We start from the raw sequence: 65,438 nt of genomic DNA, 5'->3' as shown, positions 1-65,438 counted from the left end.
CACCATCACCTTCTCACCCACCCACCTCCACCCACCTTCTCACCCACCCACCCACCTCCACCCACCTTCTCACCCACCCACCTCCACCCACCTCCACCCACCTCCACCCACCTTCTCACCCATCTCCACACACCCTCCCACCCACCCACCTCCACCAACCCTCCCACCCACCTCCACTCACCTTCTCACCCACCTCCACCCACCTTCTCACCCACCCACCCACCCACCTCCACATACCTCCACCTACCTCCACTCACCTTCTCACCCACCCACCAACCTCACCTATCCTCCCACCAACCTTCCCACCCACCTTCTCACCCATCTTCTCACCCATCTTCTCACCCACCCACCTCCACCCACCTTCTCACCCACCTCCACCAACTCTCCCACCCACCTCCACTCACCTTCTCACCCACCTCCACCCACCCTCCCACCCACCTCCACCCACCTCACCCACCTCCACCAACCCTCCCACCACCTTCACCAACACCTTCCACCAACCTTCCCACCCACCCACCAACCTTCCCACCCACCCTCCCACCCACCTTCCCACTCACCTCGACCAATCCTCTTACCCACCTCCACCCACCTCCCCCCACCCTCCCACTCACCCACCCACCATCCCACCCACCTTCTCAGCCACCATCCCACCGACCTCCACCCACCACCTCCACCCTCCTAACAATCTCCACCCCACCTCCACCCTCCCCTCCCACCACCTCCACCCACCCACCAACCCAGCCCCCCACCCCCCATACAATTAACACGGCAGATTAGTGGCAATTTGCGCAAATTGGTTTGCGTCTCCCAAATTGCCCGGCCCGGGGAGAGTTTATTTATTTATTAACCTCCCTCACACCCGGTGACCGGATCAGCCGAGCGTCCGCTGGGGATATCCACCCAGTGTCTGCTTGGGGGGAGAAGGGGGGTCGGGGGGGGGTGGGACACAGGCGATGGTGGTGGTGGTGATGATGATGTAGACATAACCATTGCTGTGATAGAGGTGGGAGGGCTAGCAGCAGCAGTGTCAGTTGTGGCTATGCCACCCCCACGTGACTGACTGCGATTCAGCGATGTTGTGGTGGCAGCAGCAGCAGCGGCGGGGGTTGGTGGATCACCGACGGATGGGTGCGTAAAAAAAAAACTCCCTTTGCCGTGGGTGCGAGTCGAGGGGGATAGGGAGCCGTGACCCTTTGCCAGGTAGAAGGCGGTGTACAGCGGCAGGGTGGCTGGACTAACCTAAAGTATACTCTTTGGTTCTATTCAGTAAAGTCACGTAGGTAAAAAATAAAACAACAAAAATCACGACGTTTCGGCCACAACACAAGTAGCCTTCTTCAGGTGAAGGAACAGAACTGTCGGGACGACAGAGCTTCAATGAACGCTGCTAAGATTCGTAGCGTCTTTCAAGCTGGGTGAGAGAAGTGAGGCACCTTGACAAAGGAGTTTACATATCAAACAGGAGAATTTAGCATTGAACTAGCTGAGGGATTAGCTTGTGACTGGTCACAGAATTAGCTGTGTTGAAGTCAAAGCCTACACATCCACAGAGGCACCTAGTACATGAACGCCAAAGGGGCTGCACTACCCAACTATCGTACAGTAAACCGATGTGAAAAGACTAAGTCTAAATTACATCAATAAAATAAATGTACTCAATATATTCTTCAATAAGCTGAGCTATTAACAGCAACTGGGTATACACTTCGATGGGGTGAAAAGGGAATTTTAAAAGCTGCGAAAGTTTGAGTACATTTATTATATTGATATAATTTAGACTTAGTTTTTTCACATCGGTTTAATGTATGATAGTTGGGTAGTGCAGCCCCTTTGGCGTCCATGTACTAGGTGCCTCTGTGGATGTGTAATCTTTGACTTCAACATAGCTATTTCTGAGACCAGTCACAAGCTAATCCCTCAGCTATTTCAATGCTAAATTCTCCTGTTTGATATGTAAACTCCTTTGTCAAGGTGCCTCACTTCTCTCACCCAGCTTAAAAGACGCTACGAATCTTAGCAGCGTTCATTGAAGCTCTGTCGTCCCGACAGTAGTTCTGTTCCTTCACCTAAAGAAGGCTACTTGTGTTGTGGCCGAAACGTCGTGATTTTTATTGTTTTATTTTTTACCTACGTGACTTTACCGAATAGAACCAAAGAGTATGGATCCTTGCAGTCACGAAAGCTTCAAATCTAGAATAATCTAAAGTAACAAAAAAACTACGACTTTTCGATCGCAACACAAGCGGTCGTCATCGAGAAAAGGGGGTTCGCCTCTAAAGGCAAAAAGTGTTTATAAAGGGTTTTTTAAATGGGCGTAGCCCCATTACTCGTAGAGGACCAATGACGGCACTGGCAGTGCGCTTCCACCAATATTGGGCTGCTGCTAGTGGTGATGGTAGCAGTGGGCAGTGACGGTCCCCGTGGTGGGCTTACGCCATCACTACATCTTGTTCAATTACTAAATCTTGTTCAATTTGATGTGCTTCTCCATCTCTCTGCGTTTCCTCTCTCTCTTTTAAATTTAGCTCTTCTCAATTTGATGTGCTTCTCCATCTCTCTGTGTTTCCTCTCTCTCTCTCTTAAATTTAGCTCTTCTCAATTTGATGTGCTTCTCCATCTCTCTGTGTTTCCTCTCTCTCTCTTAAATTTAGCTCTTCTCAATTTGATGTGCTTCTCCATCTCTCTGCGTTTCCTCTCTCTCTCTTAAATATAGCTCTTCTCAATTTGATGTGCTTCTCCATCTCTCTGCGTTTCCTCTCTCTCTCTTAAATTGAGCTCTTCTCAATTTGATGTGTTTCTCCATCTCTCTGCGCTTCCTCTCTCTCTCTCTCTTAAATTTAGCTCTTCTATACCTGATGATGATTGCTTGCGTTGCAATCGAAACGTCGTATGTATACTATTATGCAATTTTATTTTTATTATTATTATAACTTATTTATACGTGACTTTACCGGAAAAAAACAAAGAGTAGTTACACCATCACTGCCAACTACTGCCATCACCACTAGCAGTAGCACGTTAATTGGTCTAAACCCACCAGCACCACCACTTACATTAACATTGGCTGCCCCGGTCATGCTGCTGACACCTGGGGCTACGCCCATTTTGAACCTTCACAAACAGTTTTGCCTTTATAGGCAAACCCCCTTTTCCTGATGACGACCGCTTATGATGCGATCGAAACGTCGGGCTTGTTTTGTTGTTATTTTTTTTAACCTGTCTGCGTGGACTTCACCGAAAGACCCAGGGAATTTGAATTCCTGCAGTCACGAAAGCTTTAAGTCAAGATTTCATCTCCATCTGTTCCATCTCACTCCCTTCTACCCCGTGGGTGGATTAATCGCCATCTGTTCCATCTCACTCCCTTCTACCCCGTGTGTGGATTAATCGCCATCTGTTCCATCTCACTCCCTTCTACACCGTGTGTGGATTAATTGCCATCTGTTCCATCTCACTCCCTTCTACGCCGTGTGTGGACTAATCTCCATCTGTTCCGTCTCACTCTCTTCTATCCCGTGGGTGGACTAATCGACATCTGTTCCATCTCACTCCCTTCTATCCCGTGTGTGGACTAATCTCCATCTGTTCCATCTCACGCCCTCCTACCCCGTGGGTGGATTAATCTCCATCTGTTCCATCTTACTCCCTTCTACGCCGTGGGTGGACACATCTCCATCTGTTCCACCTCACTCCCTTCTACCCCGTGGGTGGACTAATCTCCATCTGTTCCATCTCACTCCCTTCTACCCCGTGTGTGGACTAATCTCCATCTGTTCCACCTCACTCCCTTCTACCCCGTGGGTGGACTAATCTCCATCTGTTCTATCTCACTCCCTTCTACCCCGTGGGTGGACTAATCTCCATTCGTTCCATCTCACTCCCTTCTACGCCATGGGTGGACTAATCTCTATCTGTTCCATCTCACTCCCTTCTACCCCGTGGGTGGACTAATCTCCATCTGTTCCATCTCACTCCCTTCTATCCCTTGGGTGGACTTATCTCCATCTGTTCTATCTCACTTCCTTTTACCCCGTGGGTGGGAGTCAAGGAGCCGTACCCACACGCTCTGCCAGGAGAAGGCGGTAGAGCAAACCGTAACGTTTTGAAACATCGTACTCAATGGCTAATGTTGTAGGTGTACTCGCCATCACACCCATGTGCTGAAATAATAACGAATTGGCACGTTTTGTTCACGTGACAAGTGGCTGTGCCGGGTGGCGGTGGGTGAACGACACGTTTAAACTTACGACAATCTAACCCAAAACCCTCAAATGACTACCTGGCGCGGTGTGTAGTAAACATCGCAACTGGGGAGACAAAAGCGGCCGGGCGTGGTGCTGGCCACCAACCCACCCCCCTCGTGTGCCACAGTGCCGGTAGCCTTCGTAGGTGCTGCTGCTGCTGCTACTCGCCGACAGCACTTGCCCCGACGCTCTGTTACAGGCTACACGGGGGATCTTTGTCTTTGTGCGTCTACTTGAGTGCGTATGCAATGGGGAGCGGCCGCGCGGCGGTGCGTGGTAAACATCAGCGCTGGAAAGACAAAGGCAGCCAGCCAGGCATTAACCACCCCCCAACCCCGTCCTTCGTGTTTCGCTTCTGCCACTCGCTAATGGCGCTTGCCCCCACCAAAAAGTGCTCCCAGAGGCTGCACGGGGCGGACCTTTGCCTTCGTCCCCCCCCGTAACACATCCACCTCGCACGACAACATCACACACCCCCCCAACTCCCCCCACAACCCGCCCCCCCCACCCCACCCCACAACCCCCCCCCCATCCCCCGCTACCCATGCCCACCGCTCCCGGACCACGGCATCACCACCGGGGCGGCCCGCAGCCTCCTGCAGCGAGGGCCTCGCAGCCACGGTGGCCGCATGGAGGCGACGGCTCGCCTGATGGCGCCCGTGCGAAGGCCGTAGATGACGGGGTTGAGGGCCGGCGGCACGGCGTAGAAGACGCAGCCGAGTCCCTGGCGCACGGCGCCCGGGATGACCGCGGGCTTGTCCACGCGGTTGTAGAGGATGACGAAGACGACCGGCACGTAGAAGACGGCGAGCACGAGCAGGTGGGTCACGCAGGTGCGCAGGGCCTTGTCGCGGCCGCGGTCGAACGTCGCCGAGGGCGTCGAGATACCGCAGCAGCCGCGGCCGCGGCCGCCGCCGCCGCCGCCGCCGCGACCTCCGGCGCCACCGCTACCTCCAATACCGCCACCACCAGGACCACTGCCGCCGCCGCCGCCACTGCCGACGCAACCGCAACCACCACCACCACCACCACTAGCTCCAACACCACCACCACCACCGCCACCTCCGACACCACCACCACTTTGACCGCCTCGGCCGCCACTCCCTCCTCCGCCGCCGCCGCCGCCGCGGCCTCTCCGAGCGGCGACCGCCACCTCGTAGACGATGCTGCCGTAGGAGAAGGCGACGACGGCGAGCGACAGGCCCACGGTGAGGAGCGCCTCGACGACTCCGTACGCGTTGTTGGGGCGCCCGTCGACGCACGACATGGCCGTGAGCGCCGTGTTGTCGCAGTGCGCCGACTCCATCGTCGGCGCCGTCGCCGCCGTCGCCGCCGACGCCGACGCCGACGCCGACGCCGACGCCGACGCCGACGGCCGCATGCACTCGGGCAGCGCGAGCCGCCGAACCATCGCGCCGAGGGCCGCCAGCAGGACGAGGGCGGCCGCCGCGGCCGCCGCGTTCGCGGCGAGGGCCCGCCCGTTGGTCGCCGCCGCGTGGTAGCGCAGGGGCCTGCAGACGGCCGCGTAGCGGTCGAGGGCCATCGCCGAGAGCACGAAGCACTCGAGGGCGCGGTAGAAGTGGATGGCGAGCATCTGCGCGACGCACTCGCCCACCGTGATGAGGTTGGGCGCCGCCAGGTCGCGCATGATGCGCGGCAGCGTGGCGGAGCAGCCGACGACGTCGCTGATGGCCAGGTTTGCGAGCAGGATGAACATGGGCCTGTGGAGGCGCGGGTCGCGGTAGATGGCGGCGCACAGCAGCAGGTTGCCGACGAGCGCCACCGCGTAGAGGAGGAGGACGACGGTGAAGACGAGCGGCCGCGTGCCGGCCGGCTCTCGCAGCAGGCCGGCGATCACGATCAGCGTGCCGGGGCCGAACGACGACGACGATGACGATGAGTTCGACTCCATGCCCTTGGGAAGGGGAGGATGGCGTTGGGTGTGGCAGGGGGGGGGGGCTGGTTTTGGTGGGGGAGGGGAGGGAGAGGTGGAAGCGGCGTGGAGTGGAAAATGGTAGCTACAATTGCCTACACGTGGCCCGCTGTGTGACGTCATGAATCACGACTGACGTCATTGTCATCACCAATCGAGCGACCGTACATCAATCGACGATCTCCTGGAGCAATGGATCATTGCCCATAGACTAACGTTGCCCATAGACTCACATTGCACATAGACTAAAATTGCCCATAGACTCACATTGCTCATAGACTAACGTTGCCCATCGACTCACGTTGCCCATAGACTAACATTGCCCATAGACTAACGTTGCCCATCGACTCACGTTGCCCATAGACTAACATTGCCCATAGACTAACATTGCCCATTGACTCACATTGCCCATAGACAGCCATTGCCCATAGACTAACATTGCCCATAGACTTACATTACCCATAGACTAACATTGCCCATAGACTAACATTGCCTATAGACTAACATTGCCCATAGACTAACATTGTCCATAGACTAACATTGCCCATAGACTAACATTGCCCATAGACTAACATTGCCCATAGACTAACATTGTCCATAGACTAACATTGCCCATAGACTCACATTGCCCATAGACAACCATTGCCCATAGACAACCATTGTCCATAGACTAACATTGCCCATAGATTCACATTGCCCATAGACGCACATTACACATAGACTCACATTGCCCATAGACTCACATTGCCCATAGACTCACATTACCCATAGACTTACATTGCCCATAGACTAACATTGCCTGTAGACTCACATTGCCCATAGACTCACATTTCCCATAGACTCACATTACCCATAGCTTTACATTGCCCATAGACTAACATTGTCCATAGACTAACATTGCCCATAGACTCACATTTCCCATAGACTCACATTACCCATAGACTAACATTACCCATAGCTTCACATTGCCCATAGACTCACATTACCCATAGACTAACATTACCCATAGACTCACATTACCCATAGACTAACATTGTCCATAGACTAACATTGCCCATAGACTCACATTTCCCATAGACTCACATTGCCCATAGACTAATATTGCCCATAGACTCACATTACCCATAGACTCACATTACCCATAGACTAACATTGCCCATAGACTCACATTTCCCATAGACTCACATTGCCCATAGACTAACATTGCCCATAGACTCACATTACCCATAGCTTTACATTGCCCATAGACTCACATTGTCCATAGACTCACATTGTCCATAGACTCACATTACTCATAGACTAACATTGCCCATAGACTCACATTGTCCATAGACTAACATTGCCCATAGACTCACATTGCCCATAGACTAACATTGCCCATAGACTCACATTACTCATAGACTAACATTGCCCATAGACTCACATTGCCCATAGACTAACATTGCCCATAGACTCACATTACTCATAGACTAACATTGCCCATAGACTCACATTGTCCATAGACTCACATTGCCCATAGACTCACATTGTCCATAGACTCACATTGCCCATAGACTAACATTGCCCATAGACTCACATTACTCATAGACTAACATTGCCCATAGACTCACATTGTCCATAGACTCACATTACCCATAGACTCACATTACCCATAGACTCACATTGCTCATAGACTCACATTGTCCATAGACTCACATTGCCCATAGACTCACATTGTCCATAGACTCACATTGCCCATAGACTAACATTGCCCATAGACTCACATTACTCATAGACTAACATTGCCCATAGACTCACATTGTCCATAGACTCACATTACCCATAGACTCACATTACCCATAGCTTTACATTGCCCATAGACTCACATTGTCCATAGACTTACATTACTCATAGACTAACATTGCCCATAGACTAATATTGCCCATAGACTTACATTACCCATAGACTAACATTGCCCATAGACTCACATTGTCCATAGACTTACATTACTCATAGACTAACATTGCCCATAGACTAATATTGCCCATAGACTTACATTACCCATAGCTTTACATTGCCCATAGACTCACATTGTCCATAGACTCACATTGTCCATAGACTCACATTGTCCATAGACTCACATTGCCCATAGACTCACATTGTCCATAGACTCACATTGTCCATAGACTTACATTACTCATAGACTCACATTGCCCATAGACTCACATTACCCACAGCTTTACATTGCCCATAGACTAACATTGCCCATAGACTCACATTACCCATAGACTCACATTACCCATAGCTTTACATTGCCCATAGACTCACATTGTCCATAGACTTACATTACCCATAGCTTTACATTGCCCATAGACTCACATTACCCATAGACTTACATTACTCATAGTCTAACATTGTCTATATTCGTTCATTCGTTCAATGTCTTTCTTCAGTAAAAACTCATTCCCACTAAAGAGGGCATCGCAATACCTCACAGTATGAATTAAACGAAGGGAGTCCCCCTACTTATAAAAAAACAGGTCGCGTGTAAAAATAAGCGGCTGCTTCCTGATATTTAATAATCTTACGGAGTCTCCTGAACTGTCCGGTACTCGGAGACATTCTGGGGTGGCCGGCGTTAGAGCGTTCCACATCTTAAGGCACCGCACTCGAAAAGGCCCCCTATCTACTGCCGCCCAGTGTAGAATGACAAATTGTAGGTTGAGCTAGCAGGGCCTGGACCGAGGAACGCAAGGTTTCTATCTGTGAGACGTCTGGGTGGGCCAGACGGGACTGCAGGTACGGAGGACCAAGGCCGTTGTGAGCTTTTTAAGTCATTCCAGCTAACTTAAATTGCACGCGCTAGCTAAGTGGTGGCCAGTGCACATCACGGGGGATTTGTTTCAATAATAACTACTTATTCTTAGTTCTTTCGGTAAAGTCACGTTAAAGGGAAACAACAAAATAATAAAATATATATAAAACAATACAAAATAAATTTAAATTTATGCAAGCCAACACACCTGAAGACGACCGTTTGTGTTATGGTCGAAACGTCGTGAGAAATTTTTTATTGTTTTATATATATTTTATTATTTTGTTGTTTCCCTTCAACGTGACTTTACCGAAAGAACTAAGAATATGAATTACTGCAGTCACGAAAGCTTTAAATCAAAATTTAATAACTACTTGTAAGGCGCAATTCACTTAAGGATATCAGTGCGCCATGCACGAAGGTAGGAAATGTGAATGGCGCAAAATCCAGAGTCCACTTGGTCATACATGGAAGTGTAGGCCAGGCGAAACAGTTGACTTCTTAGAGAAGACCTAAACAAGAAGAACACCTTTTTTCCTCCTGATGACGATTGCTTGTGTTGCGATCGAAACGTCGCAGTGTTTTTTTTGCAAAAATGTTTGTTCTGCGTGACGTTACCGAAAGATCCAAAGAATGCGACCTAAGCAATGCGAGTGACCTCGCCCTGTCTGACCTCAGGTGGCAGGGGGCGTTCCGTAGTCTTGGCGCAGCGCACGCAAAGGCTCGGTCGCCCCCGGGTGTAGGGTCTAGCGCTCGGCACATGGAGCGGATGTGAATTAGTGGATCGTAGAGGTCAAAACGGCTAACAGCGTCCAGGCATGCGGACTCAAAGCATTTCTGTGATCCAGACGCGTTGACAAAGAGACGCGAACCGGTGTTTCGAGATCGCTAGCGGATAAGAGGGGGGGGGGGGGGGGGCGAGAGGGGGGGTGTCGCGGCCCTCGGATCACTCTACGGTGATAGAACCCCCGCTTTTGGCCACAGCTGCAACCTGATGATTGCATGGTCATGCTACGATCGGACAGCACACCCAGGTTCGTGCACCACTGTCGCAGGGAGAAGTCGTAACTCCATTAATCAATGGAGGGTCAAGCTCCTCCCGCTCCCCCCACCCCCCCGTCCCATCCTCGGCCGACTCTCTGACCCTACAATTGTCAGCTCTGCCTTGTCAGGATTCAGCTTTCGCCAGTGCTGCTGCTGCTGCTGCTGCGTCCACGCTGCCACCCTCTGGCCGGACGCCCCATCAAGCAGGCGAGCGCTGCATCTGGGTCACCTGAGATGGAGACATTGCATCCGGCGTACTGATGGCCCTGTAACCCATGCCTCCGGATGATAGATCCCGGCGGCCTAACTTAGACATTGAATTAAAGGGGAGATAACAGAGACCGACCCCTGAGGGACACCGTAAGGCTAGGGTCTAGCAGGGGGACACGTGGGGACCCAAGGCCGTCCGCTGGGTTTCCTGCCCTTCGGATAAGAACCAATCCACTGCGAGGCGGTGCCCCTGATTCCCGTCGGCGCCGCAATGAAACCCCCACGATCGATTGTATGAAAAGGCCGCCGGCAGGGTCCGACAAAGCAAGGGAGGAAATGCAGCCCCTGTCCGTCGCCACGAGGAGATCGTCTGCCACGCAAACCAAGGCGGGCTCCGTGCCACGATTGGTTCCTCAGGCCCGATTGAGCGAAGTGAAAAAAAAAAGCACCCGGCCTCAAGATACGACTCCAACTGGGAGGAGGCCGCCCCTTCTGTAATTAACCTTCCCTGAAAAAGGGAAAATTGCAGATTGGGCGATAGTCAGCCAGGATATCGATATCAAGTCCCGTCTTCTTTAGAAGTAGTCGTGCTCTAAGGCACGTTCCAGGGCTCCCGGGAACACTCCTCCTGTCGACTAATTCGGTCACCATAGGGATCACTGACTCAAAGGCCCCCTTAAGAAGCCAAGAGGGACAGGGATCTAAATCTCTCGTGGTCCATTTCATCCCCACAGTAATCTGGATGAGGCCTGCAGGCAGGACCGGAGGAGCCCTTGGGTCCAGGCTAGGATCAGGACTAATTGCAGGGCAGATGCAGTGAGGGACACAAGTATTTGATCCCCTGCTGATTTTGTACGTTTGCCCACTGACAAAGAAATGATCATCGGATCATTTTAATGGTCGGTTTATTTGAGCAGTGAGAGACAGAATAACAACAACAAAATCCAGAAAAACGCATGTCAAAAATGTTATAAATTGATTTGCATTTTCATGAGGGAATTACGTAGTTGACCCCCTCTCAATCAGAAAGATTTCTGGCTCCCAGGTGTCTTTAATATAAGGTAACGAGCTGAGATTAGGAGCACACTCTTAAAGGGAGTGCGCCTAATCTCAGCTTGTTACCTGTATAAAAGACACCTGTCTACAGAAGCAATCAATCAATCAGATTCCAAACTCTCCACCATGGCCAAGACCAAAGAGCTCTCCAAGGATGTCAGGGACAAGATTGTAAACCTACACAAGGCTGGAATGGGCTACAAGACCATTGCCAAGCAGCTTGGTGAGAAGGCGACAATAGTTGGTGCAATTATTCGCAAATGGAAGAAAAATAAAGAACTGTCAATCTCCCTCGGCCTGGGGCTCCATGCAAGATCTCACCTCGTGGAGTTGCAATGATCATGAGAACAACGAGGAATCAACCCAGAACTACACGGGAGGATCTTATCAATGATCTCAAGGCAGTTGGGACTATAGTCACCAAGAAAACAATTGGTACCACACTACGCTATGAAGGACTAAGATCCTGCAGCACCCGCAAGGTCCCTCTGCTCAAGAAAGCACATATACATGCCCGTCTGAAGTTTGCCAATGAACATCCGAATGATTCAGAGGACAACTGGGTGAAAGTGTTGTGGTCAGATGAGACCAAAATGGAGCTCTTTGGCATCAACTCAACTCGCCGTGTTTGGAGGAGGAATGCTGCCTATGACCCCAAGAACACCATCCCCACCGTCAAACATGGAGGTGGAAACATTATGCTTTGGGGGTGTTTTTTCTGCTAAGGGGACAGGACAACTTCACTGCATCAAAGGGACGATGGACGGGGCCATGTACCGTCAAATCGTGGGTGAGAACCTCCTTCCCTCAGCCAGGGCATTGAAAATGGGTCGTGGATGGGTTTTCCAGCATGACAATGACCCAAAACACACGGCCAAGGCAACAAAGGAGTGGCTCAAGAAGAAGCACATTAAGGTCCTGGATTAGCCTAGCCAGTCTCCAGATATTAATCCCATAGAAACTCTGTGGAGGGAGCTGAAGGTTCGAGTTGCCAAACGTCAGCCTCGAAACCTTAATGACTTGGAGAAGATCTGCAAAGAGGAGTGGGACAAAATCCCTCTGGAGATGTGTGCAAACCTGGTGGCCAACTACAAGAAACGTCTGACCTCTGTGATTGCCAACAAGGGTTTTGCCACCAAGTACTAAGTCATGTTTTGCAGAGGGGTTAAATACTTATTTCCCTCATTAAAATGCAAATCAATTGATAACATTTTTGACGTGCATATTTCTGGATTTTGTTGCTGTTATTCTGTCTCTCTCACTGTTCAAATAAACCTACCATTAAAATTATAGGCCTGACCATGTCTTTGTCAGTGGGCAAACGTACAAAATCAGCAGGGGATCAAATACTTTTTTCCCCTCACTGTACCCTCTTTAATGCGATCGATCTTACGTATCAAAAAACTGATGGAAATCCTTTGCAGGGCCCTCCGAAAGGAACAACTTTCATGGACGCACAGTCTGGGCGAATCGAATCGAACTGCTGACCATCCTGAACAGCTCGGCAAGCGCTGTTCCTTGCCGAGTCGATCATCACGACGGCGTATTTTTTTTTTTTACTTCGCCACGAAGATACCCCCCCCCCTCCCCCAAGTTGTACAGGGTACTTAATTTTTTTTTTAACACTTACATGGGACTGTCATTTTTTTATGCGATTAAAAGAACGGATAATACACCGTAACACGAGAACAAACGGATGTTTTCATTGCTTCGGTAAGAAGTGAAAGAGTCTCCCAATTCAGCATTTGACCTCCTTTGCCAGTACCAAAATGTAATAATAGGGTTTTTAAATTTCGATTTAAAGCTTTCGTGACTGCAATGATTCATCTTCTTTGGTTCTTTCGGTAAAGTCACCACCAGGTAGAATGAGAATAAAATAATAAATTGATAAAATAAAATAACACAATAATATTCTCACGACGTTTCGGCCACAACACAAGCGGCCTTCATCAGGTGAAGGGACGAGACTGTCTGGTAGGACAGCGCTGGAGTGAAAGAGCCACGTTCCGATCACGAGCTTTTGAGCCTCGACCCAATTGGTGCTCGACCAGATGGCGACAGAAAGCCGTCCCTTGGTGTGGACCAATCAGTTTCAAGGACAATGCATATATTATCATAGTATGTTTTTTGTTTGCATTTTGACTGCAGGTATTGTGGTTAAAGCAGTAACATAAATCCTTGTAATAAAAAAGGTTTCAGTTTTCTTGCCAGAAAAAAAGGGGAAAAACCCCTATTATTACGAGTCGCCCACACGTTCGCCATCGTTGTCAACACGTGGCCTGGAATCTTCTCCAGGTGATCTCCAGAGCACTGAGGCAGCAGCACATGTCACGTGGTTATTGTTGCAAATTCTCAGAAGTGTTGAATCACCCTTTAATTTCAGGGCCCTGAGGTCTATGGGATATAAGGTGGGGGGGGCGGGGGGGCTTGGTGCTTGTGGTACTTGAGCATGAAGAGGGCGACGAGGAGCGGGGTCATCGATAGCAGATCGGAGCACTGAATTATACTCATCAACCCTTTCATTGTCACAGTAAGAGGAAATGTGCTCGATAATTGAGGGTTTTTTTTCGGGTTAGACCGCGCAAATATGAATGTGTCGTTAAAGCCGCCACCACCCAACACAGCCAACAACACCGGTGCACGGTACTAGTATACTACACTATACACTGCTACACTATATACTACACTATTATACACTACTACACTATATACTACACTACTATACATTACACTATGCACGACTACACTATATACTACACTACTAAACACTACACTACTACGCTATATACTACACTACTATACACTACACTTTACACTATACATTACTACTCTATACACTACACTACTATACACTACACTACTATACACTACTATACTCTATACTACACTACTATACACTACACTCTACACGACACTATACACTACACACCTATACACTACTATACACTACACTACACACTACACTATACACTACACTACTATACACTATACTACTATACACAACTACTCTACACTATACACTACTATGAGCTACAACACTATACACTACACTATACAATACACTACCATTCACTACACTATACACTAAACTACTATACACTAAACTACTATACACTACACTATACACTACACTACTATACACTACACTACTATACACTACAATATACACTGCACGATTATACACTACACTATACACTACTACACTATAAACTACACTATTCATTATACTACTATACACTGCACGACTATAGACTACACTATACACTACACTACTATACACTACACTATACACTGCACGACTATACACTACACTATACACTACTACACTATACACTACACTATACATTATACTAATATACACTGCACGACTATACACTAGTGCTGTACTAGTAACCACTTGGAATGTTCAGTTCGTGGGACAAACCTTACTATTTGGCTGTGGTGGCAGAATTAACGACACATTAATATTTACACGATCTAAAACCCCTCTCCTCCCCCCCCCAAAAAAAAAACTACATTATGATTCGGTCGATAATTTGGCCGTGATTATTGGATGGGCCCTGAAAAATCTGAGTAAATCCCATTGAACCCATCATGGTATCCAAAAGGTTTGGAGCCAAACTATGGGATGGGTCAGCCGTCCGTGCGTTGAAAATCTCCCAGGACAACTGTCCGAGGGAATTCCAGGGACTAGGGAGATGATCAACTCAGACAGCTGAGACATTGCCCATAGACTCACATTGCCCATAGACTCACATTGCTCATAGACTAACATTTCCCATAGACTCACATTGCCCATAGACTCACATTGCCCATAGACTCACATTGCCCATAGACTCACATTGCCCATAAACTCAAATTGCCCATTGATTCACATTTTCCATAGACTAACATTGCCCATAGACTCACATTGCCCAAAGACTAACATTGCCCATAGACTAACATTGCCCATAGACTAACATTGCCCATAGACTAACATTACCCATAGACTAACATTGTCCATAGATTCACATTGCCCATAGACTCACATTACCCATAGACTCACATTGCCCAGAGACTCACATTGCCCATAGACTCACATTGCCCATAGACTCAAATTGCCCATTGATTCAGATTGCCCATAGACTAACATTGCCCATAGACTCACACTGCCCATAGACTAACATTGCCCATAGACTAACATTGCCCATAGACTAACACTGCCCATAGACTAAAATTGCCCATAGACTGACATTGCCCATAGACTCACATTGCCCATAGACTGACATTGCCCATAGACTCACATTGCCCATTGATTCACATTGCCCATAGACTAACATTGCCCATAGACTAACACTGCCCATAGACTAACATTGCCCATAGACTAACATTGCCCATAGACTAACATTGCCCATAGACTCACATTGCCCATAGACTCATATTGCCCATAGACTAACATTGCCCATAGACTAACATTGCCCATAGACTCACATTGCCCATAGACTAAACATTGCCCATAGACTAACATTGCCCATAGACTAACATTGCCCATAGACTCACATTGCCCATAGACTCATATTGCCCATAGACTAACATTGCCCATAGACTAACATTGCCCATAGACTAATATTGCCCATAGACTCACATTGCCCATAGACTCATATTGCCAATAGACTAACATTGCCCATAGACTCACATTGCCCATAGACTCACATTGCCCATAGACTAAACATTGCCCATAGACTAACATTGCCCATAGATTAACATTGCCCATAGACTAACATTGCCCATAGATTAACATTGCCCATAGACTAACATTGCCCATAGACTAACATTGCCCATAGATTAACATTGCCCATAGACTCACATTGCCCATAGACTAACATTGCCCATAGACTAACATTGCCCATAGACTAACATTGCCCATAGACTCACATTGCCCATAGACTAACATTGCCCATAGACTAACATTGCCCATAGACTAACATTGCCCATAGACTAACATTGCCCATAGACTAACATTGCCCATAGACTAACATTGCCCATAGACTAACATTTCCCATAGACTAACATTGCCCATAGACTAACATTACCCATAGACTAACATTGCCCATAGACTCACATTGTCCATAGATTCACATTGCCCATAGACTCACATCGCCCATAGACTCACATTGCCCATAGACTAACATCGCCCATAGACTCACATTGCCCATAGACTAATATTGCCCATAGACTAACATTGCCCATAGACTGACATTGCCCATAGACTCACATTGCCCATAGACTAACATTACCCATAGGTTCAGATTTCCCATAGACTCACATTGCCCATAGACTCACATTGCCCATAGACTCACATTGCCCATAGACTCACATTGCCCATAGACTAACATTGCCCATAGACTAACACTGCCCATAGACTAACATTGCCCATAGACTAACATTGCCCATAGACTAACATTGCCCATAGACTAACATTGCCCATAGACTAACATTGCCCATAGACTCACATTGCCCATAGACTAACATTGCCCATAGACTCACATTGCCCATAGACTCACATTGCCCATAGACTCACATTGCCCATAGACTCACATTGCCCATATACTAACATTACCCATAGACTAACATTGCCCATAGACTCACATTGCCCATAGACTAACATTGCCCATAGACTCACATTGCCCATAGACTAACATTGCCCATAGACTCACATTGCCCATAGACTCACATTGCCCATAGACTCGCATTGCCCATAGACTCGCATTGCTCATAGACTCGCATTGCCCATAGACTCACATTGCCCATAGACTCACATTGCCCATAGACTAACATTGCCCATAGACTCACATTGCCCATAGACTCACATTGCCCATAGACTCACATTGCCCATAGACTCACATTGCCCATAGACTCACATTGACCAAAGATTAACACTGCATATATACAAACACTGCCCAAAGATTCACAGTGCCAATATACTGAACTGCTTCACACAGTACGTAGCCAACCTTGCTATGTATGTTGAACTTCTTTCACACCGTACGTAGCCAACCGTGCTATGTGTGTGTGTTGAACTTCTTTCGCACCGTACGTACCTACGTGCGGGGTGTGTTGCCGGGAGGACCGTCGATGAGAAGGCCGACACGATCTGTGTGTGTGTGGGGGGGTGGTGCATCTCTATCCACGTCTGTTTTCGGTGCTAATGACCGTAGCGGCCAGTCGCTGACTCTGCGGGTGTCTTCGCAGGTGGAGCGTCGTTTGTTTATTCTCTGTTTGTGTCTGTGTGTGTGTGTGTCTGTGTGTGTATGTGTCTGTGTGTGTGTGTCTGTGTGTATGTGTGTGTGTGTCTGTGTGTGTGTCTGTGTGTGTATGTGTGTGTGTCTGTGTGTGTGTCTGTGTGTGTGTGTCTGTGTGTGTGTCTGTGTGTGTCTGTGTGTGTGTCTGTGTGTGTATGTGTCTGTGTGTGTATGTGTCAGTGTGTGTGTCTGTGTGTGTGTCAGTGTGTGTGTCAGTGTGTGTGTGTATATGTGTCTGTGTGTGTGTCTGTGTGTGTGTCTGTGTGTGTGTGTCAATGTGTATGTCTGTGTGTGTGTCTGTGTGTCTCTGTGTGTGTCTGTGTGTCTGTGTGTGTGTCTGTGCGTGTGTGTCAGTGTGTGTCAGTGTGTGTGTCTGTGTGTCTGTGTCCGTCTGTGTGTCTGTGTGTGTGTGTATGTCTCTGTGTGTGTGTCTGTGTGTGTGTGTCTGTGTGTGTCAGTGTGTGTGTCTGTGTGTCTGTGTCCGTCTGTGTGTCTGTGTGTGTATGTCTCTGTGTGTGTGTCTGTGTGTGTGTGTCTGTGCGCGTTGGGGGGAGCGGTGGCGCAGCGGTTAGCGAGTTCGCGCCAACGAAACCCCCCGGGCGAACCCGAGGTTCGATTCCCCTCTCACGGTCGGTCACCTGGAACCATCGCTGGGCCTCCCCTAGTTCGACTCAGCCTCGAATAATGAGTTGCCTAGAGGCGGTGTTGGAGCAAACGTCGCAATGGGGGGGAGAGACAAAGGCGGCCGGGCGTGGCGCTGGCCACCCACCCCCCTCGTGTGCCACAGTGCCGGTAGCCTTCGTAGGTGCTGCTGCTGCTACTCGCTAACAGTACTTGCCCCGACGCTCTGTTACAGGCTACACGGGGGATCTTTGTCTTTGTGGTGTTTGCTCTGCACGGCCAGCCGGATCCTCCCGCCCGCCCCCACCAGGTTACTCATTTGAGGCTGAGCCGACCTAGGGGAGGCCCAGGACCGGTTTAGATAATCGTCGCTGATTTTGTCCGTGAGCGGGATTCGAACCCGGGTCGCAGAGTCGCGTATCGCGGAGCAGCGCTAATCCGGCTTCAAACAAAGACAAAGCTACCCGGGCGATCTGTCGGGGCAAGTGCTACCACCACCACGACCACCACGCGCGTTACACGTGGGTGGGGGGGTTGGTGGGGGGGTTGGTGGGGGGGGACGTTGGTGGGGGGTGGGAGGTTGGTGGGGGGGGGGGTTGGTGGGGGGGGGTCACCTCGGGAAACCCCTCGAGGGGAGATCCCGGCTTGAACCGGGACTATCTCTCTGTTCCGCTGTTGACAAAGCCGCTCGTCTTAGCGGAGCGGTTTGAGCCGGAGCCACCCAGCTCATCAGCAGTGCGGTGTGCTGCCGCTATTCTAGAGACAGGCGACATCCACCCCGCTCATCAGCAGTGTTGTGTGCAGCAGCTATTCTAGAGACAGGTGACATCCACCCCGCTCATCAGCAGTGTTGTGTGCAGCTGCTATTCTAGAGACAGGCGACATCCACCCCGCTCATCAGCAGTGTTGTGTGCAGCCGTTATTCTAGAGACAGGCGACATCCACCCCGCTCATCAGCAGTGTTGTGTGCAGCAGCTATTCTAGAGACAGGTGACATCCACACCGCTCATCAGCAGTGTTGTTGTGCAGCTGCTATTCTAGAGACAGGCGACATCGACCCCGCTCATCAGCAGTGTTCTGTGCAGCCGGTATTCTAGAGACAGGCGACATCCACACCGCTCATCAGCAGTGTTGTGTGCAGCTGCTTTTCTAGAGACAGGCGAAATCCATCCAGCTCATCAGCAGTGTTGTGTGCAGCCGCTATTCTAGAGACAGGCGACATCCACACCGCTCATCAGCAGTGTGCTGTACAGCCGGTATTCTAGAGACAGGCGACATCCACCCCGCTCATCAGCAGTGTGGTGTACAGCCACTATTCTAGAGACAGGCGACATCCACCCCGCTCATCAGCAGTGTTGTGTGCAGCTGCTTTTCTAGAGACAGGCGACATCCACCCCGCTCATCAGCAGTGTTGTGTGGAGCCACTATTCTAGAGACAGGCGACATCCACCCCGCTCATCAGCAGTGTTGTGTGGAGCCGCTATACTAGCGACAGGCGACATCCACCCCGCTCATCAGCAGTGTTGTGTGCCGCTGCTATTCTAGAGACACGCGACATCCACACCGCTCATCAGCAGTGTGGTGAAGCCGCTATTCTAGAGACAGGCGACATCCACACCGCTCATCAGCAGTGTGGTGAAGCCGCTATTCTAGAGGCAGACGACATCCACCCCGCTCATCAGCAGTGCTGTGTGTAGCCGCTATTCTAGAGACAGGCGACATCCACACTGCTCATCAGCAGTGTTGTGTGCAGCCGATATTCTAGAGACAGGCGACATCCACACCGCTCATCAGCAGTGTTCTGTGCAGCCGGAATTCTAGAGACAGGCGACATCCACTCCGCTCATCAGCAATGTGGTGTACAGCCGCTATTATAGAGACACGCGACATCCACCCCGCTCATCAGCAGTGCTGTGTGCAGCCGCTATTCTAGAGACAGGCGACATCCACCCCGCTCATCAGCAGTGTTGTTTGCAGTCGCTATTCTAGAGACAGGCGACATTCTCCCTGCTCATCAGCAGTGTGGTGAAGCCGCTATTCTAGAGACAAACGCATCCATCCCGCTCATCAGCACCGGGCACTGCTCATGCTGACGATGATCGTGTTGGTGGTGCTGATGTTGCTGACGATGGTATCGCTGATGGTGCTGATGATGATGATGCTGATGATGCTCGTGATGTTCAAGCTGATGATGATGAGAATGGTGCTGCTGCTGATGATGATGATGAGTCATTGGAGGTCTAATCTTTAGAACTGCATGTTGTTGTTGATGTGTTTAGGTTGTTGTTCTTCTTCCTACACCTCCGATTAGCACGGTTGGCTACGTACGGTGCGAAAGAAGTTCAACACACACACAGAGCACGGTTGGCTACGTACGGTGCAAAAGAAGTTCAACGTTCATATCAACAGTGTGCCGAAACATGCGACGAGAAAAGTCCCCCGTCATAGGAACGTGGAATTCCCCCAAATTGGTCTCGGAAACCCGCTTGCAGGAGGCTCCTGCCCGCATATTCACCGTCACTGTCCCAAAAAAAGTCTGGCTTGCACACATCAGCTGACGCCACGGCATTTTGCTGCAGACGGGTTCAACATTGCCCATAGGCGTCTAACATTGCCCATAGACTAACATTGCCCATAGACTAACATTGCCCATAGACTAACATTGCCCAAAGACTAACATTGCCTGTAGACTCACATTGCCCATAGACTAACATTGCCCATAGGCGTCTAACATTGCCCATAGACTCACATAGCCCAGAGACGTCCACCGTTGCCTATAGACTCACATTGCCTGTAGACTCACATTGCCCATAGATGCCTAACATTGCCCATGGACTAACATTGCCCATAGACTAACATTGGCCATAGACTAACATTGTCCATAGACTCACATTGCGCATAGGCGTCTAACATTGCCCATAGACTCACATTGCCCATAGACTCACATTGCCCATAGACTAACATTGCCTATAGACTCACATTGCCCATAGACTCACATTTCCCATAGACTCACATTGCCCATAGACTAACATTGTCCATAGACTCACATTGCCCATAGGCGTCTAACATTGCCCATAGACTCACATTGCCCATAGACTCACATTGCCCATAGACTCACATTGCCCATAGACTAACATTGCCCATAGACTAACATTGTCCATAGACTCACATTGCGCATAGGCGTCTAACATTGCCCATAGACTCACATTGCCCATAGACTCACATTGCCCATAGACTAACATTGCCCATAGACTCACATTGCCCATAGACTCACATTTCCCATAGACTCACATTGCCCATAGACTAACATTGTCCATAGACTCACATTGCCCATAGGCGTCTAACATTGCCCATAGACTCACATTGCCCATAGACTCACATTGCCCATAGACTCACATTGCCCATAGACTCACATTGCCTATAGACTCACATTGCCCACAGACTCACATTGCCCATAGACTCACATTGCCCATAGACTCACATTGCCCATAGACTAACATTGCCCATATACTCACATTGCCCACAGACTAACATTGCCCATAGACTCACATTGCCCATAGACTCACATTGCCCATAGACTCACATTGCCCACAGACTCACATTGCCCATAGACTCACATTGCCCATAGACTCACATTGCCCATAGACTAACATTGCCCATAGACTAACATTGCCCATAGACTCACAATGACCATAGACACACATTGTCCATAGAGTAACATTGCCCATAGATTAACATTGCCCATAGCCTCACATTGCCCATAGACTAACAATTCCCATTGACTAACATTGCCCATAGACACACATTGCCCATAGATTCACATTGCCCATAGACTCACATTGCCCATAGACTCACATTTCCCATTGACTAACATTGCCCATAGACTAACATTGCCCATAGACTAACATTGCCCATAGACTAACATTGCCTGTAGACTCACATTGCCCATAGACTAACATTGCCCATAGGCGTCTAACATTACCCATAGACTCACATAGCCCAGAGACGTCCACCGTTGCCTATAGACTCACATTGCCTGTAGACTCACATTGCCCATAGATGCCTAACATTGCCCATAGACTAACATTGCCCATAGACTAACATTGGCCATAGACTAACATTGTCCATAGACTCACATTGCGCATAGGCGTCTAACATTGCCCATAGACTCACATTGCCCATAGACTCACATTGCCCATAGACTAACATTGCCCATAGACTCACATTGCCCATAGACTCACATTTCCCATAGACTCACATTGCCCATAGACTCACATTGCCCATAGACTAACATTGCCCATAGACTAACATTGTCCATAGACTCACATTGCGCATAGGCGTCTAACATTGCCCATAGACTCACATTGCCCATAGACTCACATTGCCCATAGACTAACATTGCCCATAGACTCACATTGCCCATAGACTCACATTTCCCATAGACTCACATTGCCCATAGACTAACATTGTCCATAGACTCACATTGCCCATAGGCGTCTAACATTGCCCATAGACTCACATTGCCCATAGACTCACATTGCCCATAGACTCACATTGCCCATAGACTCACATTGCCCATAGACTCACATTGCCCACAGACTCACATTGCCCATAGACTCACATTGCCCATAGACTCACATTGCCCATAGACTAACATTGCCCATATACTCACATTGCCCACAGACTAACATTGCCCATAGACTCACATTGCCCATAGACTCACATTGCCCATAGACTCACATTGCCCACAGACTCACATTGCCCATAGACTCACATTGCCCATAGACTCACATTGCCCATAGACTAACATTGCCCATAGACTAACATTGCCCATAGACTCACAATGACCATAGACACACATTGTCCATAGACTAACATTGCCCATAGATTAACATTGCCCATAGCCTCACATTGCCCATAGACTAACAATTCCCATTGACTAACATTGCCCATAGACACACATTGCCCATAGATTCACATTGCCCATAGACTCACATTGCCCATAGACTCACATTTCCCATTGACTAACATTGCCCATAGACACACATTGCCCATAGATTCACATTGCCCATAGACTCACATTGCCCATAGACGTCTAACATTGCCCATAGACTCACATTATCCATTGACTACCAGAGGTTGTGTAGAACAGAGACAGAGGTTGTTTGGAACATAGAGGCAGAGGTTGTGTGGAACAGAGAGACAGAGCTTGTATAGAAGAGCCGCACTAATGTTGCGTGCAAGATAAAACAGAGAGCGACACGTTGACTGGAACAGGCAGAAAGACAACGGTTCATATTATAGAAAGGCAAAGGTTGTGTGGAACAGAGAGACAAAGGTTGATGTAATGGAGAGGAACAGGTTGTGTGGAACAGAGAGACAGAAGTCGACTGGAACATAGAGAAAAATGATAATGTAATGGAGAGGGGAAGGTTGCGTGGAACAGAGAGACACAAGTTGACTATAACAGAGAGAGAGAGAGAGACACACACACAAGAGACAGCAGTTGCGTGCAACGGAGAGAAATGTCTCACCATGGACCAGCAACAGCTGTGGCAGCAACAGAATGACAAAGCTTGTTCAGAACAGAGAAACACAAGTTGTGTCTGGAACAGAGAGACACAAGTTGTGTGTGGAACAGAGAGACATTAAGTTGCGTGTGAAACAGAGACACAAGTTGACTGGAACATAGAAACAAAGGTTGATGTAGTGGAGAGTCAGGTTGCTTGGAACAGAGTGACAGAATTTGACTGGAACAGAGAAACAACGGTTGGTATAAGAGATAGGGAAAGGTTGTGTGGAACAGAGAGACATTAAGTCGCGTGTGGAACAGAGATACAAGTTGGCTGGAACATAGAGACAAAGGTTGATGTAGCAGAGAGTCACAGGTTGCGTGGAACAGAGTGACAGAATTTGACTGGAACAGAGAGACAACGGTTGGTGTAATGGAGAGGGAAAGGTTGTTTGGAAGAGAGAGACATTAAGTCGTGTGTGGAACAAAGACACAAGTTTACTGGAACATAGAGACAACGGTTGCTGTAATTGAGAGGCACAGGTTGTGTAGAACAGAGAGACACAAGTTGACTGGAATATAGAGACAACAGTTGATGTAAGAGACAGAGAAAGGTTGCGTGGAACAGAGTGACATTAAGTTGTGTGTGGAACAGATAGACACAAGTTGACCGGAACATAGAGACAACAGTTGATGTAAGAGACAGGGAAAGGTTGCGTGGAACAGAGTGACATTAAGTTGTGTGTGGAACAAAGACACAAGTTGACTGGAACATAGAGACAACGGTTGCTGTAATGGAGAGGCAAAGGTTGCGTGGAACAGAGGGACAGAAGTTGACCGGAACAGAGAGACAAAAGTTGATGTAATGGAGAGGGAAAGGTTGCGTGGACCAGAGGGACACAAGTTGACTTGAACAGAGAGACACACACACACACATCGTGTAGAACAAAAGAGACGGCGTTTTGCGGTGCGACGGAGAGAATTGTCTCACCGTGGACCAGCAACAGCTGTGGCAGCAACAGAAGGGCAAAGCTTGTTCGGAACAGAGAGACATTAAGTTGCGTGTGGAACAGAGACACAAGTTGACTGGAACATAGAGACAAAGGTTGATGTAGTGGAGAGGCAAAAGTTGTGTGGAACAGAGAGACACAAGTTGACTGGAACAGAGAGACAAAAGTTGATGTAATGGAGAGGGAAAGGTTGCGTGGACCAGAGGGACACAAGTTGACTTGAACAGAGAGACACACACACACATCGTGTAGAACAAAAGAGACGGCGTTTTGCGGTGCGACGGAGAGAAGTGTCTCACCGTGGACCAGCAACAGCTGTGGCAGCAACAGAATGGCAAAGCTTGTTCGGAACAGATTGACACAATTTGTGTGTGGAACGGAGAGACACAAGTTGACTGGAACACAGAGACAAAGGTTGATGTAGTGGAGAGTCACAGGTTGCGTGGAACAGAGAGACACAAGTTGACTGGAACATAGAAACAAAGGTTGATGTAGTGGAGAGTCACAGGTTGCGTGGAACAGAGAGACATTAAGTCGCGTGTGGAACAGAGAGACACAAGTTGACTGGAACATAGAGACAAAGCTTGCTGTAACGGAGAGGGAAAGGTTGCGTGGAACAGAGGGTCTCACCACGGACCAGCAACAGCTGTGGCAGCAGAAGCAGCAGCAGCAGCATTAGCAGGAAGAGACGCCGTCTTATAAGCGCCCCCCTTCCCATTCTACAACAAACACACCCGTTTGGGGGCTCTGGACCCTTGGGCGGGGGGAAGGGGTTGGGGTGAGGGGTGGGGGTGAGGGGTGAGGGGTGGGGGTGAGGAATGGGTGTGTGTGTGATGGGGGGGAGGGGGGGGAGCGGTGGTGCAGCGGTTAGCGCGCTGCGCTATGAACCCCGTCGAGCCGAGGAATTCGATTCACGTTCATGGGGCCGACGAGGCGACCAGGTGACGACTACCTGAACCCGGTCCTGGGACTCCCCTAGGTCGACTCGGTCTCAAACGCGTTGCTGGTGCGGTGGTGCAGTAGACATCGTCACTAGGGGAGACAAAGGCGGCCGGGCGTGGTGGTGCTGAACACCCCCCCCCCCCCCCCCACCTCGTGTGCCACAGCGCCGGCCTTCATAGGTTCTGCAGGTTCTCCTCGCTACTACTAACAGCACTTGCCCCAGCAGTCTGTTAGAAGCTACACGGGGGATCTTTGTCTGTGTATAGGCGCTGCTGCTACTTGCTACTAACAGCACTTGCCCCGACAGTCTGCTAGAGGCTGCACGGGGGATCTTTGTCTGTGTATAAGCGCTGATGCTACTCGCTACTAACAGCACTTGCCCCAGCAGTCTGTTAGAGGCTACACGGGGGATCTTTGTCTATGTATAGGCGCTGCTGCTACTCGAAACTGACAGCACTTGCCCCAACAGTCTGCTAGAGGCTGCACGGGGGATCTTTGTCTGTGTATAGGAGCTGCTGCTACTCGCTACTAACAACACTTGCCCCGACAGTCTGTTAGAGGCTACACGGGGGATCTTTGTCTGTGTATAGGCGCTGCTGCTACTCGTTACTAATAGCATTTGCCCGGACAGTCTGCTAGAGGCTGCACGGGGGATCTTTGTCTGTGTATATGCGCTGATGCTACTCGCTACTAACATCACTTGCCCCAGCAGTCTGTTAGAGGCTACACGGGGGATCTTTGTCTGTGTATAGGCTCTGCTGCTACTCGCTACTAACAGCACTTGCCCCAACAGTCTGTTAGAGGCTACACGGGGGATCTTTGTCTGTGTATAGGCGCTGCTGCTACTCGCTACGAACAGCGCTTGCCCCTGCAGTCTGTTAGAGGCTACACGGGGGATCTTTGTCTGTGTATAGGCGCTGCTGCTACTCGCTACGAACAGCGCTTGCCCCTGCAGACTGTTAGAGGCTACACGGGGGATCTTTGTCTGTGTATAGGCGCTGCTGCTACCCGCTACTGACAGCACTTGCCCCTACAGTCTGTTAGAGGCTACACGGGGGATCTTTGTCTGTGTATAGGCGCTGCTGCTACTCGCTACGAACAGCACTTGCCCTAGCAGTCTGTTAGAGGCTACACGGGGGATCTTTGTCTGTGTATAGGCGCTGCTGCTTCTCGCTACTAACAGCACTTGCCCCTACAGCCTGTTAGAGGCTACACGGGGGATCTTTGTCTGTGTATAGACGCTGCTGCTACTCGCTACGAACAGCACTTGCCCCAGTAGTCTGTTAGAGGCTACACGGGGGATCTTTGTGTATAGGTGCTGCTACTCGCTACTGACAGCACTTGCCCCGACAGTCTGTTAGAGGCTATCCGAGGTGGCCCGGTCTTTGAGATGAATTGCGTGAGCACACGCGTGCGTGTGCGTGTGTGTGATCGGTTGCGTTATTTGTGCGCTTGAATGGTTGCTTGTGTGCGTGTGTGTGTGTCCATGTGAATGCTTGCGGGTGTTCGTGTGTGACGTGGGTGTGGAACTCGAGGGGAGGGGGGGGAGTGGGTGTGGTCGTTATGAGCGTCACTGAGATCGTAACGGCGTCACGTCCGGCCCACCGGCCAGGCGGAAACCCCCACGTGGTATGAAGACGACAATTCCCGAGCCGATTAAAAACATACCTCGTTGCCGCTCTGTTTTTTGTTCCATCGTCGTCATCATCGTCGTCGTCGTCGCGATCCCATGCGTAGACACCCCCCCCCCACACACACACACACCACCACCTCCCTAGCCGCGGTAGCAGTGGGTGGGTGGGTGTGTGTCCAACTTCAACGGGTCGTCACGTGTCGCGTTCCACGTTGCCCTCTCTGCGTCTCGCAGGGTGCCGATGAGGGGCCCAGGTCACGCGTCACATCCTGTCATCTACAAGGTGGGAGACATCGTGGCTGACCGTTCGTGGAGCGACACGGTGGAAGACATCAGGGCAGGACTGTTCGCTGGAGCTGTGTCTAAAATTTTTTTTTACTTGAGGAGATAAAAAACACTTCACCTCTTTATAATGGGCGTCTTAAAGGGGGCTTCTTTACGTGGCGTCCTGTACGTTGAATATTCTTTCTCACCGCACGTAGCCACCCGTACTCTGTGCGTGTTGAACTTTATTCAGGATCGGAATATATTTTGATCAGCAAAAAAAATACGCATATGGACCCATCGCTAGCACCAACCTCCCCCATCGTCACCACAACCATCATCATCACCGTCATTATCGTAATCCCCACCAACACTACCAACCAATACCAATCCACGCCATTCGCCACTAACTGACGGTGACATCACCACGGTGCCTGTCTCAGGTCAGGTGCACTTTGAGCCCACTTGAACTTATGGACGGCTCGCTGACCGGAGGAGGTCTCGGGGATAGACCCAGCAGGTGCCATGGGTTGACTGACTGAGATGACCGGTAGATGCACCATCAGCTGTACCCCCTCTACTGTGTCAACTTGCTGCGTTTTGGCCGCCCGGCGCTCCGCTGGTTGTTGTGAGCGTCGCTCCTCTGCCCTGTGTTGTTGCTGGAGGGCGACTGCCTCCAACTGTCAAGTAGCAGCATCGTTCACGAGCCTCCTCCACAGAGGCCGATCTTGACACCGTGGGTACCGGTCGTCGGCATGTCCACTCAGCTCCACATCTTCATGCATCAGTTCCATCTCTTTGCCAGCCCCTGTTGTGCCCATTTATTCCCCTCTATGCAGCCAAACAGAACCTGTTTAGGCATGCGGTGGCTGGGCATGCGGAATGCATGACCCAGCCAATGCAGCCTTGCCTGCGGAAACAACTGACTGATGCGAATGTGTCCAGATCTCTCAAGGTTTTGTAAGTTCCTCACACAATCCAGCCTGGTTAAACCTAGGGTGGATCGTAGACATGCCAGCCCGAATGTTTCTAACCAGCACAGATGTTTCAATTAGACGGATCCACGTTTCACAAGCGTCGAGATGGGAGGGCATGACTGAAGCTTCGTGCGGAGCGACAGACCAGGTAGCTTCCACACAGCGTTAAGCAACCGATGAAAAGAGAATGCCGCTCGACTGATTCGTAGTGAGACCTCTGCTGTCCAACCGGAGCCGGTCATGAGCACACTGCCCAGGTATGGGAAACTCTCCACTCTCTCCACAACTCTTTGCTGGCACAAAACACCCAGGCAAGTGTCACCACCAATAGAGAGAGAGAGAGATGGGCGTGCAGGCAGACAGATGGATGAAAAGACAGATCACCGTCAAAGCCACCATCATCATCATCATGACCACCATCATCATCACCATCATCATCACCATGATCAACATCATCAACTGCATCATCATCATCACCACCACAACCATCATCACCACCACCACCACCATCATCATCACCAACATCACCACCACCGTCATCATCATCAACATCACCACCACAGCCACCATCATCACTACCACCACCACCACCATCATCATCATCACCAACATCACCACCTCCATTATCATCATCATCACCAACATCACCACCACCACCATCATCATCATCACCAACATCACCACCACCATTATCATCATCATCATCACCAACACAGCCACCACCACCACCACCATCATCACCAACATCACCACCACCATTGTCATCATCATCACCACCACCGCCACCATCGCGATCATTACACAGATCTGGGGACCAGGCTCAGGGTGGAGCTCTGGGAACCCTTCACCGTCCGGTGGCGCGGCACCATCGCGACCACGGCGCGCCTGATGGCGCCCGTGCGCAGGCCATAGATGACGGGGTTGAGCGCGGGCGGCGCCGTGTAGAAGAGGCACGTGAGGGCCGAGCGGGTCGTGTCGGGCATTGGGAAGAGCTTGTCCACGCGGTTGTAGACGACCGCGAAGAGGAGCGGAGCGTAGAAGACGGCGAGCACCAGCAGGTGGGTGACGCACGTGCTCACCGCCCTGCTGTGCTGCCCACTGCTGCCCTTGCCAGCGACGGGGGCACTGGCGGTGCCGCCTGGGACGGCGACGGGGGTCTTGGGCGCGACGGCGGGGGAGCCACCCGTGGTGGCGGTGGTGGCGGCAGCGGCGGTAGTGCTGGAACCGACCGCGGATGTGCTTCTGGCGGTGGTGTTGGTGGTGTTGGTGGTGTTGGTGGTGTTGGTGGTGGTGGTGGTGCTGGGACCGACTGTGGAGGTGTTCCCGGTGGTGGTGTTTTTGTTGGTGGTGTTGGTGGTGTTGGTGGTGTTGGTGGTGGAGGTGCTGGGACCGACTGTGGAGGTGTTTCCGGTGGTGGTGGTGTTGGTGGTGTTGGTGGTGTTGGTGGTGGAGGTGCTGGGACCGACTGTGGAGGTGTTTCCGGTGGTGGTGGTGTTGGTGGCGCTGGGACAGACTGTGGAGGTGTTCCTACGGGTGGTGGTGGTGGTGCTGCTGGGACCGACTGTGGAGGTGTTCCTACGGGTGGTGGTGGTGGTGCTGCTGGGACCGACTGTGGAGGTGTTCCCGGTGGCGGTGTTTTTGTTGGTGGTGTTGGTGGTGGTGGTGGTGCTGCTGCTGGGACCGACTGTCGAGGCGCTCCTAGCGGACTTTCCGAAGGTGGCGGCGCCGCTCGAAGATGGGTCGCCGCGGCCGCGCCTCGCCAGGCACTCGCGGACGATGCAGGCGTAGGAGAAGGCGACGGCGGCGAGCGACGAGCCCACGGTGAGGGCGGTGAGCGCCACCCCGTACGCGTTGTTGACGCCGCCGTCGCTGCAGGCCATGTTGACCAGCGCGATGTTGTCGCAGTGGGCGGACGGCACCAGCTTGGGACGCGGGCAGTCGGTCAGCCGCAGGCGAAGGGCGAGCGCCAACAGCGGGGCGACGGCCGCGGCCGCGGCAGCCGCGGCGGCCGCGGCCGCGGCGAGGGCCCGCCCGTTGGTGGCCACGCCGTGGTAGCGCAGGGGCCTGCAGACGGCCGCGTAGCGGTCGAGGGCCATCGCCGAGAGCACGAAGCACTCGAGGGCGCGGTAGAAGTGGATGGCGAGCATCTGGGCGACGCACTCGCCCACCGTGATGAGGTTGGGCGCCGCCAGGTCGCGCATGATGCGCGGCAGCGTGGCGGAGCAGCCGACGACGTCGCTGATGGCCAGGTTTGCGAGCAGGATGAACATGGGCCTGTGGAGGCGCGGGTCGCGGTAGATGGCTGCGCACAGCAGCAGGTTGCCGACGAGCGCCACCGCGAAGAGGAGGAGGACGACGGTGAAGACGAGCGGCCGCGTGCCGGCCGGCTCTCGCAGCAGGCCGGCGATCAAGATCAGCGTGCCGGGGCCGGGCGCCTCTGACCACGACGGCGGCGACGATGATGAGTTCCACTCCATGGTGATGGTGGCGGTGGAGATGACGGAGTGCTTCGAGTGCTGGTGGTGGTGGTGGTGGGTGACGGAGATGGTGGTGGCAATGCCAATGGTGGGTGATGGATGAAGATCAGAGATAAGTGGTAAGGCAATGGTGGTGGTGGTGGTGGGTGACGGATGATAATCAGAGATTCTGGGTCAGGTGGTGATGGTGGTGGTGGGTGATGGATGAAGATCAGAGATACTGGTTGCAGCGTTGGTGGTGGTGGTGGTTCTTCTGATGGTGGGTGATGGATGAAGATCAGATGTACTTGGGTGAGGTGGTGGTGAGTGCCAGATGAGGATCGGCGATGGTATGGTGGTGATGTTGGTTTCTAGTTGTATCATTTGCAGCTCTTCAGATGTACCTGCATCCAAGCAGAGCCCCGACGAGGAGATGGTACGACTTATTAGGTCTTGATTTGAAGCTTTCGTGACTGCAGAAATTACTCTTTGGTTCTTTCCGTGAAGCCACGTAGATAGAAAATAAATGGAATAATAGAGTACGACGTTTCGATTGCAACACGAGCAACCGTCATCAGGCAGAACTAAATTTGAGAGAGAGACATAACACAGACACGGAGACACACAGGCAGACACACAAGCAGAGAGAGACTCACACAGAGACACAGAGAGAGAGACACACATAGACACACAGACAGACACACAAGCAGAGAGAGACTCACACAGAGACACACAGAGAGAGACACACACATAGACACACAGACAGACACACAAGCAGAGACAATATAGAGACACAGAGAGAGACACATAGACAGACACACAAGCAGAGAGAGACACACAGAGACACACAAAGAGACACACACATAGACACACATACAGACACACAAGCAGAGAGAGACACACAGATACACACAGAGAGAGACACACACATAGACAAACAGAGAGAGAGAGACACACACACACACATAGACAAACATACAGACACACAAGTAGACAGAGACAATACAGAGACACAGAGAGAGACACACAGACAGACACACAAGCAGAGAGAGACAATACAGAGACACAGAGAGAGACACACAAGCAGAGAGAGAGACTCACACAGAGACACACAGAGAAAGACACACACAGAGACACACAGACAGACACAAGCAGAGAGAGACTCACACAGCGACACACAGAGAGAGACACACAACATAGACACACAGACAGACACAAGCAGAGAGAGAGACACACACACAGAGACACAGAGAGAGACTCACAGAGACACACAGAGGCACACAGAGAGAGAGACACACATATAGACAAACAGAGAGAGAGGCACACACATAGACACACAGACAGACACGCAAGCAGAGAGAGACTCACACAGAGACACAGAGAGAGAGACACACACAGAGACAAACAGAGAGAGAGGCACACACATATACACACAGAGAGAGACACACACACATAGACACACAGAGAGAGAGAGACTCACAGAGACACACAGAGAGAGTAACACACACATAGACACACATACAGACACACAAGCAGAGAGATACACACACAGAGGCACACAGACACACACAGAGAGAGACACACTCATAGACAAACAGAGAGAGACACACACATAGACAAACAGAGAGAGACACACATAGACACACAGACAGACACACAAGCAGAGAGAGACTCACACAGAGACACAGAGAGAGACACACACATAGATACACAAGCAGAGAGAGACACACACAGAGACACACAGAGAGACACACACATAGACACATAGACAAACACACAAGCAGAGAGAGACACACACAGAGACACACAGAGAGAGATACACACAGAGACACACAGAGAGAGACACACTCATAAACGAACAGAGAGAGAGACACACACACATAGACAAACAGAGAGAGACACACACACACATAGACACACAGACAGACACCTAAGCAGAGAGAGAGACACACACAGAGACACAGAGAGAGAGAGAGAGACACACACATAGACATAGAGGGCGTGTGTGTCTGCCTGTGTGTCTCCGTGTCTGTGATTTGTCTCTCAAATTCAGTTCTACCTGATGACGGTTGCTTGTGTTGCAATCGAAACGTCGTACTCTATTATTTAATTAATTTCCTTTCTACGTGGCTTCACCGAAAGAGCCAAAGAGTAATTACGTCTCATTAGGAGGTGGCGGACGCGACTGGTAATGTAGGAGCGGCTGGAAATGCTGACGGAGGAGAATGAGCTCACTCTTTGCTTCTTTCGGTAAAGTCACATAGATACAAAATAATAAATAAATAACAGAGCGCGACGGTTCGATTGCAACACAAAGCTTCGAAGCTAGTTTGTGAGAATGGGCTCGTTTAAACGCAGCAGTCTCGAGACTCCTTCTCAAGATTCTGTACGTACATATGTACAGGCCAGTCCTCGGGTTGCGAGCATCATCCGTTCCTGGGGCCCGTTCGTAAGTCGAACTGTTCATAAGTCGGAACACAAGAGGGCAGTCATTGGGTAAGGAGCATAATTCATTCCTGGGGCCCGTTCGTAAGTCGAACTGTTCATAAGTCGGGACACACAAGAGGCCAGTCCTCGGGTTGCGAGCATCATTCGTTCCTGGTGCCCGTTCGTAAGTCGAACTGTTCATAAGTCGGGACACATAAGGGCAGTCCTCGGGTTGCGAGCATCATTCGTTCCTGGGGCCCGTTTGTAAGTCGAACTGTTCATAAGTCGGGACACACAAGAGGCCAGTCCTCGGGTTGCGAGCATCATTCGTTCCTGGGGCCCGTTCGTAAGTCGAACTGTTCATAAGTCGGGACACAAGAGGCCAGTCCTCGGGTTGCGAGCATCATTCGTTCCTGGTGCCCGTTCGTAAGTCGAACTGTTCATAAGTCGGGACACAAGAGGCCAGTCCTCGGGTTGCGAGCCTCATTCGTTCCTGGGGCCCGTTCGTAAGTCGAACTGTTCATAAGTCGGGACACACAAGAGGCCAGTCCTCGGGTTGCGAGCATCATTCGTTCCTGGGGCCCGTTCGTAAGTCGAACTGTTCATAAGTCGGGACACAAGAGGCCAGTCCTCGGGTTGCGAGCATCATCCGTTCCTGGGGCCCGTTCGTAAGTCGAACTGTTCATAAGTCGGGACACAAGAGGCCAGTCCTCGGGTTGCGAGCCTCATTCGTTCCTTGGGCCCGTTCGTAAGTCGAACTGTTCATAAGTCGGGACACACAAGAGGCCAGTCCTCGGGTTGCGAGCATCATTCGTTCCTGGGGCCCGTTCGTAAGTCGAACTGTTCATAAGTCGGGACACAAGAGGCCAGTCCTCGGGTTGCGAGCATCATTCGTTCCTGGGGCCCGTTCGTAAGTCGAACTGTTCATAAGTCGGGACACAAGAGGCCAGTCCTCGGGTTGCGAGCATCATCCGTTCCTGGGGCCCGTTCGTAAGTCGAACTGTTCATAAGTCGGGACACAAAAGGCCAGTCCTCGGGTTGCGAGCATCATTCGTGCCTGGAGCCCGTTCGTAAGTCGAACTGTTCATAAGTCGGAACACAAGAGGCCAGTCCTCGGGTTGCGAGCCTCATTCATTCCTGGTGCCCGTTTGTAAGTCGAACTGTTTATAAGTCGGAACACAAGAGGGCAGTCATTGGGTAACGAGCATAATTCATTCCTGAGGCCCGTTCGTACGTCCAACTGTTTGTAAGTAAAACTGTCCATTAGTCGGAATGCAAGAGGGAATTCTTAAGGTTATGAACATGATTAATTCCTGGTGCCCGTTTGTAAGTCGAAGTGTTCATAAGTTCGGAACGCAATGTGCCGCTGTTTCAATGCCCACATGGTCAGTGTTATGTTAAAGTCATAGATAATAAGGGACATTGTACATTGCTACGTAATACTATAAAAAAAACTGTACAGTCAAGTAAAACTTAAAAAAATAAAGTAACATGCATAGACAAAGTCGGTTTTATTTTCACTTAGCTTGAGTCCCGATGTTGGCTTGCTTGTCGGAAGGTGGGAAATGAGTCACCACATTTGCACACACAGACAAATACACTCACACAGACACACAGACAGACACAAACACAGATACACATACAGTTACACATACAGACACACACACACAGACACACAGACACAAACATAGATACACACACAGACATACAGATACACACACCAAAGACAAAGATCCACCCGTACAGACTTTTGGGGCAAGTGCTGTCAACGAGTAGCAGCGCCTATGAAGGCCGGCAGGGTGGGCAGCACCACGCCCGGCCGTCTTTGTCTCCCCAGTGGCGATGTTTACTACACACCGCACGAGGTGCTCATTTAAGGCTGAGTCGACCAAGGGGAGGCCCAGCATCCATTCTGATAATCGTCAATGATGTTGGTCGTGATGGGGAATCGAACACGGGTCACCAGTTTGTAAGTTGAGGACTGCCTTATGTTTAACTTCTTTCACACCGTACGTAGCCAACCGTGCTGTGTGTTGAACTTCCTTCACACCGTACGTAGCCAACCATGCTGTGTGTGTGTTGAACTTCCTTCACACCGTACGTAGCCAACCGTGCTATGTGTTGAACTTCTTTCACACCGTACGTAGCCAACCGTGCTAATAAGGAGGCACGGCGGCGGGGAACGGAACAGGAGAAATAAAAAAACGTAACAAAAGCACAAAAAAGAACCCGAAAATCAGCAGCAAACGCCTTTCCCTGGCGTTCCCAGCTGATTTTTGTTTTTGTTTTAGGAGGAAGAAGCCGTGGCCCTGGGTGACGCGTCCTCATCACAGCTGCCCTGCCGTTAAAACAAAACCGGCGTATGACGGATAAGGGGCCGTCCATAAATGACGTCACACAACTAGGGTGGGGGGAGGGGGTCAGAGATTTGTGACGATGTGTGACAATGAGGGAGAGGTTTGAGAAATGTGACGTCACGTCACAATGCGCAACTTTGAATATAGACAAAACGTTCTATTTAATTAAATATACTTTTTTTAATAAGGGGCCGTCCATAAATGACGTCACGCAACTAGGGTGGGGTCAGACATTTGTGACGATGTGTCACGGTGGGGGGGGAGGGGGGGGTTGAGAAATGTGACGTCACATCAAATTGCGCAACTTTATAAATAAATACAGACAACACGTTCTGCTTAATGAAATAGTTTTTTTTTAAGTAAATGTTTTCTCCTGCAACATCAGCGCCACATTAAAATCGCACTACAGTGACGATAGTTTAAAGCGATTAGAAGCGTGTTTTATTTTGGGGGGAGCGGGGGGGGGCAGAGCATTGTGACGTCATATTTGAGGGTTGGGGGGGGTGGTCTGACTTTTTATGACGCCGCGTGACGAGGAGGGGGGTGGGGGGTCAAAAATCGCGTGACGTCATTCATGGACGGCACCTAACGCGACTGTATTAAAATGTTAAAACACCAAACAGAATCAATTTTCTTTTTTTTTTTAAAGGGAATCCTGTCTTGCATTAACCACACACGCGCGCCACTTGTGGTGAACATTGGAAACAATAAGTAATATTTAAAAATCTCTTTAAAAAAAAACACGCTTTAATGAAACATAACATATTAATGTAAATGTTCACCCCGAGCCCTCAATACTCTGATAGTGCGCTGTTTTTGAGTTGTACGCCTTTTGGCGTCTTCTGGTCCAACACCAATGGAGACTAGGCTCTAAGAAAAGCTGTCTCGGGTGTGGACCAATCAAATTCAAGGACAGTGCCAATATTATTATCAGAGTTGTCTTTTTTGTTTGCATTTTGACTGCTTGTGTTGTGGTTATTGCAAACATGATGCCTTGAATAAAGGTGCCAGTTTTTGTGCCAGTTAAAAGGGTAAAACCTATTCCTATATCTTGTTTCTGGCAAAGGAGGTCTCATAATGTAAATACTCACCCCGAGCTCTCAATACTCTGATAGTGCGCTGATTTTGAGTTGTACGCCTTTTGGCGTCTTCTGGTCCAACACCAATGGAGACTAGGCTCTAAGAAAAGCTGTCTCGGGTGTGGACCAATCAAATTCAAGGACAGTGCCAATATTATTATCAGAGTTGTCTTTTTTGTTTGCATTTTGACTGCTTGTGTTGTGGTTATTGCAAACATGATGCCTTGAATAAAGGTGTCAGTGTTTGTGCCAGTTAAAAGGGTAAAACCTATTCCTATAAAAAAAGAGTGTTTAAAAATATTGTTTCATTTTTTTTACAATAGAATATAGTATTGTCATCGGTATGACATAAGTATACCAAGTTTCCAGTCGATACCACATTGGGAAGTGGGTTACAATTGAGTTACAAGATTTGGAGATGTGACAACAACAGAGTGAGTTAAATAACAGTGTGTAAAAACACACGCTCTGGTAGTATGTGATGATGATGTAATCATAATGTAATAATAACAATGGATGGCATTGTCTTGAATAATAATGTAATAATAACAATAGCTGACATTGCCTTTAATAATATGATAATAACAATAGATGACATTGTCTTTGATAATAATGTAATAATGACAATGGATGGCATTGTCTTCAATAATAATAATATAATAATAACAATAGATGGCATTGTATTTAATAATAATGTAATACTCACAATAGATGGCATTGTCTTTAATATGATATAATAATAACAATAGATAGAATTGTCTTCAATAATACTATAATAATGACAATAGATAGCATTGTCTTCAATAATAATATAATAATGACAATAGATGATACTGTCTTCAATAATAATATAATAATAACAATGGATGGCATTGTATTTAATAATAATGTAATAATAACAATAGATGATACTGTCTTCAATAATAATGTAATAATGACAATGGATGCCATTGTCTTCAATAATATAATAATAACAATAGATGGTATTGTCTTTAATAATAATGTAACAATAACAATAGATGGCATTGTCTTCAATAATAATGTAATAATAACAATAGCTGACATTGCCTTTAATAATATGATAATAACAATAGATGACATTGTCTTTGATAATAATGTAATAATGACAATGGATGGCATTGTCTTCAATAATAATATAATAATAACAATAGATGGCATTGTATTTAATAATAATGTAATACTCACAATAGATGGCATTGTCTTCAATAATAATGTAATAATAACAACATATGGCATTGCCTTTACTGATAATGTAATAAAAGCAATATATGGCATTGTCCTTAATAATAATGTAATAATAACAATATATGGAATTGCCTTCAATAATAATAAAAGAATAACAATAGATGGCATTGTGTTTAATAATAATGTAATACTAACAATAGAAGACAATGTACAAAGACAATGCACAAAGACAATTCACACATACAATGCACAAAGACAATGCACATAGACAATGTACAAAGACAATGCACATAGACAATGCACAAAGACAATGCACAAAGACAAAGCACAACGACAATGCACATAGACAATGTACAAAGACAATGCACAAAGATAATGCACAAAGACAGTGCACATAGACAATTTACAAAGACAATACAACATGACTGGGTTATTGTCAGAAAGGGGTAAAACCTATTGTTAGATTTTGATACTGGCAAGAAAAGTGTCCCATGTTGTAGCTTATTCTTGGTTCTTTCGGTAAAGTCACGTAGAAGGGAAACAATAAAATAATAAAAATATAAAACACTTTTTTCAAATTTTCTTGTTGTGGTTTTCACACCTGATGATGATGATTGCTTGTGTTGCAGTCGAAACGTTGTGAAAATTTTATTGTTTTATATTTTTTATTATTTTATTGTTTCCCTTCTACGTGGTGACTTTACCGAAATAACCAAGAATATGAATCCATGCAGTCACGAAAGCTTTAAATCAAAATGTCGTAGCTTCTACGTGTTAGATATTTTTCCCCCATCGTAGACGTGACCATGGCAACTCAACAAAGTGACATTCAGAGCAGCGAGTGTCGATCCCGAAGAGTGGAGGGGAAAACCCGCAGGACCCGGGCACAACAAAAAAAATCCACCACACGACCACGGGAGAGAGACGCGCAAACTCTAAAAATACAGCAGGCATCGTCAGGGTCGGGATCGAAACCACGACCTCCTGTATACCGGGTGAGGTAGTTAACATCTCACCACGGATTGAGAGCGACAAGCAAACTCCAAATATACAACAGGCATTCGGTTCGGATAGAACCAACGACCTCCTGTATACTACGTGAGTCTGTGGGTCTCTGTGTGAGTCAATGGGTCTGTGTGAGTCTGTAGGTCTCTGTGTCAGTCTATGTGTCTGTGAGTTTATGGGTGTCTGTGCGAGTCTATGGATCTCCGTGTGAGTCTATGGGTCTCTGTACGATTACTACTCTTTGTTTTTTTTCGGTAAAGTCACTTAGGTATTTTTTTCATCCTTGCAGTAACGAAAGCTTCAAATCTAGAATCTCTGTACGATTGTGTGTGTCTGAGAGTCTGTGGGTCTCTGTGTGAGTCTATGAGAAAATGTGTCAGTCTTTGGGTCTTCGTGTGCGTCTATGTGTCTGTTAGTCCATCGGTCTCTGTGTGAGTCTGTGGGTTTCTGTGTGAGTCTATGGGTCACCGTGTGAATCAATGGGTTTTTGTGCGAGTTTATGGGTATCAGTGGGTTTCTGTGTGAGTCTATGGGTCACCGTGTGAATCAATGGGTTTTTGTGCGAGTCTATGGGTCTCTGTGTGGGTCTATTTCTTTCTGTGTGTGTCTATGGGTATCTGTGCGAGTCTTTATGTATGCGAGTGTATATTTATGGGTCTCTCTGTATGAGTCTATGGGTCCCCGTGTGAGTCTGTGGGTTTTTGTGCGAGTTTATGGCTCTCTATGTCAGTCATGTGTCTGCTAGTCTTTGGGTCTCTGTACGAGTCGATGGGTCCCCGTGTGAGCCCATGGATCTCTGTGCGAGTCCATGGGTCTCTGTGTGAGTTTACGGGTCTCTGTATGAGTTCATGGGCCTTTTTGTGAGTCAATGGGCATTGGCCCATTGAGGGATTGAGTCCCAGGCGTGACTGGAGACTCGTCTGCGTGCGATGAGACGGCGCTGGAAGTTACACCACGGGCGCTTTGTCACAAGAGGACAGGGATTTTAACACGCAGCAGCAGAAGCAGCGGGGGCCTTTCACGACCAATATTTATCCACAGTAACGGCGTTCACTTGGGTCAGATCGATGTAAATATGAAATGCGTAATTGAACCCCGCCAACCGGAACTGGCACTCGGCCAAATGGCCAGTTACTTCAAGGGGGCTTGTCACGTCGTAACCAAAACGTGACCAATCGGTTTACAGCTTGAGCAATACCGAATTCAGTCGTGCGCCAAATGAGATTCAAACCCACCGCGAGATTTTGTTTTCAGTACCGTAACGTTTCGCAAGTGATTGCAACCAACTGGACAGAATCCCGACAAAAAAATCGCCCCGAACGAAGCCCGTTTCGTCGTCGTCGTTTTTGTTGATGTCACAAAGCTGTCAACCCAAAATATTTACCTCGTATTCGTGTTAATGGAAATTGAGTTTTCAGGTCCATACGGCGGACAGCCATTCTTCTTTAGCACCGTGCAATAAGGAAACAAGAAAAACACGCAAAAAAATGTGATGCTTCTCCCTTGTGACGGGACTTTGTGGGATGAACTTTGGGATTTATAAGGGAACGGTATGAACAATAAGGTCTTAATTGGTCTGTATAACGAGAGGCACTGATAAGGGGTTGATATGGAATGTTGGTTTACCTTCACAAACTCCCTCTCTCTAATTGGTCACGTGTTAGTTTTACTTGACAAACTCCCTCTCTCTAATTGGTCACGTGTTGGTATTACTTCACAAACTCCCTCTCCCTAATTGGTCACGTGTTAGTTTTACTTGACAAACTCCCTTTCCCTAATTGGCCACGCGTTGGTTTTACTTGACAAACTCCCTCTCCCTAATTGGTCACGTGTTAGTTTTACTTGACAAACTCCCTCTCCCTAATTGGCCACGCGTTGGTTTTACTTGACAAGCTCCCTCTGCCTAATTGGTCACGTGTTGGTTTTACTTGACAAACTCCCTCTCTCTAATTGACCACGTGTTGGTTTTACTTGACAAACTCCCTCTCTCTAATTGGTCACGTGTTGGTTTTATTTGACAAACTCCCTCTCTCTAATTGGTCACGTGTTGGTTTTACTTGACAAACTCCACTCTCTCTAATTAGTCACGTGTTGGTTTTACTTGACAAACTCCCTCTCTCTAATTTGTCACGTGTTGGTTTTATGTGACAAACTCCCTCTCTCTGGCCATGCGTTGGTTTTACTTGACAAACTCCCTCTCTTTCTAATTGGTCACGTGTTGGTTTTACTTGACAAACTCCCTCTCTCTAATTGGTCACGTGTTGGTTTTATTTGACAAACTCCATCTCTCTAATTGGTCACGTGTTGGTTTTACTTGACACACTCCCTCTCTGATTGGTCACGTGTTGGCTTTACTTGACAAACTCCCTCTCTCTAATTGACCACGTGTTGGTTTTATTGACACACTCCCTCTCTCTCTAATTGGTCACGTGTTGGTTTTACTTGACAAACTCTCTCTCTCTCTGATTGGTCACGTGTTGGTTTTACTTGACACACTCCCTCTCTCTCTAATTTGTCACGTGTTGGTTTTACTTGACAAACTCCCTCTCCATAATTGGTCACGTGTTGGTTTTACTTGACAAACTCCCTCTCTCTGATTGGTCACGTGTTGGTTTTACTTCACAAACTCCCTCTCTCTAATTGACCACGCGTTGGTTTTACTTCACAAACTCCCTCTGTCTAATTGGTCACGTGTTGGTTTTACTTGACAAACTCCACTCTCTCTAATTGGTCACGTGTTGGTTTTACTTTGACAAACTCCACTCTCTCTAATTGGTCACGTGTTGGTTTTACTTGACAAACTCCCTCTCCATAATTGGTCACGTGTTGGTTTTACTTGACAACTCCCTCTCTCTGATTGGTCACGTGTTGGTTTTACTTGACAAACTCCACTCTCTCTAATTGGTCACGTGTTGGTTTTACTTTGACAAACTCCACTCTCTCTAATTGGTCACGTGTTGGTTTTACTTCACAAACTCCCTCTCTCTAATTGGTCACGTGTTGGTTTTACTTGACAAACTCCCTCTCTGTAATTGGTCACGTGTTGGTTTTACTTGACAAACTCCCTCTCTCTAATTGGTCACGTGTTGGTTTTACTTCACAAACTCCCTCTCTCTAATTGGTCACGTGTTGGTTTTACTTGACAAACTCCCTCTCTCTGGCCACGCGTTGGTTTTACTTGACAAACTCCCTCTCTCTAATTGGTCACGTGTTGGTTTTACTTGACAAACTCCCTCTCTATAATTGGTCACCTGTTGGTTTTACTTCACAAACTCCCTCTCTATAATTGGTCAGGTGTTGGTTTTAATTGACAAACTCCCTCTCCCTAATTGGTCACGTGTTGGTTTTACTTGACAAACTCCCTCTCTCTAATTGGTCACGTGTTGGTTTTACTTGACAAACTCCCTCTCTCTAATTGGTCACGTGTTGGTTTTACTTGACAAACTCCCTCTCCCTAATTGGTCACATGTTGGTTTTACTTGACAAACTCCCTCTCTATAATTGGTTACGTGTTGGTTTTACTTGACAAACTCCCTCTCTCTAATTGGTCACGTGTTGGTTTTACTTGACAAACTCCCTCTCTCTAATTGGTCACGTGTTGGTTTTCCTTGACAAACTCCCTCTCCCTAATTGGTCACGTGTTGGTTTTACTTGACAAACTCCCTCTCTCTAATTGGTCACGTGTTGGTTTTACTTGACAAACTCTCTCTCTCTGATTGGTCACGTGTTGGTTTTACTTGACACACTCCCTCTCTCTCTAATTGGTCACGTGTTGGTTTTCCTTGACAAACTCCCTCTCCCTAATTGGTCACGTGTTGGTTTTACTTGACAAACTCCCTCTCTCTAATTGGTTATGTGTTGGTTTTACTTGACAAACTCCCTCTCTCTAATTGGTCACGTGTTGGTTTTACTTGACAAACTCCCTCTCTCTAATTGACCACGTGTTGGTTTTACTTGACAAACTCCCTCTCCATAATTGGTCACGTGTTGGTTTTACTTGACAAACTCCCTCTCTCTGATTGGTCACGTGTTGGTTTTACTTCACAAACTCCCTCTCTCTAATTGACCACGCGTTGGTTTTACTTCACAAACTCCCTCTGTCTAATTGGTCACGTGTTGGTTTTACTTGACAAACTCCACTCTCTCTAATTGGTCACGTGTTGGTTTTACTTTGACAAACTCCACTCTCTCTAATTGGTCACGTGTTGGTTTTACTTGACAAACTCCCTCTCCATAATTGGTCACGTGTTGGTTTTACTTGACAAACTCCCTCTCTCTGATTGGTCACGTGTTGGTTTTACTTGACAAACTCCACTCTATATTCTTAGTTTTTCGGTAAAGTCACGTTGAAGAGAAACAACAAAATAACAAAATATATATAAAACAATAAAAAAAAAATTCTCACGACGTTTCGACCATAACTCAAACGGTCATCATCAGGTGTGTCGGTTTGCATAAATTTATTCTGAAAACGGCATATTTATTTATTTATATATAAAAAAAATAACGTTTGCGTCACGCGCAGCGATTGGCAGTTTGCCCAGGACTAGTCCATCTATTTTTTTGAAAAGAGGAGGGGGGAGACGAAATTTGTTTTTATGTATGCTGTCTGAAAGCCACTGTAAGCGTGAACAATCAATCAAGAACTGAAATGATTTATCAAATCTTTCCAATGATTGCTAAAATAGAATCCATCTTCTCGGTTGAAATTGTCTCTGTGCTTGTATATGTGGATAGCCTCATGAACGAATCTCTCATGGAAGCCAGATGGCTTACAAAGAACCTCCGTCTTGGAAAAGTCAATGGCATGTGAGCCTACTGAATTAGAACAATGATCTGCTACGGCCGAGGTGTTGGTCCTACCGTGTTTAAGGTCTGCTTTATGTTCACGAATGCGGTCCGAGATATGGCGTTTGGTTTCTCCAATGTAACTACTACCACAGAGGCAACTTAGTTTGTAGACACCAGGGTATTGTATGTCCGGAATCACATCTTTTACAGACGGAACCAGATCACGGATTTTATGTAATGTGTTGAAACGGACCTGGATCTTGTGTTTATTCAAGATTTTGGAGATCTTTTTTGTGATCCCAGCAATGTAGGGTAAAGTGATGGTTTTGAAAGGCTCCTCAAGAGGGTTCTTCTTCATGGTTTGAGTGATAGCTTTGCGGATTGTATAGTCGGAGTAACCATTAGCCCTAAGAGCTTGGTGTACGTGCTTGAGTTCACTGCTTATGTGTTCCTGGTCGGATATGCATTGGGCTCTATGATACAGAGTCTTGATGAGAGAATTCTTCTGTGATGGATGGTGGTGGGAATCCGGTTTCAGATAAGCATCCGTATGGGTAGCTTTCCTGTAGACAGAGTGGCTCATTGAACCATCAGGTCTCTTTTTAATTAGGACATCCAAAAAAGGTATCTTGCCATCTATTTCGACTTCCATGGTAAATCTGATGGCTGGGTGTATGGAATTGATGTGGTCGAAGAATTGGTCTAGAGCAGGCCGGCCATGTGGCCAGATGACAAAAGTGTCATCCACGTACCTCTTCCATAAGGTTGGGCGTAGAGTGGCAGTCTGGATGGCGTCAGTCTCAAATTTCTCCATGAAAATGTTAGCTATAACTGGAGAAAGGGGGGAGCCCATTGGGGTGCCCTCAGTTTGTTTGTAGAAAGTTACATTCCAAGTGAAGTATGTATTGGTTAAACAGTGTCTCACCAGGGGGGGTACCTCAGTGTTTAGTCCTTGATGAACCAAGTCTTCAATGATTGCAATGGTGTCAGGTACAGGAACCTTGGTGAATAAGGAAACTACATCAAAACTGACAAGCAGGTCGTCTGGGGACAGGGAAATACCCTTGATTGTTGATACCAGGTGAGTAGAATTTTGTACCGCAGAGGTGGTCTTTCCAGTGAAAGGACGCAGGATTTCAGACAAAAAACGAGCTAGTTTGTAGGTGGGGGAGCTGATAGTAGAGACTATGGGACGAAGAGGTGTATCAACTTTATGTATTTTTGGTAAGCCGTATAATCTTGGTGGCCTGGCAGCAGAAGGTTTCAACGAAAACTGTTTAGATTGATCAATTAATGCAGTTGAATCAGAAATTATTTTGTTGGTTTGTGTGACGAGGCTGTTGGTGGGATCTCTTTTTATTTTTGTATAACTACCATCGTCGAGTAATTCTTTAATTTTGTTGTTGTATTCTATTTTATCCATGATGACAGTAGCATTGCCTTTGTCAGCTGAGAGAACTACAATATCATTCCTCTTTTTAAATTTATATAATTCAAAACGCTCATCTTTGCTGAGGTTGCTAGCTGGCATCTTAGCGTTTTTGAGGGTTGCAGCGATTTCAGATCTTGCTACGTCTGCAGTGATGTGACCCAGGCCCCTGAGAGCAACGTCTACTTGGGCAATTATATCATTAACTGGAATGTGTTTAGGTGTGACTGCAAAGTTTAGACCTTTAGCTAAAACGGATTTCAGACCATCGGAAATAGAACTGTTACTGCGATTAATTACGACTTTATTAACGTCTAACTTTTTGGTGTGTGGGTCCGGTCTTTTTTTGTTGAAGAGGAGGTTAAATTTGGAAATCAGGTTTTCCTTACATTTGGTCGACATAGTAGCAGCTGAAGAGGCAGTCATATTGTCTACATGTTCCCAATCCGATGTGGACATTATTGCCGTCAATGATAAGTGTGATTTGTAGAGTGTCTTGTCTAACTGATCTAGTTCTGTGCGTATAAGTCTGATTTTTTCTGAGATAAGAGCTAAGCTAGTTTTGAAAAGAATTCGTTTCGCATTAGAAGAAGTTACAGTAGCAGAGGTGAGTGTAAATGCGATTGGTATTACCCCAGAGTCGCGGCATCTCTTCAGGAAGGTGAGAGACTCGATCAGCTGAGCTTTCTTATCCCGGAGTTTGTTGAAGGATCTTAAAGTTATGTGAAAACCCTCCCCGTAGAGGCGATTAAATTTTGATTTAAAGCTTTCGTGACTGCAGTAATTCATATTCTTAGTTTTTTCGGTAAAGTCACGTTGAAGAGAAACAACAAAATAACAAAATATATATAAAACAATAAAAAATTCTCACGACGTTTCGACCATAACTCAAACGGTCATCATCAGGTGTGTCGGTTTGCATAAATTTATTTTGAAAACGGCATATTTATTTATTTATATATAAAAAAATAACGTTTGCGTCACGCGCAGCGATTGGCAGTTTGCCCAGGACTAGTCCATCTATTTTTTTTTAAAAGAGGAGGGGGGAGACGAAATTTGTTTTTATGTATGCTGTCTGAAAGCCACTGTAAGCGTGAACAATCAATCAAGAACTGAAATGATTTATCAAATCTTTCCAATGATTGCTAAGATAGAATCCATCTTCTCGGTTGAAATTGTCTCTGTGCTTGTATATGTGGATAGCCTCATGAACGAATCTCTCATGGCAGCCAGATGGCTTACAAAGAACCTCCGTCTTGGAAAAGTCAATGGCATGTGAGCCTACTGAATTAGAACAATGATCTGCTACGGCCGAGGTGTTGGTCCTACCGTGTTTAAGGTCTGCTTTATGTTCACGAATGCGGTCCGAGATATGGCGTTTGGTTTCTCCAATGTAACTACTACCACAGAGGCAACTTAGTTTGTAGACACCAGGGTATTGTATGTCCGGAATCACATCTTTTACAGATGGAACCAGATCACGGATTTTATGTAATGTGTTGAAACGGACCTGGATCTTGTGTTTATTCAAGATTTTGGAGATCTTTTTTGTGATCCCAGCAATGTAGGGTAAAGTGATGGTTTTGAAAGGCTCCTCAAGAGGGTTCTTCTTCATGGTTTGAGTGATAGCTTTGCGGATTGTATAGTCGGAGTAACCATTAGCCCTAAGAGCTTGGTGTACGTGCTTGAGTTCACTGCTTATGTGTTCCTGGTCGGATATGCATTGGGCTCTATGATACAGAGTCTTGATGAGAGAATTCTTCTGTGATGGATGGTGGTGGGAATCCGGTTTCAGATAAGCATCCGTATGGGTAGCTTTCCTGTAGACAGAGTGGCTCATTGAACCATCAGGTCTCTTTTTAATTAGGACATCCAAAAAAGGTATCTTGCCATCTATTTCGACTTCCATGGTAAATCTGATGGCTGGGTGTATGGAATTGATGTGGTCGAAGAATTGGTCTAGAGCAGGCCGGCCATGTGGCCAGATGACAAAAGTGTCATCCACGTACCTCTTCCATAAGGTTGGGCGTAGAGTGGCAGTCTGGATGGCGTCAGTCTCAAATTTCTCCATGAAAATGTTAGCTATAACTGGAGAAAGGGGGGAGCCCAATGGGGTGCCCTCAGTTTGTTTGTAGAAAGTTCCATTCCAAGTAAAGTATGTATTGGTTAAACAGTGTCTCACCAGGGGGGGTACCTCAGTGTTTAGTCCTTGATGAACCAAGTTTTCAATGATTGCAATGGTGTCAGGTACAGGAACCTTGGTGAATAAGGAAACTACATCAAAACTGACAAGCACCATTGACACCATTGCAATCATTGAAGACTTGGTTCATCAAGGACTAAACACTGAGGTACCCCCCCTGGTGAGACACTGTTTAACCAATACATACTTCACTTGGAATGGAACTTTCTACAAACAAACTGAGGGCACCCCAATGGGCTCCCCCCTTTCTCCAGTTATAGCTAACATTTTCATGGAGAAATTTGAGACTGACGCCATCCACACTGCCACTCTACGCCCAACCTTATGGAAGAGGTACGTGGATGACACTTTTGTCATCTGGCCACATGGCCGGCCTGCTCTAGACCAATTCTTCGACCACATCAATTCCATACACCCAGCCATCAGATTTACCATGGAAGTCGAAATAGATGGCAAGATACCTTTTTTGGATGTCCTAATTAAAAAGAGACCTGATGGTTCAATGAGCCACTCTGTCTACAGGAAAGCTACCCATACGGATGCTTATCTGAAACCGGATTCCCACCACCATCCATCACAGAAGAATTCTCTCATCAAGACTCTGTATCATAGAGCCCAATGCATATCCGACCAGGAACACATAAGCAGTGAACTCAAGCACGTACACCAAGCTCTTAGGGCTAATGGTTACTCCGACTATACAATCCGCAAAGCTATCACTCAAACCATGAAGAAGAACCCTCTTGAGGAGCCTTTCAAAACCATCACTTTACCCTACATTGCTGGGATCACAAAAAAGATCTCCAAAATCTTGAATAAACACAAGATCCAGGTCCGTTTCAACACATTACATAAAATCCGTGATCTGGTTCCGTCTGTAAAAGATGTGATTCCGGACATACAATACCCTGGTGTCTACAAACTAAGTTGCCTCTGTGGTAGTAGTTACATTGGAGAAACCAAACGCCATATCTCGGACCGCATTCGTGAACATAAAGCAGACCTTAAACACGGTAGGACCAACACCTCGGCCGTAGCAGATCATTGTTCTAATTCAGTAGGCTCACATGCCATTGCCTTTTCCAAGACGGAGGTTCTTTGTAAGCCATCTGGCTTCCATGAGAGATTCGTTCATGAGGCTATCCACATATACAAGCACAGAGACAATTTCAACCGAGAAGATGGATTCTATTTTAGCAATCATTGGAAAGATTTGATAAATCATTTCAGTTCTTGATTGATTGTTCACGCTTACAGTGGCTTTCAGACAGCATACATAAAAACAAATTTCGTCTCCCCCCTCCTCTTTTCAAAAAAATAGATGGACTAGTCCTGGGCAAACTGCCAATCGCTGCGCGTGACACAAACGTTATATTTTTTATATATATAAATAAATAAATATGCCGTTTTCAAAATAAATTTATGCAAACCGACACACCTGATGATGACCGTTTGAGTTATGGTCGAAACGTCGTGAGAATTTTTTATTGTTTTATATATATTTTGTTATTTTGTTGTTTCTCTTCAACGTGACTTTACCGAAAAAACTAAGAATATGAATTACTGCAGTCACGAAAGCTTTAAATCAAAACTCCACTCTCTCTAATTGGTCACGTGTTGGTTTTACTTTGACAAACTCCACTCTCTAATTGGTCACGTGTTGGTTTTACTTCACAAACTCCCTCTCTCTAATTGGTCACGTGTTGGTTTTACTTGACAAACTCCCTCTCTGTAATTGGTCACGTGTTGGTTTTACTTGACAAACTCCCTCTCTCTAATTGACCACGCGTTGGTTTTACTTCACAAACTCCCCCTCTCTAATTGGTCACGTGTTGGTTTTACTTGACAAACTCCCTCTCTCTAATTGGTCACGTGTTGGTTTTACTTGACAAACTCCCTCTCACTAATTGGTCACGTGTTGGTTTTACTTGACAAACTCCCTCTCTCTGGCCGTGCGTTGGTTTTACTTGACAAACTCCCTCTCTCTAATTAGTCACGTGTTGGTTTTACTTGACAAACTCCCTCTCCCTAATTGGTCACGTGTTGGTTTTACTTGACAAACTCCCTCTCTCTAATTGGTCACGTGTTGGTTTTACTTGACAAACTCCCTCTCTATAATTGGTCACCTGTTGGTTTTACTTCACAAACTCCCTCTCTATAATTGGTCAGGTGTTGGTTTTAATTGACAAACTCCCTCTCCCTAATTGGTCACGTGTTGGTTTTACTTGACAAACTCCCTCTCTCTAATTGGTCACGTGTTGGCTTTACTTGACAAACTCTCTCTCTCTAATTGGTCACGTGTTGGTTTTACTTGACAAACTCCCTCTCCCTAATTGGTCACATGTTGGTTTTACTTGACAAACTCCCTCTCTCTAATTGGTTACGTGTTGGTTTTACTTGACAAACTCCCTCTCTCTAATTGGTCACGTGTTGGTTTTACTTGACAAACTCCCTCTCTCTAATTGGTCACGTGTTGGTTTTACTTGACAAACTCCCTCTCCCTAATTGGTCACGTGTTGGTTTTACTTGACAAACTCCCTCTCTCTAATTGGTTACGTGTTGGTTTTACTTGACAAACTCCCTCTCTCTAATTGGTCACGTGTTGGTTTTACTTGACAAACTCCCTCTCCTTAATTGGTCACGTGTTGGTTTTACTTGACAAACTCCCTCTCTCTTATTGGTTACGTGTTGGTTTTACTTGACAAACTCCCTCTCTCTAATTGGTCACGTGTTGGTTTTACTTGACAAACTCCCTCTCTCTAATTGGTCACGTGTTGGTTTTACTTGACAAACTCCCTCTCTCTGGCCATGCGTTGGTTTTACTTGACAAACTCCCTCTCTCTAATTAGTCACGTGTTGGTTTTACTTGACAAACTCCCTCTCCCTAATTGGTCACGTGTTGGTTTTACTTGACACACTCCCTCTCTCTAATTGGTCACGTGTTGGTTTTACTTGACAAACTCCCTCTCTCTAATTGGTCACGTGTTGGTTTTACTTCACAAACTCCCTCTCTATAATTGGTCAGGTGTTGGTTTTACTTGACAAACTCCCTCTCTCTAATTGGTCACGTGTTGGTTTTACCTTGACAAACTCCCTCTCTCTAATTGGTCACGTGTTGGTTTACCTTCATAAACTCCCTCTCTATATTTGGTCAGGTGTTGGTTTTACTTGACAACTCCCTCTTTGTAATTGGCCATGCGTTGATTTTACTTCACAAACTCCACTCTCTCTGATTGTTCACGTGTTGGTTTTACTTCACAAACTCCCTCTCTATAATTGGCCACGACTTTCAATTCACGTGACAAACCGGTCCTGTCTCTAATAGGCCACGTCGTTGATTTCACGTGACAAACCCCCTACCCTCGCCAATCGGCACGCGTCGGTTGGTGGATGGCTTTAACGATGCACGTTCGCGTGTTAGGCCATCTGACTCAACGTGGCGTTGACGGAGAAGCGTCCGAGGGACGAGCGACGGGTATGGGGGAGAGGATCTGCGTCTCGTGCGCTAGGGAGGGATGCAGGTTTTTAAAATTTCGCTGCGCCCGAGGTGATGTTCCTCGACGTTAAGAGATTGGTGGAATGAAGGGGAGGCAGACAGAGGTTTTGTTCGTGGTACAAGAGAATGGAAGCACCAGGAAGACACCACACACACAGCGACAGGAATTGGTGGATCAGTGAGACCCAGACAGAAGTTGTTAGATCATAGATACTTTGACAGAAGTTGGTAGATCATGGAGACACGGACGTATGTTGTGAGATCATAGAGAGATAGACACAAGTTGTTAGATCATTGAGACACGGACACAAGTTGTTAGATCACAGAGACAGACAGAATTTCATAGTTCATAGAGACACGGACAGAATTGTTAGATCGTAGAGACACGGAGAGGAGTTTTTTTAGATCATAGAGCCACAGATAGAAATTGGTGGATCATTGAGACCCAGACAGACGTTGTTAGATCAGTGACACCCAGACATACGTTTTTATATCATTGAGACCTACATAAAAATTGGTGGATCATTGAGACCTAGACAGACGTTGTTAGATCATTGAGACCTACAGAAGTTGGTGGACCATAGAGGCACAGACAGACTTTGTTAGATCATAGAGACAGAGACATAAGTTGTTCGATCATAGAGAGATAGACAAAAGTTGTTAGATCACAGACACGGACATAATGTGTTAGATCATTGAGACACAGGCAGAAGTTGTTAGATCACAGAGACACAGACATAATTTGATAGTTCATAGAGACACGGACAGAATGGTTAGATCATAGAGACACAGAGAGAAGTTTTTAGATCATAGAGCCACAGAGAGAAATTGGTATATCATTGAGACGCAGACAGACTTTGTTAGATCACAGACACGGACAGAAGTTGTTAGATCACAGAGACACAGGCAGAAGTTGTTTGATCAGTGAGACCCAGGCAGAAGTTGTTAAAATCAGTGAGACCCAAGCAGACTTTGGTAGATCAGTAAGACCCAGACAGACTTTGTTAGATTATTGAAACAGAGGCAGAAATTGGTGGATCATTGAGACCCAGATAGACTTTGTTAGATCATTGAGACACAGACAGAAATTAGTGGATCATTGAGACCCAGATAGACTTTGTTAGATCATTGAGACACAGACATAAATTAGTGGATCATTGAGACCCAGACAGACGTTGTTAGATCAGTGAGACAGACAGAAGTTGGTGGATAATAGAAACAGAGACAGAAGTTGTTGTTGGACCACCACGGATAATGAAATTCCTTACCAGACAGCCACAGCAACAACAACAGCAGCATCACTCTCTGCTGTTGCTACTGCTGCTGCCTTTTATAAATCTGCATCCTCCATCCTCATCATCCTCCACCCCCTCCTCATCCCCTCCATTTCCCATCCGCGTCCCGTGAGAGAGAGGGAGCGTGAGAGAGGCTCCCTGGGATCGAGGGAGTGGGATGCGTGGGGTCACCTTGGTGGGGTGTGGGGTGGAGTGGGTGGTGGGGGTATGGGGGAGAGGGAGGGAGGGAGTCTATGGGGGATACCGGGAGATGCCACTAAGTGATGATGATGATGATGCCGAGTGCTGTGCACACCGCCCGCACAGCGGATAATTGCGGCCAATTAGCATCAATTAGAGGCGTTTAACCGGTCGAGCTATGATGGAGGAGGAGGGAGGGGAAATTGTGAAGGCGGACGGGGGGGGGGGGGGGGGGGGAGAATGAGCTCGTAAATTGGTGGTTGCTGGGTCCGACCGCTATGTGGGCTGTCTAGACACCAGGCAGTATTTAAAGGGTGTCCCATTAGTCTGGTAATCATAGGGGGAAAATAACTGATTCATTTCTAGATTTAAAGCTTTCGTGACTGCAAGGATCCATACTCTTTGGTTCTATTCGGTAAAGTCACGTAGGTAAATAATAAAACAACAATAATCACGACGTTTCGGCCACAACACAAGCGGCCTTCATCAGGTGAAGGGACGAGCCTGTCTGGAGGACAGCGCTGGAGTGGAAGAAGCCACGCTTAGATCACGACATTTAAGCTTGTGATCGCGGAATCTTTTGAGGAAGGTCAGCGTCTCGATGAGCTGTGACTTCTTGTCCCGTTGTCTGTTAAAAGCTCTAACAGATAGGTGAAAGCCCTCCCCGTAGAGGTTATCAATTCTAGATTTAAAGCTTTCGTGACTGCAAGGATCCATACTCTTTGGTTCTATTCGGTAAAGTCACGTAGGTAAATAATAAAACAACAATAATCACGACGTTTTGGCCACAACACAAGCGGCCTTCATCAGGACAGGACGTCGAGGGCCTGTGGAATGGCCAGCGAGAAGCCCCCAATCTCACAACACTGAGATCTTTTTTTTTAAATCTCTGGGGTCACTTGAAGGCGGCGCTGGTCAACGCATAGAAAACTCAGGAGTGTTGAACGTTTGCGGCAGCGCGTTAATTATTGACGCACGTGACACCGTTACCCCTGATGCCATTTACCGTGCGCTTGCTGGCTGAGTGTCTCGTCTGGAGTTGCGTATCAGGAACAACGGTGGACACATTGCGCAACGTTTCTGTGAATACAAGCGTTTTCATTGCCTTTTAAAAAAAATATATTCGTTGTTCCTATGATTCCAGACTAATGTGACAACCTTTATATATATATATAACTCGCATTATCGGACCTTTTTTCCAGCATCAAAGCGGAACATGCTCTGACAACGATGCAGTAAGAGACGCTTTTGTTTGGACGCAGCCACAAATAAAGGACCCTAGGCTCCGTGCCCTGTCTTCCAGCTTGTAACGTCCTCCGAAAGTTCCCACTCCTCGTGTAACCTCCCCCTTTTTTACACGCTTTCATTTAACTCACCCTGTCTGTTTTTGTTGTCGTTGTTGTCGTTGTTGGCGTTGTTGTATCCTCAAATATTGTAACTCAATTTTAACCCAAATGTGGTATCGACTGCAAACTTGGTATGCTTATGTCACACTGGTGACAACACTATATACTATCATAAAAAATTTACGTATTTTTAAACATTCTTTTTTACATGTTATGTTTCGGCTGACGTTGGCTGTGATTGGCCACGGTCCCGTACGTTGTGGCAAGCTTCGGGGCCACTTCCTGAAGTCGTGGAGTTTTTCCATTTCTAGTGCGGTACATTTCATTAAAGCGTGTTTTTAACAATTTTTTTTTAAAATATTACTTTTTTTATTATATTCCTCGGGCCCCCCCAAATTGACTTCTCCAAGACAGAGGTTCTCTGCAAGCCATCTGGCTACCATGATAGATTCGTTCATGAGGCTATCTACATATACAAACACAGAGACAATATCAACCGAGAAGATGGATTCTGGCTTAGCAATCATTGGAAGGATTTGAAAAACCATTTCGGGTCTTAATTGATTGTTCACGCTTACGGTGGCTTTCAGACCGCATCCATTATTTTAGTCTCCCCCCCTCCTCTTTTCCGAACATAGATGGACTCGTCCATCTGAATAACTGCCAAATCGCTCTACGCGGTGCTAACGTAAAAAAAAAACGCCACTTTTTTCAAATTTTCTTGCTGTGGTTTTCACACCTGATGATAATTGCTTGTGTTGCAGTCGAAACGTCGTGAGCATTGTATTGTTTTATATTTTTATTATTTTATTGTTTGCCTTCTACGTGATTTTACCGAAAGAACCAAGAATATGAATCCCTGCAGTCACGAAAGCTTTAAATCACAATGTATTATTTTATTGTTTCCCTTCTACGTGACTTTACCGAAAGAACCAAGAATATGAATCCCTGCAGTCACGAAAGCTTTAAATCACAATGTATTATTTTATTGTTTCCCTTCTACGTGACTTTACCGAAAGAACCAAGAATATGAATCCCTGCAGTCACGAAAGCTTTAAATCACAATGTATTATTTTATTGTTTCCCTTCTACGTGACTTTACCGAAAGAACCAAGAATATGAATCCCCGCAGTCACGAAAGCTTTAAATCAACACTTCTTCTCCTTGTTTTGTTTTCCCTTTAGCCGATCCCCGTCCTTCGCCTCTGACGGATCTTCTCTCTGTTTTCCGATCGATCTCGTTCAAACCATATTCCTCCAATCCAGCGGCGGCTCGTGACGTTTCCACGAGGTGTGGGGCTGTTGCGAGTGACCTCTGAAAAGGCAGTGTTCTAAATTTAGAAAAACCTCGTCGTGTCATTGGCCTTCCCGCGAAAGTGATATGAACTGTCTTATCTACCAACGGTGGGCATTTATGAACAATACGGCAAACAAAACAACAAAGCACTAAAAACAGGTCCCTGCAGGGTGGGCTGGTAGGAACATTGGAATTTTGCGCAATTTTATGACATTGTTACTTCCAAATGTTGGGTGCAATAAGACATATCAAGTCTCTGCGCTGTCTATTGCTGATTTTACACCCAACAGCACGAGATTTCACTTTGTTAAAGAATTGAAAGGGGACGGACGGACGGACACATTAATCTATTGCAGGCTGGTACACTCAGTTTACAACTTCGTTCCTACCAGTATTATGTCCCCATGACCGTCAAGTCCATACCACACAACCCCTTTTACACCGCCAAAAGCCTAGAAGCGTGTAGGCCGTAACCTATATTTGCACAGTGCAACCTCGCATTGTGACATCGTTATTACAGCCATGGGCGCCCTTTTCACCGTCCTAAACGGGTCTCAAACAGCGTGGCTAAAATGCTAGAAGCTGATCGCGTACGAATGAAGGGAAATCTCTCACCCGGACGCCTTCACAGCCGCCCCGAGACCTCCCCGAGGCACACAAATCAGACTGCGGTTAATCTTCTTGGTTCTTTCGGTAAAGTCACCACGTAGAAGGGAAATAATACATTAATACAAATAAAACATTATGAAATGAAAATAAAATAAAAATAAAATATTATTTCTCTTCTACGTGGTGGCTTTACCGAAAGAACCAAGAAGATGAATCCCTGCAGTCATGAAAGATTTTAATAGAAATTCGGACTTTGGTGTTGCAGCGGTTTCTAATACGAACAACGTAAAATGTTATCATTAGGATAGAATCGTATTTCAAAAAAATGCAAACACAACAAAACAATTTATAGAAAAGTATCTTTATTAGAAAAATAATCTCCAGCTGCTCGATGGGGCAGCATCCCAACGCCCCTAGTGGATGAACCGCGCCTGCTCCAATCCCTTTAAAAGTCTGCGCTCCTGACCAATCACATTGGAGGTCTCTTTTAACCAATCGGAGACCTTTCTTTATTTTTAAATAGCCGTTAGGTTGCATATTGGCTTGGGGTAATTTTTCGGTAGTTACAAAAGTATGAAAAATAAGAATAGGTTTCCATACTCTTTGGTTCTTTCGGTAAAGTCACAAAGTTAGAAATAAAATACAATGAAACAAATCACGACGTTACGATGGCAACACAAGCGTTCGTCATCAGGCGATGATGTCCTGATGATGGTCATCATCAGGCGATGATGTCCTGATGATGACCGTTTGTGTTGCAATCGAAACGTCGTGAATGATTTTATAAAATATTTCTAAATCCGTGACTTTACCGAAAGAACCGAAGAATACGAATTCCTGCAGTCACGGAAGCTTCAGATCAAGAATTAGGTTTGTACCCTTTCTGGCAATTAAACAGTTCAGGCGTTAGGATGTTCAAACACCGCAAGGAATCGAGCTGCTGCATTAACCGCACACCATACCTGTGGTGAACACGCAAACAAACATGCTCTGATTATAATATAACATATGGGATGTGTTCGATTCTGATTGGCCTACACCAGAGACATCAGCGGCCTTCTTTCGAGCCTAGTCCCACCACCAGTGTCAGACCAGAGAACAAACCCAAAAGGCGGACAGTACAAAGACAATGCCATATATTTTCCGGAGCATGTTTGTTTGCACGTCTTTCACTCAATGATCTAGCAACCTCTGTCTTTGTCTCTATGATCTATCAACCTCTGCCTGTGTACCAATGATCCACAAACTGCTGTCTGTGTTTTTTGTACTGTTCGCGTTTTGGCGTTCTTCTCTAGTCTGAAACTGCTAGTGAGACTAGTCCATACAGAAGGCTCTGATGTAGGCCAATCAGTTTCAAAGACAATGCATAGCATATTATCAGAGCTTAATGCAGTAACTTGATTCCTTACATATGGTATCTATTTGGTGTTTGACCATCTCAATAAAAACCCCGTTTTAATTACAGAAAGGGTAAAGCACTTATATTTTTTTATCATTTTACACGCTTTGATTTAACTCACTCTGTTTGTTGTTGTCGTATCCTCAAATCTTGTAACTGAATTGTAACCCACTTCCCAATGTGGTATCGACTTCAAACTTCGTATGCTTATGTCTTACTGATGACAATACTATATTCTATCATTAAAAATAAAAACAAATAAAGCATCTTTTTTCTACATGTTATGTTTCGGCTTGGGTCTAATTGTCCACGCTCAACTGACGTTGGCTGTAAATCACCACGGCCCACTTACATTATGGCAAGCTTCGGGGCCACTTCCTGGAGTCGTGGAGTTCTGCCATGACTCGTACGGTACATTTCATTAAAGCGTGTTTAAAAAAAAAACATTTTTAAATATTATTTTTTTGTATTTTTTATTTAAAGCTTTCGTGACTGCAGTAATTCATATTCTAAGCTCTTTCGGTAAAGTCACGTTGAAGGGAAACAATAAAATAATAAAATATATATAAAACAATAAAAAATTCTCACGACGTTTCGACCATAACACAAACGGTCATCATCAGGTGTGAAAACCGACGGAATGACGACCGTTTGTGTTATGGTCGAAACGTCGTGAGAATTTTTATTGTTTTATATATGTTATTATTTTATTGTTTCCCTTCAACGTGACTTTACCGAAAGAGCTAAGAATATTATTTTTTGTACTTTGATACTTAACAAAAAAAGGTATCCCATGATTTAGCTGCTCACCGCTAGCTATAAATGCCCTGCTACGTGTGGCATTGTCTTTGTTACTGTTCAGCGTTTGGCGTTGTTCTCTGGAATGACACTGCTAGTGAGACACGGCCAAACAGAAGGCTTCTGCTGTCTCTAGTAGAGGCCAATCAGTTTCAAAGACAATCCCATCTATTACTGGAGCACACTACATTACACACTACACACTGTATTCGACACTATAAACTACACGACACACTACATTACACACTACACTACACTACTCAACTACACACTACCATACACACAACTACACTATACACAACACTATACTCGTAACTAATTGACGTTTTTTTTCTTCGTTGGTTCTTTCGGTAAAGTCACGTAGAATGAGAATAAAATAATAAATTAATAAAATAAAATAAAATAACACAATAAAATCCTCACGACGTTTCGGCCACAACACAAGTGGCCTTCTTCAGGTGAAAGGAACAGACCTGTCGTCCCATAATACAAACGTCTGTCGTCCCGACAGGTCTGTTCCTTTCACCTGAAGAAGGCCACTTGTGTTGTGGCCGAAACGTCGTGAGAATTTTATTGAGTTATTTTATTTTATTAATGTATTATTTTATTCTCATTCTACGTGACTTTACCGAAAGAACCAAAGAAGATGAATCCTTGCAGTCACGAAAGCTTTAAATCTAAATTTAATTGACGTTTTGTTTACGTGACAAATCCCTTACTAACTGGCTGTGTCGGGTGGTGGAGGGTTACGACACAACAGTTACACTCAAGCGATCTAACCCCAAAAACTTTATTAGGAATAATAATATTATTGGTGGCGAAAGTCCGCTGCATGTTAAACCTGTAACATACTGTCGGGGCAAGTGCTGTATCAGTTTCAGTTTCATTATCAGTTTCATTCATTAGGTACAGTGAGGGAAAAAAAAGTATTTGATCCCCTGCTGATTTTGTACGTTTGCCCATTGATAAAGAAATGATCAGTCTATAATTTTAATGGGAGGTTTATTTGAACAGTGAGAGACAGAATAACAACAACAAAATCCAGAAAAACACATGTCAAAAATGTTATAAATTGATTTGCATTTTAATGAGGGAAATAAGTATTTGACCCCCTCTCAATCAGAAAGATCTCTGGCTCCCAGGTGTCTTTTATACAGGTAACGAGCTGATATTAGGAGCACACTCTTAAAGGGAGTGCTCCTAATCTCAGCTTGTTACCTGTAGCAATCAATCAGATTCCAAACTCTCCACCATGGCCAAGACCAAAGAGCTCTCCAAGGATGCCAGGGACAAGATTGTAGACCTACACAAGGCTGGAATGGGCTACAAGACATTGCCAAGCAGCTTGGTGAGAAGGTGACAACAGTTGGTGTGATTATTCGCAAATGGAAGAAACACAAAAAAACTGTCAATCTCCCTCGGCCTGGGGCTCCATGCAAGATCTCACCTCGTGGAGTTGTTTTTATGCTAAGGGGAAAGGACAACTTCACCGCATCAAAGGGACGATGGACAGGGCCATGTACCGTCAAATCTTGGGTGAGAACCTCCTTCCCTCAGCCAGGGCATTGAAAAGGGGTTGTGGATGGGTATTCCAGCATGACAATGACCCAAAACACACGGCCAAGGCAATAAAGGAGTGGCTCAAGAAGAAGCACATTAAGGTCCTGGAGTGGCCTAGCCATTCTCCAGACCTTGATCCTATAGAAAATCTGTGGAGAGAGCTTAAGGTTCGAGTTGCCAAACGTCAGCCTCGAAACCTTAATGACTTGGAGAAGATCTGCAAAGAGGAGTGGGATAAAATCCCTCCTGAAATGTGTGCAAACCTGGTGGCCAACTTTAAGAAACGTCTGACCTCTGTGAATGCCAACAAGGGTTTTGCCACCAAGTGCTAAGTCGTGTTTTGCAGACCGGTCAAATACTTAATTCTCTCACTAACATGCAAATCAATTCATATCATTTTTGACATGCGTTTTTCTGGATTTTTGCTGTTGTTATTCTGTCTCTCACTGTTCAAATAAACCTACCATTAAAATTACAGACTGATTATTTCTCTGTCATTGTGCAATCGTACAAAATCAGCAGGGGATCAAATAACTATTTTTTCCCTCACTTTATGGCCCTGTGAGCCATGCGGCTCTTGACTCGGGTGCAACCGCAACAAAACAAAAAACTTTCGATTTAAAGCTTTCGTGACTGCAATGATTCATCTTCTTTGGTTCTTTCGGTAAAGTCACCACCCACGTAGAATGAGAATAAAATAATAAATTTATAAAATAAAATAACACAATAATATTCTCACGACGTTTCGGCCACAACGCAAGCGGCCTTCATCAGGTGAAGGGACGAGACTGTCTGGTAGGACAGCGCTGGAGTGAAAGAGCCACGTTCAGATCACGACTTTTAAGCCTCAACTTCAGCACCACGGATAGCTTAGAGGTGCTGAAGTTGAGGCTTAAAAGTCGTGATCTGAACGTGGCTCTTTCACTCCAGCGCTGTCCTACCTAAAGAGCCACGTTGGCTCTTTCACTCCAGCGCTGTCCTACCAGACAGTCTCGTCCCTTCACCTGATGAAGGCCGCTTGTGTTGTGGCCGAAACGTCGTGAGAATATTATTGTGTTATTTTATTTTATCAATTTATTATTTTATTCTCATTCTACGTGGTGACTTTTTACCGAAAGAACCAAAGAAGAAAAAAACAAAAAAACGTGAACAAGAAAACATCTTAAGGCGACTGCTACGCGCAACGGAAAAATCCAGGGAAAAAACGGCAAAGTCTTCCAGAAAAAAAAACACCTGTTAGCGAGCGGCACCGGTGAAGGCCGCTACTGTGGCACACGGGGGTGGGGGGGGGGGGTTGCCAACAATTGCACGTGGCATGGTGACAATTTGAAATGAACAACTGGGTCATTGTACGTACGTGCTGGTGCGGTGTCGATGCAGTGACGCTAAGGTGGATTGATAGGGAGGGGTTGGGATAGGGCCTGGTGGTAGTTGCGGGGGTAACGAAGCAACATTGCTTTGGGAAGACGAAGATGGGGCGAGGGGGGGAGGGAGGGAGGGTAGCCAGGAGGGAGAAGCGTGGGAGGTAACCACGGTCGAGTCCCACTCATCGCCGACGACGTCCACCACAACGTCCGTGCAGTGCACCAGCGGAGTCCCGGCAGGCAGCAGCAGGAGCAGCAGCAGGAGCAGACAGTCGGCATTAAACAAATACAGGGTGAATTTTGATTTAAAGCTGTCGTGACTGCAGGGATTCATATTCTTGGTTCTTTCGGTAAAGCCACCACCACGTAGAAGGGAAACAATAAAATAATAAAAAATATAAAACAATAAAATTCTCACGACGTTTCGACTGCAACACAAGCAATCATCATCAGGTGTGAAATGGCAAAGAGTCACCACGTAGAAGGGAAACAATAAAATAATAAAAAGATAAAACAATAAAATTATATTTTTATTATTTTATTGTTTCCCTTCTACGTGGTGACTTTACCGAAAGAACCAAGAATATGAATCCCTGCAGTCACGAAAGCTTTAAATCAAAATTTATTTCCGTGTTTCCATTCCCTTCTTCATTGTCTGCTTCGTTATCTCTCGGTGAGATCTGGGCTCCCGAAGAATGTTCTCTCGTTGAATTCCGATGAACACTGAGTTCACATTCATCGGTTCACCCGTTAGAGATAAGTGAAATCAGTTCTGATTTAAAGCTTTCATGACTGCAGGGATTTATATTCTTGGTTCTTTCGGTAAAGTCACCACCACGTAGAAGGGAAACAATAAAATAATAAAATATAAAACAATACAAATCTATTTTTATTACGTAGAAGGGAAACAATAAAAGAATAAAAATATAAAACAATAAAAATATATTTTTATTATTTTATTGTTTCCCTTCTACGTGGTGGCTTTACCGAAAGAACCAAGAATATGTCTCCCACTTTTGATTTGAAGCTTTCGTGACTGAAAGGATCCACACTGTTTGCTTCTTTCGCTTGTGCTGCGCCCGAAACGTCGCGATTTATTTTATTTGATACCCACGTGACTTTACCGACGCACTGCCCCGGAATCTTCTCCAGGTGCCCTACAGAGCCCTGGGGGCCACAGCGTTCATTGTGGTTATTGTTGCAAATTCTCAGCGGAAGGGTTAACATTTTTTTTGAGGCAACCTGTTTCTAGTGTAGTGTGCAGTGTATTTTCTTTTTTCAGTTTTCAGTTTCATTTATTTTGGTATAGCCCCGTGAGCCATTCGGCTCTTGAATCGGGTGCATCCGCAACAAACAAAAAAAACACGAACAGGAAAAACATCTTGAAGTGACTATGTGCGACTTTGTGCAAACAGAAAATCCAGGGTATAAAAAAAACCCAGCAAAATATTCCTGAAAAAGCACCGTACACCTACGCTGTGTGAAAAAAATCCCAGTGGGATGCAAGTCAAACAACAACAACCACAAGACAACTTAGATTAAGGCCATCAGTCTAACTCTGTACTACAACAAAAAAAACATGGCCAAACCATAAAACGTTTTCGAAATCACCAAAATAAAAGCCATAAATGCAATGCAACAGTGATCATAGAAACTGTGACCGAATTTTTTTTACAATAAACTACACAAATAACGTGTAACAACAAACCCTAGGGCCATAGCTGGCTGCCACGAGTCACTCCAGCATTAGTGTACAGTGTAGTACAGGATGCTTCAAAACAACGGTTAACACTTACATGGGACTACGGTTTTTAATAGAATTAATAAAGGATAATGCACCGTGACATGATAACAAATGCAATGTTCAATCTTGATTCGAAGCTTTCGTGACTGCAGGAATCCATGGCCTTTGGGTTCTTTCGGTAAAGTCACGTGGGTGGAAAAAATAATAATAGATCACGACTTTGGGATCGCAACGCAAGCAATCGATTGCTTGATTGATTGATCGATTGCTTGCGTTGCGATCGAAGCGAAATCGATTGATTGCGCTGCGATCGAAATGTCGTGATATATTATTATTTTCTACCTACGTGACTTTACCGAAAGAACCACAGGGTATAAATGTAAAGCTTTCGTGACGGTAGGGATTCATATTCTTGGTTCTTTCGGTAAAGTCACCACCACGTAGAAGGGATTTTCATAAACTATTTCGGGTCTTAATTGATTTCTCAAGCTTACGGTGGCTTTCAGACGGCATCCATTATTTTCGTCTCCCCCCCCTCTCCTCTTTTCCGAACATAGATGGACTCGTCCATCTGAATAACTGCCAAATCGCTCTCCGTGGTGCTAACGTTAAAAATCCGCCACTTTCTTTTTTAATTTTCTTGCTGTGGTTTTCACACCTGATGATGATCGCTTGCTTTGCATTCGAAACGACGTGAGAATTTTATTGTTCCAGATTTTTTAAATTATTTTATTGTTTCCCTTCTACGTGGTGACTTTACCGAAAGAACCAAGAATATAGCATAAATGTAATCGTAATACCTTCAAAAAGTCTAGGAGTCTCCCACTCGTGTGCGCCATCATTGTCAACGCTGGCACATTTCTAGTGGTATTGTTGCAAATTTTCAGGAAGTGTTGAAAATGTTATTTTGAAGCAACCCTGTATTTACTCGGGTTTAAGCAGCGCGTGATAAGACACTCCAGAGAACAACGGCAGCCTCTTGTTCAGTTCAGTTCAGACACACACATCGACCAACACACACAGACATTGAGCCCACACACACAGAGACATCGACTTACACACACACACACACATATGGACTTACACAGACAGACATCGACTTTAGACACACATTCATGGAGTTACACACACATATCGACTCACACACACACACATACACAGACTCACACACACATTGACCTACACACACACATATGGACTTACGAAGACACACATATCGACTAAGAGACACATGGTCTCTGACACACACACACAAAATCCCAGTGGGATGCACTTCAAACAATAACAACCATAAGACAATTTAGATTAAAGTAGATCGCTAATTTGGGGGGGGGGGGAGGGGTGGGTGGCTCCATCTGTTCCATCTCACTCCTTTATACCCGTGGGTTGACTAAACTCCATCTGTTCCATCTCACTCCTTTCTACCCGTGAATGGACTAATCTCCATCTGTTCCATCTCACTCCTTTCTACCCGTGTGTGAACTAATCTCCATCTGTTCCATCTCACTCATTTCTACCCCTGGATGGACTAATCTACAACTGTTCCATCTCACTCCTTTCTAACCGTGGGTGGACTAATCTCCAACTGCTCCATCTCACCTTTCTACACCGTGTGTGGACTAATCTCCATCTGTTACATCTCACTCCTTTCTACACAGTGTGTGGACTAATCTCCATCTGTTCCATCTCACTCCTTTCTGCACCGTGTGTGGACTAATCTCCAACTGTTACCATCTCACTCTCTTCTCCCCGTAGATGGACTAATCTCCATCTGTTCCATATCACTCCTTTCTACCCCTGGATGGACTAATCTCCATCTGTTCCATATCACCTTTCTACACCGTGTGTGGACTAATCTCCATCTGTTACATCTCACTCCCTTCTACACCGTGTGTGGACTAATCTCCAACTGTTTCATCTCACTCCCTTCTACCCGTGGATGGACTAATCTCCATCTGTTCCATCTCACTCCTTTCTACACCGTGTGTGGACTAATCTCCAACTGTTATCATCTCACTCCTTTCTACACCGTGGTTGGACCAATCTACATCTGTTCCATCTCACTCCTTTCTACACCGTTCGTTGGACTAATCTCCATCTGTTCCATCTTAGGTGTGGAAAACAACAACAACAACAACCCAGAAAAAAAATTCCTCGCACTTCTTTAGCCCGTGCACGACGTTCCTCGGGTGGAGTGGTTCAGTCGGACCAGACACGCGCGGGTGGTGTGGTCACTCCAGAGTAGGATTGAATCGCACGCGCGAGAGACTCCCGTCAACGGTCGTCTCTCGTGGCGAGCAAATTAAGCGCTTTGTTCGCCCGCTCATCCGAGGCTCACGTTACCACCGCCACTGCCTGCTGCCTTGCCTGCCCGATGCCCAACAACAGAAACGGCATCGCTTGCATTTTCTTTTTTGTTTAGCGCGATGGGGCGCTTTTCCGGCCTCTTCATTTTAACGCAATCCCCCTCTCCCCTCCACAATTTGGTTAGTAATTTAAGGCTCTGGAACGGACGGGCGGGGTCACTGCGGCTGTCTGACAGCTCGATAAGTTGTCCGAGATGTTGTCTCCCTCGACGGGCATGCAGGAGGTCGTGGGTTAAGGTGCTGACCGTGGAGCCTCGTTGCGTTGCATCGCGCGGCGATTTATAGCAAAGGACTTATGAACGATATATATATATTCTTGATTGCTTTTGTTGCAGTCGAAACGTCGTGAGAATTTTATTGTTTTATATTTTTATTATTTCATTGTTTCGCTTCTACGTGGTGGTGACTTTACCGAAAGAATCAAGAATGTGAATCGCTGCAGTCACGAAAGCTTTAAATCAAGACTTATGAGCTATCGGCATCATCAAGCTACTCTCCCGGCGGTCATGCT

At 46.7% G+C, this 65,438-nt stretch overlaps 2 protein-coding genes across 2 annotated transcripts; both read right to left on the bottom strand.

Moving 5' to 3' along the window:
• Nucleotides 1-4,782: 4,782 nt before the first annotated feature.
• LOC116957132 (olfactory receptor 51I2-like) lies at nucleotides 4,783-6,167 on the bottom strand. The gene is made up of 3 exons (XM_076055250.1): nucleotides 5,581-6,167; nucleotides 5,398-5,544; nucleotides 4,783-5,244 (listed from the first exon to the last, which is right to left on the bottom strand). Exons 1-3 carry the CDS (start codon nucleotides 6,154-6,156, stop codon nucleotides 4,783-4,785), a joined length of 1,185 nt encoding a protein of 394 aa, XP_075911365.1. The 5' UTR covers nucleotides 6,157-6,167.
• Nucleotides 6,168-29,277: 23,110 nt separating this feature from the next.
• LOC116957133 (uncharacterized) lies at nucleotides 29,278-31,752 on the bottom strand. Its single transcript, XM_032979097.2, has one exon. The coding sequence runs from the start codon at nucleotides 30,996-30,998 to the stop codon at nucleotides 29,319-29,321; it is 1,680 nt and encodes a 559-aa protein (XP_032834988.2). The 5' UTR covers nucleotides 30,999-31,752; the 3' UTR covers nucleotides 29,278-29,318.
• Between the last annotated feature and the right edge of the window lie 33,686 nt (nucleotides 31,753-65,438).

Source organism: Petromyzon marinus, chromosome 70 (genome assembly GCF_048934315.1).
Source record: "Petromyzon marinus isolate PM22_M1 ecotype Great Lakes invasive population chromosome 70, UKy_Petmar_22M1.pri1.0, whole genome shotgun sequence".
Lineage (NCBI taxonomy): Eukaryota > Metazoa > Chordata > Hyperoartia > Petromyzontiformes > Petromyzontidae > Petromyzon > Petromyzon marinus.
The sequence above is the reverse complement of the archived record's forward strand: the minus strand, read 5'-3'. Positions and strand labels throughout refer to the sequence as shown.

Bases quoted from the DNA above. Each gene is read 5' to 3' on its own strand.
- LOC116957132 (XM_076055250.1), bottom strand. From the start codon at position 6,156: ATGGAGTCGAACTCATCGTCATCGTCGTCGTCGTTCGGCCCCGGCACG. The intron at 5,545-5,580 runs TCGGCGGCGACG...CCGACGATGGAG, and splicing joins CGTCGGCGTCGGCGTCGGCG to TCGGCGCACTGCGACAACAC. The intron at 5,245-5,397 runs GTGGCGGTCGCC...TGCGGTTGCGTC, and splicing joins ACGGCAGCATCGTCTACGAG to GGCAGTGGCGGCGGCGGCGG.
- LOC116957133 (XM_032979097.2), bottom strand. From the start codon at position 30,998: ATGGAGTGGAACTCATCATCGTCGCCGCCGTCGTGGTCAGAGGCGCCC.